Source organism: Anopheles merus, chromosome 2L (assembly GCF_017562075.2).
Source record: "Anopheles merus strain MAF chromosome 2L, AmerM5.1, whole genome shotgun sequence".
NCBI classification, from domain to species: Eukaryota; Metazoa; Arthropoda; class Insecta; order Diptera; family Culicidae; genus Anopheles; species Anopheles merus.
Genome location: NC_054083.1, coordinates 25,856,724 through 25,917,671, shown reverse-complemented (window position 1 = coordinate 25,917,671; position 60,948 = coordinate 25,856,724). Strand labels below are relative to the sequence as shown.

Below are 60,948 nucleotides of genomic sequence, written 5' to 3'. Positions count from 1 at the left end.
CTGAAACTTTTTGACTCCCTAAAAATTACGTTGCGCAGTCCTGTAACCGGACTAAATTAACTAGTTTTACAGAATCAAAATCGTTCCAAATAGTAACAACGTATTGCTTCACACTGAACACTGAATGCCATAAACTTAACAACGCAGCTACTTTTACACACTCAAACCTCTCGTGGCAAAAAAGGTGCCATAAAAAACACGCAATGTCGACTTTCATACCAACCAACGCCTTATCAATCGTTATCTGTGGCACTTGTTGTCACTGATTGCACCGCAATAGCGGAACACACCAAACGGAGAAGGTGATTTATCACCAAATTCAGTCTTCTGTTCACAAACGCCTCAGCCGTATCGGAGAAAGTGGCATTCGATTGCAGTTTGAACCGCATCGTAAAGATGTTCCGATTATCCAACGCGCTTGTTTTGGGGTTGCTTTCCCTCGCAACGGTAACACTGGCCCAGCAACTCGAGCTGGCAAAGAATTACGTCTGCACCGAAGACTTTTGTGACGTGAGTAGCTGTATCCGCAACGTCACTCGGTGTGTGCTTTTATCAACAAAATTGTTCCTCCGTTTGTAGAACTACCGTGAAAGCAACGAGTGTGATGCACTGAAAACGGCTTGCCGAGTGCAGAATGCTACGCACAATGGGATCATCTTCCCGTCGGCGACCCCTTGCTCCTGCTGCAAGACCTGTGTGGAGAACCTAAAGCTTGGCGATGACTGTTCGGTCGGCGGGTTGGGCTATCCAGTGCCGGCTGGTATCTGTGGCCCGGGGTTGTACTGTAAGGTGGCGGAAGGCGATGAGCATCCCACCTGTCAACCGAGTAAGTATTGCGAGAGTTCTATTTTGGAGTGAAATTTAGAACGAAGATCATTTTCTGAGCAGTGCTAGAATCGAGCATATGCTATACGGCCCAGAAACAATTTGACGACCAACGGCAGGCCGGCTTGATTGGGCATCTGATGCAACGTCCAGAGTGTGATGGGGATGGAAACTTTCAGCCGGTTAGATGCATTCCAGGACAAACGTGAGTAATGGAGAGCCTGGTATTTTTGGGGAAAGCTTCTGATGAGTTGTTGACCCTCTTTCAGCTGTTACTGTGTGGATGAAGAGGGTAAGCGGATCTTTGGAGAGGCCGTCCACACCGCAAGCATTCAGATCTCGATGAGATGTGGTAGGAACTTCAAAAACTATCATTCAAAGATTTTGTGATTTATTAAAATGATCTCCAACTCCCCAGAATGCTCCCGACTGGCGGCAAAGGCACGCACGCTGCTCAACTCGCAATATCCCGTACTGACGTCGCGCTGTGACTCGAAAGGTTCGTTCGATCAGCTGCAGTGCGTCGACGATATGTGTGTCTGCGTGGACATGCACACCGGTCGTCCAACTTCTGACCTTCGCAACGTTACCCGGGGTCTTTCCGCGCTACCGTGCTGTAAGTAACACTAATTAACCTCCCCTTTCTCATAAGCTGCATCCATAACTAAACCACTTCATTCCCGCCACAGTCGATAAAAGGCTGCACGAAAATACGACCTACTTGCGGGACTGCGAAAACGTCAAGATCACCCAAATCTACGACATCAGCGAGTACGCGACGGAAGACTACAACGTGCTCGAGTTCGAGCGTGACATCTGCCAGCCGGACGGGTTCTACGATCGCATCCAGCTCCATCCGACCGGTGGCTACCTGTACTGCTCCGACCGGGACGGTGCCCCGATCGAGAACTACCGGGCGCCAGTCAACTCACGCCTAGCAACGACCATGAACTGCAGTAAGCGTTTGGGGCCGATGAAACCTTCACAAAACTCGTTCAAAATGACACGGAGTGCAAATTAACTGTTTTGTTTGTCTGTTGCAGAATGCGCCCGTGCGAGAAAGCTGCTGATCGATAGCAAAAGCCTGGAGGTGCCCGAGTGTTGCCCGAACGGGAACTACAAGCGGTTGGCATGCCGGCGCGGCGAGTGCTACTGTGTGGACGAGGACGGGGGGCAGGTTGGGGTGGAACGGCCGGAAAAGGACAAACAGCGGCTGCCCTGCTACAATGAGGGAGATTATTGTCCGGTTTCGTGATGGCCAGGGCCAGTTGTTTGTTGAATTTTAATGCCAAGACCTTGGTCCACGCTAGTGGGCATCTGTTATGACACGTGTCAAAGGGCGGTTGTGAAACGAACAACGAACATACGATGGTCAATAAACAAGCGTCTTGATGTGCGCTTCAAAATTAAACATTAATTTGCATGTCAAACTGCACGCCACGAGCGTGCGCCTGCCGATTCTCCCTATCGCGAGAACAAGTTTCCACGAAACGTTTATTACATTCTAGGCTCTACACTCTAAATGGCTTACACATCGAATGGCACGTATAATAAACAAATAAACAATACAACATCCTCCTCAATACCGTCAGTGAGCAGCAGGGTGAGCACTTCGCTACAGTGCCGTCTCGTTCAAGGGCCGGGCCCAATCCGGGAAGGACGCCAGCTCGGGATAGATTATGCTGCCCCAGGTCGGGAAGCTGGCCCAGCTGATGAGCAGCGTAAAGATGGACGGTCCAATGCCGGCGACGGCCATATCCTTGATCCGGATGTTGCCCACCCCGGCCACGATCGCGTTCGGTGGCGTACCGACCGGCAGATGGAACGAGAAGCTACACACCATTGCGACCGGAAACATCAGGTACAGGGGATGAATTTCAATTGCGATTGCCTGAAAGGTACATTGTGTCTCGTTACTGTAAGCCCAACACAACACAGAGACATGAAAAGCGTACCACTTCCGCTAGCACCGGTAGCACCACGTTGCAGATCGCCACGTTCGAGGTAAACTCGGTGAGGAATTCACCGACCACGCACAGCACAAACAGCAGCAGCAGCGGCGGAAGCACCTTCAACCCTGCCAGCGACTGGCCAAGCAGGGCCGACATGCCGGAAGTGCGACCACCCTCGGCAAGGGCAAACCCTCCGCCGAGCAGAAACAGCAAGCTCCAGGGCGTCTTTTGGTTGATGAAGCGCCACGTGATCAGCCCAGGGGAAGCTTTTTTGGGCAGGCGGCCTACCGAAAACGGAAAAAAACATAAAAGATAAAGCCGGTGCCAAGCACTCAGGGATTGTCAAGCACTGGACGCGCGAAAGCTCTGCTTAGGTAAAGCTTGAAAGCGCGTGGACGCGCCTGTACGCAACGCTATTGCACGCAAGACTTGTACGCAAACTTACCGCCACCCTTGTGGAAGAAGGCGAGACAGTTCCAGTCGGCTGGCACGATGAACAGCATGATCACGACGAAGATGGCGGGAGTGGCGTCTTTGATTTTGCTGCAAAAGAAAACCCCCAAAACCACGTGACCGTTTAATACGAAACAAGAATTGTGTTTGGGAGTCACACTTACACATCCGGTACCAGATCGGCCCATCCCATCATGAAGCCAGGCTCGCGCGTAAAGTACAGCACAACCGAGAGGACGAAAAAGAACGCCACTCCAATTTCGTGCGACGTCATGGGGCCAAGTTCACGGAGCCGGTTTTCAATCACCCGCTCAGCAACGGCCTCACCCTCGGGGCCAATGTTGGCGGCACGGGCATCCTCACTGTTGGGTCTGTAATTGACGGAGCCTTTTTGTTAATATCTCCTGAATTTCTTCATCCTTCAATACATTCCAACATTACCTAAACAATCCCATAAACAGCCACTGCAACCACACCCAGGTAAGGAAGGTGAACAGCAACATTCCCGGGATGTTGTAGAACATAAAGGAGGGGAAATCAATCCCTGGCGCCTCGGGAAATCGGCTCTCGTAGATGCCCTTCAGCGTCAGATTCACGCCAGAGCCGACGATCGTCCCAACGCCACCGCACGTTGCCGCATAGGCCGTACCGATGTAGTAGCACATCGTGATCTTCGTTGGTCGCGGAAGTCTGCACAGCGAACAAAACAAATGGTTGACATTGAAATAGCTGTTCACCTTACCACACAAACACACACACACACACTTACTCTTCATCCCGTTCCGTGCAGGATCCTTCGACTGACTTTGGCTTTTCGTTAATCTTGCACAGTCCTTGCTGGAAAGGTCAGGAAGAACGAGTGTAAGGTTTAGTTGTGCTGTAAATAGGAATGCTTCTAACTCGCACCGCTACTGACCGCTTCGAGCTCCTCCAGCACGGCCTGCACGATCGGGCACATCATCGCGACGGTGGCTGTATTGGAGATCCACATCGAGACGAACATCGTCACCATGGTCAGGCCAAAGGTAAGCCGCCGCTGGCTACACCCAATCACGGAGATCACCTTCAGGGCAACGCGCTTGTGAAGGTTGCAGTACTCGACGGCCAGCGCCATCACGATACCGCCGATGAACATCAGCATCGTGTCCTTCATGTACATCATGCACGTCCTGTTCGTGTCCAGGATGCCCATCAGCGGGAACAGCACGATCGGCAGCATGGAGGTGATGGGCAGTGGCAGTGCCTCCGTTATCCAGAACACTCCCATCACCATCACGATGTACATGCAGCGGAACGGGGGCGACGTATCGACCAGGAAGACGGACGCGGCTAGGAGTGGAACCAGCAGCACTAGCAGCGTCTTCCAGTACACGCCCATAAACAGGCACATCCGTCGGCCGCATCCTTCCGGTAGTTGTGTCCTGTGTGGTTTTGTGGATGGAAAACATATGAATAACACTTTTTACACGCTCACACGATCACACGAAAGCGCTTACAGTGGTGGATCTAGCTGTAGTGTTAGCTGTTCCTTCTTAATCACGATCGGTGCCTCGGCCATTGCTTTTGCTACACACTATCGATCGACTTCTAAACACATTCACAGGCCGCACCGGAGAACATAAAAGCACCGGACAGCGATCACAGAGTTCCCCCACTAAAACTCCCCCTTGTCTAATGTGATCCGTACCGGTTCGGAGGTGAATCTCGACTGCCTGAACGGCTTTATCACACCGTCCAATTGGGACGCTTCTCGGCCCCCTCCCTCCCCCCCTTCCCCACGACAGGCGGAACACGCGACACACGTTCTCGGTGAAGGGCGAACACGCGCTCCACCGATTAACCGTCCCAAAATGGCACTACCGGAACGGATCTTTTCCCCACCGCTTCACACGTTCACTTCACTTTAGTGTGGTTCGCGCCACAAACACAACGCGTATCTTCCTACCACGGGCGGAAGGTGTCGCAGCAGGCCTTTGCACAATCTCGCCACCACGGCGGCGGTCTCCTTCGATCGGCGGAAGCTGAATGAATGGGGCCGGACACTACAAAAGCATCCTTTATGATTGATACGAGCCAAGCGCGTGCTGTGTGTGTGTGTGTTTGATGCCGCCGCCCGATCGACTCCTGCTCCCTCCGCTTCGTTCTCGCCGTGCCGATGCTTTCCGATTATGTAGTGTGGATGTGTTCTACTACGCTGAATTTTGCTCCATTCCCGGTGTGTCTCCCCTTTGGGGGAGGGGCGCACGCGCAATGTGTCTACAGCTGTTTAAATTTCGTGTACAACAGGCAGGTTGAACGAACAGTTCCCGCTGGGTGTGCTAGAATGCTCGCTAACTGAGTGCGAAAAAAAAGAAACCAATTGAAGTAGCTGTGGATGGTTTTGTTGCTCTCCAGCTACACACAGTAAGCGTTGATGCGCCCTTTTTCAAACACGCACTATCAACGCTATCGAGCGAAATGATCGGGCTTTATACAGTGTTTGGACGCGGGCGACCATCAACCAGATCGCGCTGTCGAGATGGCTCAAGGGTTTGGTTGCTTATCTGCACGCCAACTCACGCAAACATGCCCTTACACGACCTAAATTTGAAAAAAAACGTACATTATAAGGTTAAGTGCACACAGACACACCCGCCGATGGTCAAGCGCTTGGGTGGGCGCTCGGGCTTAGGTGGAGGTGGCGGTAATCGGAGGTCGTTAGCGTTGCTAGGGCAATAAATTGAGTCCCCTTATTATCGGGTCCGAGATTAAGGGTAGTTTTGGAAGGTCCAATAGTTCTGGGAAGTGTAGTACACACTCTTCCCCCAATTTATCATTAATAGTGGTCCGTTTGGATGCTTTCGTCATCGAAGTGAGGCACTGTGGATAGTAGTAAGGGGGACGGGGGGGGGGGGGGGGGGAGTGAAACATTGTCACGTACATGGTGGATTAGTTAAAAGAGGCCCTATGCGGCCTACTAATGTGTTTGCTAAATGTCGGCTCTGCTGAAGTGTTTAATCAGAAGCATTATTGATTAATTGTCAGCCGGAGAAATATACAGATGGTTGAATGGATGATTAAAACATTTATCTTTTTAGCGTAACATAATTTATGGATGAGCCCCAAGGAAGATTGAAATGCCCTTTTCTAGACTTTATTTATACACTAGCATAGCCCAAACACTTCGGATGTTTTCCAAGGACAAATATTTTATTCAATAAACTGTAAATCCATTTATTTGAAATAAAAATAAAATGCTAAAAAAGCTTACAAAACTAGTTTTACCTTTCGTCCATTTTTCTTCAAGTATCACGGATCTAAGCACAACGATCCTTGACGTATTTATTTCGTATTACGTACTTCCCCATGGAAGGGAACTGTTAAATCCACCCCGAAGGCCGGGTACAAGATCACTGCACTCCAACCAAGTACCAGAATCGCGATGTATTTCCGTCGTCTCCGTCCTGTCGATTATTCAGACGACAAATCAGCGTGTCCTCCTCATTAAATGTGATGCAAGCCGGCAAGCTTTATCAACGGGCCTAGGGCCCGGTTCAACGTCTTCTGCCGTCCAACGGCCTGCTATTTCAGTGGGCATTATCCTTGACCCAGCTATTAATTTTATTAGTCACTAATCTTGTAAAGTGTCTTGTTTCGTGTTCTTTTATTCCGGCCAGCGTTTGTTAAATGCGTCGTTGATGACGATTATGCGTCATCGTAGGACGTTGCAGCGGTCAATCGCTGATAGGGATAGGGCTCTTTTTTATTTGTTTCGTCTACGTCTGAAAATGGTTCCTAATTCTACAAAAATACCAATGTTCGATGACGACTGCAGCAGGGCGTTGATACGCTGGGCGTAGGGAAAAAGGGCCTCACGTACGATGTAGTGACGTACGTAATGGATCGAGGATCGATCACGTTGTCAAGACAACAACAAAAAAACAGGAAACAGCGGGTCAATGGATGGCATTGGTTCGGGCCTGGCACGTACGATGATCGCGTGGCAGTCTTTGGCAACCTTCAAACATTTTCGGTGCAGAAACCCATTGCAGCGCCCGATAATTCTTTCACTAATGCTGGATTCCGTTCACTTCACACGCGTTGCGTTTAAAATTAGCGACGAGTGCGCAAACATTCACTCTCATTAATAAAAATTAATTCAACTGTGACGTTCGCTTATTAAAAAGGGTACTAAAAGCATTTACAATAACAGTGATGGTGTGTTTTTTTTCCTGAGAGGATCACAAAAACTGCCGCACAGCAAACTATTAAACCCAATGTAATTAAAATTCAATCGTAGCCACTTACAAACAAACACATACACACACACTCACTTTGATCTCATTCGCCTTATCGTACGTCATCGGCGGAAAGGTTTTTTTTTCGGCCGGGTTAACGGAGGAAGGTCTGGAAACTACAACTTCCACATATATTTACCAAACACCGACACGTACGATCCTGCTGCATCGGCGTGCGGTGTTGTTTTCCACTTCTGATATTTATAAAAACGAAGAAATTTCAATTTGTACCACTGATAGCGTGCGATAGTGGCGTTTGTCGGCCCATGGTGGATGGGATGGACTTTTGTTTCCCCTCCTTTCCCATCATTGGGTTTGTTTGCTCCCATTAGTTGGTAATTTGTTTTCACATTACTTTTTCCCGGGGCGTGCGGCGTTTCTGAGAGTATAATTTATAACGCACGGCTCGATAGGAACGGGTGATAAGCGGCTGTGAGAAGGGCTGATGTCATAATCCCATTAACGCAGTTACTCATTGGAAGGGATCGTATTTCCTTGAGCCGGGCGATGAGTGTGATTGATGGCGCACTTGCTTGATGGGTGATCGATGAGCATGATCGTTTCCTTGTCAGACGTGATGAAAGTAGTCAAGAAGGCTTTCTTTGCCAATTTTTTTTTTCTCTCTATCTTTTTCCCTCTCTTTCTCTCTTTCTCTCTCTCTCTCTCTCTCTCTCTCTCTCTCTCTCTCTCTCTGTCTCTCTCTCTTTCTCTTTGATCCAGCATGAGCGTAGTGCGCAGCATGCCTGCTACTGAGGATTGGCGTCAAACAACTTCTTGGCGATACGTTAGTCCGGCATCCTTACTCATCCTCAGTACGGAAGGCCCAAGACTGTTGTTCATAGAAGACCACTAAACGAATCCGTATGCAATATATCTCACATTTGATGTATTCTCGAAGACTTGAAAATCTCAGCAGAAAACTATTCTAGCACGATTCTCCTGCACAATGCGTCTTCGAATTTCGGAGCAGATGTTGTTGTTCCAAGTAACGACCATTCCAAGATATTACACTGTTTTCCTCTCACTAACCTTATAGAGTCCTGGAGCGAGCCAAGAAGAGAATAGCTAGTGTAGCTCTTCCTGAACTGACATATGCTTTGGGCGAACCACCCATCGCATGGAGAGCAGACGTTCCCGAGTAGAGTCATTATGAACTATATTGTGCCCCTTTACTTTATAGAAAGACTATTCAAGAATTTGGTCTCTCGAAGCCTCTTTTATTTCATCTTCATTTTACAAAATCTAATCTATGATATTATGAATTTATCAAAAAATGTCGTCAAAATTCATCATAAGTACATAATATGAAACTCGAAAACAAGGAATGCTATCTGTGCCAATATAAATAATTCATGACAAATAACTTTTCGCTTTAATCTTTGAATAATCGATGACAAAAAACTGAAATTGAAGAATGAATTTCGATGAAAGGCACTCGTGCTCGGGCCAAATATGTATTACAAATACAGCTTATTTCAAAACAGCTCTTTATAGATTGTATATGTAGATATTTAATGTTGAATCTGTTGGCCTAAGCTGAATTCTAAATGAAAAGAATGAAAAAAGAGATGAATTCTAATAAAAGATAGCGTAAGAACGTAACAAAAATTATCACATTCCTTGTGCCCAAGACCCTCATATGCAGGAATGCAGGTTTTCGCACATCATAGAGAAGAATTGGCTCTCCATGATTTTTTGCTCCATGATTAGTTTGATTTAATTTAACACAATACATTCAATCTGTCCATTATAGAACGTTGTTATCATCTTTTTAATGAAATGGAAATACAAAAAGATTCAATGTGTGTTTTTATTCCTGCTTGGCAATATATCACGAATGCCAAAACGGCTCCCGGTGAAATCCCAATCAATTAATCTGGTCCTCAATTCCCTGTTTGACGGCCTTCATTTCAAATTTCCCCCTATAAGTGAGGGTAATAATATAGTATAGTACTGCCATAGTACTAGAAAGCTAAAAGTCTCTAAAACAACAAATGAAAATCCACACCTTGAAAAGAATCGACATCATAAGTTAACAATAATCGTATATTTATTTATTATCTCTACATTCTACCGCTTCTGTTTCATAGTTTGCATAGTTTGTTTTCGTTTTTTTCTTTTACTTTGTTCCTATTGGCGAAAAACATAAGAAAAAATAATTCTTTCCCTCTTTCTCTCTCTCTCTCTCCCCCACTCTTTGCTCATTCCAACTAATGTCTTCCTGGTCTCATGGTTTAGTTGTTCAGGGCTTGTGAAAAGAACAATAAAAATCTGTTCCCTTCTCAGTCGCCATCACACTAAGTAGCTCATTGTTCTCTTGTTTGCTGCTGCTGCTGCTGCTGCTGCTGCTGCTGCTGCCCTCTGGCCGGAATTCATCCTACTTTTCACTCAATATACACATACACTGGAAGACTTCGCTAACAAAATGTTCAACCATCCGGTCTATCAGGGCAGCGCTACTTCAGGATTTTAGTCCAGGGCTACTGGTAAGTACACCAAACCCATAGGATCAATTGATTTGCACAAATTCGCTGTCTCGTTCAACTAAACACGTCGGGGTTTGAAAATACATCACGGAGCTCTGCTGGCGCCTTCATACCAGTGGCAGTTATTCCAATAAATGCATTTCCTCTCGTTTTTCTTGCTTGTTTTTGCCTTTTGCGTGCCCTTTCTTCCAGCTTGGAATCATCTCCTGCTTCCAGCTTAGGTTTTGGCAAACTTTTGGCACATGTTTTGGTACACCGTGTTCTAACGTAAGATGTGTAAAAAAATATATGTATGTATGTATAACGCACGTGTACCAAGCCGCACTCAGAATCCGAAGTACATTACACAATCTGCCGGTATGTGAAAATGAAATAAGAAGGACGCATCTTCAACTCAAATCTAGACTATGTCACTGTGATCCCCTTTAGTTTAGCGTCGCGTTCGTGATGACGGGCCGTGCCCAGTCGGGGAAGGTCGCCAGCTCGGGGTAAACGACGGCACCCCACGTCGGGAAGCTGGCCCAGATGACGAGCAGCGTGAATATCGACGGTCCGATGCCGGCCACCGCCATATCCTTGATCGCAATGTTGCCGACACCGGCGACGATCGCGTTCGGAGGCGTTCCTACTGGCATGTGGAAGGCAAAGCTGCACGACATGGCCGCCGGGAACATCAGATACAGGGGATGAATTTCGATCGCAATCGCCTAAAAGAAGGGTTTGTAATGCAATTAAATGTAATGCTTGCATTAGGTATCAATCTTCTCATACGTACCATTTCGGCGAGCACGGGCAGGATGACGTTACAGATAGCCACATTCGAGGTGAACTCCGTCAGTGTCTGCGCTGTCAGACACACCACGAACAGGAGTAGTAGAGGAGGAAGAGTCTTCAGTCCAGCGAGCGATTGACCGAGCAGGGCAGACATGCCAGATACGCGGCCACCTTCAGCCAGGGCAAAGCCACCGCCGAGCAGGAAGATAAGACTCCACGGTACCTTCTGGTTGATGAACTTCCAGGTGATCAGTCCGGGCGTGGCTTCCGTTGGGAGACGTCCTGGAAGAGCGTTTAAGATTAGTATGAATGTTTTGATGATGAAGTCTCTTGAAATTGAAGCTCCCTCCGCTACCTGGATTGCTGCGGCAGAACTTCAGACAGCGCCAGTTGGCAGGTATCATGAACAGCACTATCACGATGAACATAGCCGGCGTCGCATCCTTGATCTTGCTGTAATGATCCAACAAACAAAAAAAAACCTTCAAATGCGATCTTTTCCTAATGCTTTCTCTTTCTGTAACAGATCTTCACTTACACCGTGTTCAGCACGTCAGCCCAACCGGTAATGAATCCTGGCTCGCGGGTAAAGAACAGCACCACGGCGACGATAAACAGAAATGCGACACTCTTCTCGTGTGACGTCATCGGTCCGAGCTCCTTGTACCGTGTCTCGATGACACGCTTCGCCACCGCCTCACCCTCCGCACCAATGTCAGCTGCCTTCGCTTCGGGACTGTTGGGTCTGTGGTGGGCAATGATGCAAAAAAAAAAAGAGCAAAAAGGTTCCTCTGTCAATCATCCTAATCGGAAACGGACGGGAAGTCACGTGCCAGCCCTGCCCTACCTGAACATTCCCATGTACAGCCACTGCAGGTAAACCCAGGTGAGGAACGTGTACAGCAACATGCCCGGGACGTTGTAGAACATAAACTTCGGGAAATCGATACCGGGTGCGGTCGGGAAGCGACTTTCGTAAATACCCTTGAAGGTAAGGTTCACGCCGGACCCAACGATCGTACCGCAGCCGCCAAGCGTGGACGCGTAGGCAGCACCGAGGAAGTAGCAGAGGGTCGTCTTTGTAGGCCGCGGGGTGCTGAAAGGCAAAGGTTGGCGGGATTTAGCACTTTTGAAGTTGGTGTTGCGAGGAGCGATCGTTTGACAACTTACTCATCGTCCACCTTGTCCTTGCCGAGCATGCCCTCCTCTTCGCCCGTCTTCTTCCTGCGTTCGTACATCTGGCACAGTCCTTGCTGGAATTTGGGAGTTTTTAAAGAATCTCAATTAATTTCCGCTTTTAAGCATTTTGGCGACAACTCTCAAACGTACCGATTCTAGCTCCTCCAGCACAGCCTGCATAATTGGGCACATCATCGCGACGGCAGCCGTGTTGGAGATCCACATCGAAACGAACATCGTTACCACCGTTAGGCCAAAGTTGAGGCGCCGCTGGCTACAACCGATCACCGAGATCACCTTCAACGCGACACGCTTGTGCAGATTGCAGTACTCAACCGCAAGCGCAATGATGATACCACCGATAAACATCAGCATCGTTTCCTTCATGTACATCATACAGGTACGATCGGTTTCCAGTACACCGAGCACCGGGAACAGGACGATCGGTAACATCGACGTAACGGGCAGCGGTAACGCTTCCGTCACCCAGTACAGCGACATCGTCAGCACGACAAACATACACCGGTAGGCGGGCGTGGTGTCGATCAGGAACACGAGCGACGCAATCATCGGCGCAACGATGACTACCATCGAGCGCCAGTACGCACCGATGTACTTCATCGTCCGCCGGCAGCACCCGACACGTGGAGCCGCTACCGCTTCCCTGCAAAGAAAAGCAGTAGAAAGTCAATCGCATTAATCAATCGTCGATTGAGTTCAATTGGTTGCAGCTTTTGGTTTCTTACATCGCAACCGCCTCTTCCAGATCGCGTTCCTTCTGATCGGCCATCTTGCTGTTCGAGGGCCCACCTTAGCTGACCATATGATTTCACAAGTCGGTAGCTCTGTGGTGGAAGAAATAAGAAGGTAAAGAGTAATGAAGAACGAGTTAATATTAACAACAATCATTAAGTTCTGCGTCCGAAAAACCAGCCCGGAATGCACTTTCTAAATGGTTGGAGGCCCTTTTTGCTCACGATGTACACACACACAAACACTCGTCAAATATGGTAGAATCGTAATGACGGCCGTGTACAAGGGCCCGCATTGCTGCACGATACCACATTGAAGGGCTTTTCGTTTCGGGGTTCGGGATCGTTTGCTGGCAGGACGTTGCCCTTTTTTTAAGGGACTTGTTTTTTTTGTTGCTGCGTCTGTTTTCTTTAAAAAGCCGTATCGCAAGAACGTCCAGGTCGGTGGAAAGGTTATCGGTGCAGGGCAAATTTACATTCTTGCCGCAATTGCCGTGCGCCAGTTGGTAACGAAGGCAGCAAAAACTGAGCGTCTTCTGAGGTTGGATTGAAGTCGGTTTTGAGAGAGAATATAAATGTACTGTGTAAAAAAAAACAGCTTGTTTTTTTTGAAGTATTTTACAATGACGTCTTTCTTAATGGTGCTGTCGAACGGGAGGAATCATTGCAGTGGGAGTAGCAACTGTCAACAATCATTGTTTATTACGCCATTTGCCACTGGCAAATGACTCAGCCGGCACAAGTGTTGAGCAGCTACTAGAACAAGTTCTAGCCCAGCATCGCAACGCAATTTACAACCCTAGCCGTACTTCGGTACACCCTGGTCGATCGATCGTGCATGAAGATCGCGGAAGTCGCTGTCATAGGTAGTGGAACAACATTCTGGAAACTATTTTGACGTACTCGTCTCAAACGCATGAAGCGTATCACAACATTTATTCGCCCCGGGACACACATTGGCACACGCTTTGAAGTAGGTCCGGTTGTCGATAAGACCTTTCCGTCTTATCATTCCAACACTACTGTGCGGGGATTTAAAAAGGGCGTAAAGCCACAAACGCGGGAGTTGCATGAAAGCCTTCTCTATTTACTGGCTTTTTTTGTGCTAAACCCTCCAGCCACCACATTGAATTCGACACTGAACTTGACCGGTAAGCACATCTGTGCAGGGGTCTGAAAAACCAGTTTGGCATCAGTTTGACCAGTTGACAACACCGCCGCTCCAGGCGCGACGCTTGGATTTGCATGGTAATGAAATCCACGCGCCAGCAGTTCTTTCAAGAATCCCGTTCGGCACAGGTGGGAGTTGCAAAGATTGCCTTTTTGTTGTTGTTGTTGCTCGCAAAGGCAAACGGGTTTCCCATGACGCGAAAGCGTTCAAAACTTCAGCAATGTGAACAGAAATCGAAAGTAAAGGCTGCCGGATTCGGGTTCGTTTGCTTTTAGCGTGAAACGCTCGGGCGAGATAAAACTGTCCACTGTTTTAAGGGACGTTTGCACGTTCAATACTTGAAGTTTGACCTATGGGACCAAGGTACAGGGCGCTCTAATCACGGCATTATTTACAAGCTTGTAAGCAAAACGACCGTACGGAATGGGAGTGCGTGCTCCACACGAAAACGTTCCAGTCATTCCGGCCGTTCCCAAGACTGGGCTGATAAGGCTGGAACGCTATCAGCATTTTGCAGAGTAACACGAAAGACCCCCCCATCTGCACTACACTGCGTAGTTGGTCCAGGTCTCCATACTACTGACTGAAGCTGCGTATTTTGCTAGTGCTGGTATATTCTGCTCCACAGTTTCAACACCTTCAAAGTCGCAATGTTTCGTCAGATCTTGGGCATGATGACATAAAGATCAACAGGGTTCTCTGGAGGCTCGGTTTAGTCGGCTTTGTTTGGTTTTGTCTTAACCCCCAGTAAGGCTGGATAAAGATTAACAAACAAACACACACATACACACTGATAAAGAAGCGATTACTGGAGCGAACGTTTAAGAACGGTGCTTAGTTGTGGAATTAGCACAACGCGCGTGCTTTCTGCTTGTGTTTGATAAGACAAACCATACGGACAGCAAGCGCTATCTTCAAATCATGGTACAAAAATGCATCTTCTTTTTTTTGCAATAACTTTGCAAATCAGTGAATCAGTGATAAGTGTTATCTCGTGATTGCACGATGAGATGGACATTGCCCTTTTTGCTGAGGTAACGTAAGTGCATCTTCCCAGGTGTCAAGTGTGGATCACCGCATCCAATTTGCGCACAAAATCGCGATCGCGCAACAGTCATCTCATTTTCATCACCCACCTCGGGGGTAGGCGTATTGTTCGAATGTTTAGCGTGCAATATAATACTCTAAAAATATTCATCCTTCTCATGACCATCAGGGCCAGGTCTGGGGGCCCTGCTATGCGCCACATTCCCCTGCACAGACCAAAACTACGGAAACGGAATGAAGCCAACGGGGGAGATCGGTGTGGCGCTCGAGCACTGCAAATTGACGTCAATTTTACTCCATCATCAGGGAGCAAAGCACCATCAGCACCTTCCACTTCTTTCCCCCGAAAAGCAATCCTCTCATGTTCGCGGCCTCGCATTGCCGATCACCAAAGGTCACCTGAACGGCTTACGCAACGCAGAATTCGGTTTGGTCGTTTGTCAAAAATTCGACCGAACCTGGCACTGAACCGGTAACAACGCGCGACACACGAGCGCGCCAGGATACAGGCGTCCTTGAAGCTCGGACTCTCGGATAACTGACATCTGGTACGGCCGGTCGCATTGAAGCACGCCGGCGGGTCTAATTTTAGGGTTGCCGGTTTCGGTTTGGACCGCGCGCGCACGGAAACTTATCTCGCCCTCCCAATCCGTCTGCGCTGCGCTGCGGACGGATGCGGAAGAGCAACACGCGTCAGCCGCAACTCATTCATTGCGCCATCGAGCGCTGCTGCTGGTGCCGCGCGTCAATAATCACGTGTGGAGATGAACCTGAGCTCTGAGGCGTAGGCGTTGCGTCATTGCGCAAACTGGCGCAGTTGGATGAGTAAGTTCTAAGGGGTTTCATTTTCACCGATTTTTGTGCACGCTACGTTACGCTTCAATATTGACCCGCAGACAAGCCCCGCGCATGGGATCAGTTGGTCGTGACAGTTTTTGTTTTGTTTGGCAATTACCGGCGCGACGCGACAGCAAACAATGGCGTTCCTACTGGCGGATAATATTTCGCTTAGTTTGCGGCTTCAACTTTCCAACCCGACTGCCGAGTCGGTCGGGCCGGATCGCTCAAGGTATGCGCATAAATCGAACGTATGGGCTACGTGATCGTGTGCATGTACCGAAGTTACCGGGTACACTCCAGTCTTTTCGCAACGTCTTTGCGCGTCTGTGACGAATTGGTAATATAAACGGAGCGCAAGAGGAGCCCGTGAACATGGAGAGTTTTTTTTAAATAAACAAAGAGCAAACAGTAACGTTTTTCTTCTTCTTCTTTTTTTTGTAAGGCGCATTGGTATAAGAAGGAACTAGAAACAACGGAACAAACAGCAGAACAAAAAAAAAACAACCTTTTTCAAACAGGTTTCTGCTGGAGCTGCATGTTTATGTAAAAAGACGCCAACGAGCGAACCAGACAACAAGTTGGTCTCTTGCGCTACCTCAGGTATTCTGTTTGAATGTGAGATAGTTCTTGCTTATCATGGTGCGCTACGTGTTTGAGCAGTTCCACCAACTATGCAATCGGCCCCTTCCAAACCATCGCGATAACAGACCTCGGGCTCCGAAAATCCGTAAGGGAACGGGCCACATGTGTACCTATGAATATTTGAACAGATGGGAATGGGACCTTTCTTTTTTTTTTTAGGGGCGAAGGCAATTGCATCGATCACACAATATGCGCACTGGAACGTTGTCTTTGATGTCCAGAATTATGGCATTTTTTTTCCTCTATCCTGTGAGTATAATAATTCACACTCAATTCACACTCCCGCCGAAAAGAAGACACTAAACACACCAGCTCAGTCCAATGTCGCCTTCAAACAGGATCATCCAAAACCTTCGGCTCGAGTCTCGAGTGGCACCCACTTAGAGTGTGCTGGCGGGTGTCGATAGAAACGGTCAACAAAATCCAGTTTATTTGTGTTAAAATAGCAAAACAATGCTACGTACTGTGTCCGGCCGTGCAGAAGCACACACCCCTCTGTCTATCGCAGCCATAAACCATCGCATCCCCACAACACATCGTCAATAAACTGTGACCAGATTTCCAGACCCCAAAATGCACACCGCGCCACCACCCTTCGATATGAATCGATCGCGTCTAATTATCGATGGCGCGAAATGTTCGTGACCGGGTCATCATCATCATCATCATCATCATCATCGAAAAGCATACGGGCAGCCGTCTCGCACGGGCAGCGTCGTGCACGCAATAATTGAACCGTGCGGGAGTTACTTCCCGTGCTCTGGTAACGCTTACGTAACGCCGCTGCACACACACACACACACACACACACACACACACACTGAAAGGAAATCGGATTTTGCTGATGGCAACCCGCACCAGCAGCAAACAACACTGATGAACTTTTCGCCACCTTGCCCCGTGCGGGGTTCAAGAGATCAGCACCGATTCCGCCACGCTATCAAAAAGCTGGTGCCACCACTCTTCACCAGTGTCCGGCTTTACGCCATGCCACGCTGATAACGAACTGCGCTGCCGGGGTGTGTTCGAAGAGTTCGAAGTATTTCGAGAAGGGAACAGCGAAACGGTTCAATTTTGTTTGATCATTTCTGTGTTGATTCGTGGCGGTTGTTGGGCGTCCCTTTATTATGCCCGAGCCTTCAGAACGCTTGTATGCCAGTGCTGTTACATTGTCCCTTAAGCGTTACATTACGGGTTTAATCGGTTTTAATTGCCTTGCCACTGGCTGGTATGCGGTGCAGTGTGCGTCACATCGATGCTTCGCAGAACAAACTCCACCATGATCTTGTTCAAATGATCGTCACAGCTGAGAGTGTTCTTCCGTTGCTCTGCCCACTTCCTTCGCCCTCGTTCTGTTCTCGCTCGTTCCAGACACTTCAGGGAACAAGTTTACTTTCTCTCCGTTTTCTCTATTTGTTTCCAGCATCTTGAGAAATGTTCGGTAAGTCTCTGTGCTTGAGTCTAGAGCGGCACAGATCTTTCTCTGCGTGAGATCACATGCGGCTTTGAGGAGATCGACAGGGTCGGGCGAAGATATTTTTATCCTGCCTCATGGTGAAGCTATTTTTACCAATTCCTTCTATTTTTCTCTCCATTCTCGTCTCTCAGAGAATACGATATGCACACACACACATACACACACGCACACACTCTATCACAAAACGCCCACCCCATTCGAATGCTTAATGGATTAGCTTCATGCTTCATCTGCATCACCGAACTAAGATCGTTATGAACTAGCTCGAATGATTTTCTCTCTCTTGGCGCACTGTGTAGCGAAGCAGAGCACTGTAACGTATATGTAGCGACACATTTCATTTTTCCACATAATACACCGTAATAAACACATACACAGAAAATGGAACACATTGAGAGATGAAAACCCTCTGCTGCACGTGTGTGCGCCATATGTAAATTCCAACCGTCATCCAGCCAACAAACGAATCCGCAACAACCCAACCAAGAGACATGCACATTTGTCTCGTCAGACCGCATAATAACACAGTGTTCCTGCTTCTGCCTTTCCAACACCTCTACATTGCTGCAACGCATTGCACCTTTACACGACACAACCCGCTGCAACGGTGGCAGTTTTGCTGCAAGCAAGCACCCCCTTACCGAAGTTTCGCGCCGCTGCACACAGACGCACACACACACAGCACACGTACACAGCACACACGGACGGACGGACGGGACCGGGCAGAGCGACCGCACCGCCGATGCGTTCAAATCGGAATGAGCCGTGATCGAACGGGCCCGCGTGGTCGTACCATGGTGAAGTACCATGGCTTTCGGCTAGGCAAGGAGAGCGAGAGAGCGGAGGTTTATGGCGTGCGCCCGACAAACGTCCGATAAGGGGGTCGATTCGGGAGAGAGTTGTGAGTTGTATATCATTGCCGGCCATAACCGGCTTGCCGGACCGGGCAGTGAGAAGAGAGAGCGAGAGAGAGAGAGAGAGAGAGAGAGAGAGAGAGAGAAAGAGAGAAAGAGAGAGGGAGAGCGAGAGATAAAGAGAGAAATAGGAGTTAAAAAGAAGAATGTATGGAATTTATCGTTTTTGTGCTGTGGTTTGACGTTCTAATGCATGTTCAACTTCTAATGCTCGTAGCGCGAAGTTCATATTTTAAACGAAATTCGGGTGAAATTTAAATCGTTTCAGAAGTTTTCGGTTTTTAAGAGGTATTTGGTAGATTTGGTAATGTTGACTGTTTGTTGTTTCTTAACATATTTATCTGATTATGTTGTGAACATTGTTTTCACATCATTTTTTCGCATCCTTTCGTGTCCTAATAATTATTCGATCTCTCTTTCTCTCTCTATTACTATATCTATCGATATATCTTTCTCTCTTGCTTCCCTCCCCTCTTTCTCTCTCTCTCTCTCTCTCTCTTTCTCTCTCTCTCGCTATCTTTATTTCTAAATTTCTTTATGTTTGATTATCTTTCTCATTTTATCTCATATTACTCTCTCTCTCACTCTCTCTCTCTCTCTCACACTCTCTCTCTCTCTTATTTTCCTTCTCTTTTAATTTCTATGTGTACTTCTATCCCTGTCTTTCTATATCCACATCTTCCCATTCCTCTCGATCTTCATGTTTATTCTTCTTTAACTTTTTTTTACCTCTCTCTTTTTCACCCTTTATTAAGCTATCTCTACCTTTTTCTATATCTTTCGCCCAAACTTTCCGTTTAGATCTTTTCTACCTTTATTTTTCCACTGTGATCTTTCTACCTTTTATTCCCTCTCGCTTCCTCAATCATATCAAACAGCGTTTTGCAAGCAACGAAAGTGAACCCTCCTCTTCAACTTGTAAGCTCCGAGCTTACTTAGCTCATTTAAGCGTACGGAGTTACAATGAGCACGCGGAGCTACAGAAGCTCGCAGAGCTATATTGATGGTGTACAGCTCGATGGAGCGATGAGGAGCACTCCACGGGCCTCATTGATGATTACGCTCTGTACAATTGATACTAACATGTACATCTGTTTCAAGGCATTTTACATTATAAATTATAACGTATTATAAATAAACGAAATTAAATTAGCTACGTACAATTGAGAGTATAATTCACCAGAATAAAACTCTTGTTCGCTCTACTTGTGCTGCAATAATCCTTATCCGACAATTAGGTTAGCTGGGTAGTTGTAATAGGTTCGCTGTAGCGCACCCACGGCTCCACCTTGATTCCGGCTAGGCAGCAATTCCGGTTCCATGGAACCCATAATCATCCGTAATTATTCGGAACCATCAGAACTAAAGCAATCGTCAACATGCGCCAGGAGCTTCGGAGTAGTCTGAAACCGGTACCAGCAGTGTTGCCTGTATACCCATCCCTACTGAATAGCCGTTTGGTTGCATTGTTTTTATGGTACCCGCTCACTATGCTCCAGCAGTGGAACGATTGCTTTCACGTGTAAGGTGATGTAAAAAGGTTAACATTTCTTTTTTTGTTATTTAGCTAAAGTATTTTGTTCTACAATTTTGATATCCCAACTATTATTTTTTATTTCATGTTCCAATTGGATTGGTTTTTGTAATACTTTATGGTTTTTAAATATCATATTTGAAATCGATTTTCAAAAGAATATTAAAAAAAGATAAAAAAAAACTTCAAACCAGAACCAACACCCCCAAAAACCATACCTTCATTGCACCATTCATGATTGCGCGGGTATGATGAAAGCGATTGAAAACGACACGAAATTCAAACACGCTACATCGCCCGACGCGACTGATGCAATTGCCGGTCTTTTGTGTGAAGCTATTAGTGCCGTTTGTTCTTGTTTAATTTCAGGGTTTCAAGGCTCACAGAGATCCCCAAATGATTTTTCCCCTTTCTAAATATATTTTATAAAATATAGCTGCATATTTTGTGTTATTAAATGATGAAATCCGTTCAACATAGTGTAATATTGTGAAATCATCAATGTGTGAATAAAAAATGATGCTTTATGCTGGATTTAAAACTTACCCAAAGTAATGCTTGTATCTGCAGAATAGCCTTATCACCGATCGCACACCACCACCTCTTCCTTCTACCACAAACAGGGGCCGGAATGGCAACAACAAAAAAAACCACCCCGGCGTTTCCGTGTTTAATAGCCTCAAATTACCAACCAGGTAGCGCCACACTACGCAACTGTGGAGCCTCTTTCTTCTCCGGGAGCAAATTGTCCACACTTAACGACCAATACACTCGACTGTCGTGGTACAACTGACCCAGCCGCTCTCCCATGGATCTGCCGCCAGCGGCCTAACGGTACGGAACCCCGTTGCCCCATACAGTAGCAGAGTAGTTCCGCCCATGTTCCCTTGAAGTTGGTGCACCGCAGCAACCCAGGGCATACCACACCAACCAGAAGCTGTTGCATGCAGCGCTAATGATAATTCCATACATTTTGATATGTTGCGACGACCTTCTGGATTGCGATGGGAATGGGTGCTTGGGAGGGGATGGTTTTTTATGTGGTTCGTTTATGCGATCCCATTCAGAAGGGATGAATAATGGTTACAAACCTACTCACACCCCCTCATTCTCATACTCTCTCCCCCCACTTCTTTCCTCTGGCTGGATGATGGTTTGAGTGATAGGGAACACACGGAATGAGGATCTGAACCACCGGCCCATGCTGACTTGTGGCGTGCTATCGGTGGCTAGCCATCAAAAATGGAATAGAGAGAACGAATAATCCACACACACAAACACACACCAAAACTTGTGGTGTCACAATCGTAAATATTGATTGATTCATTGTGTCAGGTGGTTCCTTCCTGTAGGGGCTTTACGTCCCCCCTCCCCATCTAAAGGACATCATTTGTCTTTCTATTTTTATACTTTCACATTTTCCGGTAAAATCTACACAGCCCAAGAAGCGAAATAGAATAGGCTTAGTTAACGGTGTGGGTCAGCCCGGATGGGGTCGGGGCAGCCCCGCGAGCCACTACTCGGCGTCCACCATTATACTATCCTTTGCGTGACACGCGGATGTCCTAAATTATTAACTTCCCCATTGCTGCTGCTGCTGTTGATGTTACTGGCATGAAAATAATTACGAATGTCTTCACGATCGATTTTCGACTCCGATGGTAGGGCTCACGAGAAACATTTGGAACGTTTCGCAGCCTTTATGTCCCTCTCCACCGTTAGCTAGGGAAGAAGGCAGTGGTGGAAAAAATCGAACAACTTTGACCTTTAAAATGTGAAGCGTTTTTTTCCTTTCCGCGCTTTCTTACAGGATTACTTAACGCAGCCCATTAAAGCTTGTTGTTTGAAAGGACTTTTACATCTGTTTTCCAACACAACCGAGCTGCGAAAGGCACCGTAATAGGATACGTTGTTTAAAAACGTTGTCACTCACTCACTTAACGGCGCGCGCGACGAGCGCCCGCATATCCGTACGCAACGGGTTGCAAATCCCCTTCGCAGGGACATGATGTTCATGTTGGTGTAATTAATTGAATAAATTCTAACCCCTAATTGCATTCGCGCCGCGTACGCGTACGTAAGCCCCGGGGCGTTTGATGGGTTGCGAATTGTTTTGGGATTTTACATTAACACCGGCACATGCTGAGCTGGCTGGCTCGCTGGCCGGCAAGACAAATTTCGTATAAAAGATGTTCCGACACCGAACAATGGCATCAGTCATCTGTCAGCTTTCCAATCCGGCAACACAGCATCTTACCAGCCACAGTGCAGCTTCGTCTATTCAACTCCAGTAAACCAACCAGCAACCAAAAGTATAAAATGGCTTCGTTCAAAGTGCTCGGTAGCTTGATTGTCGTCCTGCTGGTCGTTCTCGCCCTGAGCGGTCACGCCGAGGCCGGCTACCGGAAACCACCCTTCAACGGTAGCATCTTCGGCAAGCGCAACGGTAACTCTGTCGGTAAGTGTACACAACAGTCGCTTCGATCAATTACTTTCTAACAAGTGCATCCCTTTCCAATCGAAATGTGTACAGACTACGAGGGAAATGCCAAGGTCCTGTCCACCATGTGCGAGATTGCGGCCGAAGCCTGCCAGAGCTGGTTTACGCAAGAGCAGAAGTAAAGCAAAGCAAAGCTCCCACCTTCGCCAGACAGACCGGACAGAGACGACCGCCCGCTCAACGATTTGATGTGCTTCTACGACTACTTGCAACATAAGCTACAGCGAATTTTGGATTTGAACACACGTGGTTTGCGTATGAGGACCAAAAACAAGTTTGAAAACACCCCTAAAAAAATGATCAAAAACAGTTTGTGCCACGTGTGCAGAGCAGGGCTGCGAGAAGGCCTTGGTTTCATGTAAACGTTCTATTCCGGAATAAAATGTTTTGTGCTACCTAATCCGTAAAACGTGCTTCAGTAAAACTGAGAATTAAGCCATTTTGTTTTAATTACGCGCTCAAATATAAATCTTTTATTCCATATCACAATAAAATATAACAGCAAAATACCAATCAGAAATGACGTCTGCGGCGGAGATAGGGCTGATTCCCCCTGCCTTCGGCAACAGAATAGCGTATCAAAAAAGGTGTCCTTTCACGCTGTTTTTCGGGTCGGTATGTTTGGGCGTTTAACTAAATGCAGACTTTTGCCTTACATAGGAGGAAGATTAATTGATTCGCTTCACTGTTAGAAAATGGTTAGGATTTTCTTACGATTGTTGTGTTCGTTTAATGCAGCGGCGCTCAGTCCGTTTGCGAGTGGATTAAAGTGGAACGGAAAATGTACGCTACATGCGGTACAGTAACTAATGCTGATCTGTTTTTTTTTTCCATGGGCAGTGCTGTATTCGTCATTTCCTTTTCTTTTTTAATTGACTAAAAATCTCATTCTCCCGCACGGTTGCACGGATGCGACAGCACACAATACACAGGATGACAGCATTCTTTACTGCTACATACTGCTGCTTGGTAGCGAAAATAAAATATGGACAGCACCTTTCCTAGCACCATTCCAATGAGGAGCCGCACAGGCTGTGGGAGCGAAACGGGAACGAACATAGATGGATAAAACGTCATAAAAGCTAGCCTAAATTCGAATGACTTTTGAAGTGATGCGGGGTGAAGTGGCGATGCGTTTCGATGCGCACCGAACAGGATCGACTCCTTCCCTAGGCTCGCTTTCTCTGCACGCTCTATGCGGTGGACTCGGGGCCACCAGGCACTTTTCCTTGCTTGCGCAGTTCGGCGACGTACTTGCGAAGGTAGGTCATGTAGTCTTGCATTAGCGTTGTGTAGGCCTGAGGGGGGAGGGAAATGGAGACAATTAGACCGCCTTTTCGTCTTTCTTTCGTATCATCCGGTCCTACTTACAGTGTCTAGCACGTAGCGGGGAATGTAGCCCTTCAGATCCAAGCAGAGGAGCCACTCGAAGATGCAGTGATCCTTTTGATTTTCAAGCTCCCGCATCGCCCAACATGACACCTTGTTTTCTCCTCTGCAAAATAAACACAAAGTGATTGGAAATAGTGAAATAAATCCTGCTCCTTGCACAGCGCATCCACCTTACCGAATGTATTTGGTGTTTTGTGGCGCACCGGGATAGTCGATACTGATCGCTGCGCTCACGTAAACGTTGCTACACTTCGCCGTCGATTCTGCTTCCTCGCGCGCCGCGTTCCGTTTCTTTTTCGCACTCCCTTCCACCGGCTTCACCGATGCGGCCTTTCCCTCCTGATCGTCCGTGAGTGCGTCGGAAAATACGTCCTCATTCTCGTCCGAGACGGCACCGCCGCCGCCCGCGCCGGCCGCAAAGTCCTGGGCGCCCAAGCTTTTGCTGAGCGTCTTAAATGCAGTCTTATCTTTCTGTTCACTGCCATCGGCAGCACCGGCCGCCGGTCCGTCCGTTTTGAGCTCGCCGTGCGATTGGCTCATCTGCGGTACGGATTTCGACGCTGGGATGCGCCCCGAAACGTCCCCCTTGCCGATGCTACCGACGGACGATTCTTCCCCACTCTCGTCGCTCTGCCCTCCGACCGACCCGTTGCCCTCGCACTCTTCCGTCACGGGGGAAAGATTGATCAGCGGGTTCGGCAGGATGTCGACGCCCTCGATAACGCGCCCATCGCGGCACAGATGCCAGCAGCGCAGGTTCACGAAATCGCGACACTTGACCACACCGCCACCACCGCCGATTGTGGCCTGGTAGGAAATGTCCGTGTGACTATCGATTTTCTGAGAAAACAAAAAAAAAGAAATAAAATTAAAAGGTATCTATTTGACCAGGCGGTTAAGGCACTTACCCGAATAATCTTCGATTCCAGCAGCGTTGGGTTCCACTTCGGCACGTCCTCAATCTTGTAGAACAGTTCCTGGAGCAGCTTCCGGGCGGGGTAGTGAATCTTCGCGGTCAGCTTGTAAATCTTGCCAATCTTTTCCTGCTGGCAGCTTTGTATGGTGTCCCCCTTGGCGGTTACCTTTTCGATCTTCCAGCCGTCGGATTCGAGCAACATGTACGCCTTCCGCACACACTCCGTGCCCATCTTCTTGAACTCGTCGTCCTGCATAGCGTGTAAGATAGACAAAAGCACACAAACAAAAAACAATCACTTCACTGTACACGTAAAAGAGCGGGGAACGTTCTCAACATCTCCTGCGACATCCGAACAGCCCAAACCCTCCGATCGAACTGATCTCCATCAATCTACATCGTACAGCCGCCGGGTCGGATTTTATATACCCATATGGAGGGGGGAACAAACTAAATTTGAATAAAATATGCCGATCCCGATTTCTAGAACTTCTCCCATCGCTCGATCCCACTCGACCGGGCGAACTGTCGATCTCTGCTGAATCTGAATTGTCGATTGCGCTCGTTGACCTGGAGTCCAAAATCTTTTCAATGTCAACGGTGACGCCACGCTCGGGATTGCGTAAAACCGCTGCTTTACATTGCATTTCAATAACATATGTTACCTCCACCAGCGTATGCAGGGTACCGAGAAAGTTACACACGACCGCATTTTCGACCACGATCGAAGCCGACCGGTCCACAACATCACACCCGTTGGCGTGTTGCTTTCGCCTTTGGAAAAGATTGGCCAGGAAATGTTTCATCTTTTTTTTAGCGATGCGAACCTATTCGTACGGGCTTACTTTACGAACTGAACGGTTGATCCAGACGGGAAGTACTGCTTTGAGATTCCCCGAGCCAAGCGTACAATCTTGCCTTGAGAAGCGATTAAACGATGAATGGGAATCTTTCGCTCTTGTTCTGCACATGATGCTAATTGAATCATGGTAATTAAACCATACCAATACATCGTTTGATCTTTGCCCGCATGGCTCCACCATTCCTTCCCAATCGTCGTACCTGTTCGTCTTCATCGTCGTCGTCGTCGCTGTTGTGAATGGAGTCGAACGGTGAGTAGAAGTTGCCTATGCTTTCCGTCCTGCCCGCCTGCATTGCGCTTAGGAATGGATCCAGCAGCGGGGTGCGTGCGTCCATCGAGCCGGGATTGGTGATTGCTGTAATGTTTTAATAATGCATTAAACATTTTTACCCTTCAAAAACCCATCGAGCAAAATTGTATACCCACCAACGAAATAGTTTCGCGCATATCGCTCCTGCGGTATCACGCGACAGTCTAAAAACCATGCTTCGCCCCACGCTAGCACAAACGAAACCACTATCAAAAGCACCTCGAACACCGGCTGTGGTGTAGCAGTCCACTGGAATGGAATAAATGGTAAAAATGTGACATTTTTGGCCTTCACAGACATTTAAAACGCTCTACTTACATCGTAAAGAAATACTTTGCTAATAAGAAATGCACAGGAACTAGTTGTAGATAACTGGAAGGAAATTATTTGCAAAAATAAATAAAAAAACGGACGTTAATGTTAATATTTTGCTAATGATCGCAACGGCCGGCATTGGGCGCGATAATCGCAATCCACACTTACCGCTATCACTAGCCAGTGGCTGATGCTCAGCAGCCCATAAAACAGTATGAGAAAAATAAACCTAATGAGTGCAGCAATGACGACATCAAACAGCGATGTGTAGACCGTATAGTGCAGGACCTGAGTTTGCAGTGCATGGATCACGTTGTCGCCGGTAATCTAGAGCGGTAAAGCAAAGCATTTCACTAGCGACAACGTTTCACAGTTCATCGTGAAGCTCACGGCTCGCAAAGCAAACGCACCACCACGCAGATGATCCACAGCAGCGAGATGAACACGACATCGAAGGTGACGAACAGGCAGAAGAACCTGCGGACGACCGACATGCGACCCTGCTCCATGTACCCGGCAATGAAGTCTTCGCTCAGCAGATTCACCGTGTGCGATTGCGATCGTGTCACTGTGGTGAAAGAAGCGAAAGAATTACAACACATTAAGCGATGTACTGGCAAGTGTTTTTTTGCCTACTCACTGGCGAGCGCATTCATCGGCGGCCCACTGCCGTACCCCCGGGGTCCGTGCATCATAAAAGGGTGATGGACGACCGGCGTGTGTGCTGACTGCTGCAGCTGCTGCTGCTGTTGCTGGATGGTGTAGAACGAGTGTACGGCCGTTCGAATCTCATCCTCCTCTGCCATTATACTGCGGGAAGCATGTGGGAATGCTTCGCAACGGCTACTGCCACATTAAGGGTGAGCTGCAAGGGATGAACACGATTATTAGCGTTTGATAGTAAATTTGCGTTGTTAAGTTAATTGTACAGAACATGAGTAATGATGTTGAAAAATAGTTCTTTTGCCGAATTCGACCAAACTACCAACGGAACCTTATATTACAAAATGAGATAATAAACGACAACAATGTGGAGATTGAATGGACAGTGCGACAAAACTCAAAACAAATGTTCAATGTTGCGGCAATGCGACAACATTATCAACGATTTTTAGCATAAACGAGCAACCCTCCCGTGCTGATAATACCTTTGTTTACAAGCCGTACAAGACCAGACACACTTCCTATTGCCTGCTGCTTTGCGCCTTGTTGACCGCACCCATACAACCAACCCAGCCTAAGAGCTAGCAAGTGTTTCAATTGCGCTTCGAAGGTGATAAGGTGCTGGGATATTTACAAATGGGAACCAATAAACGCACACACACACACATACTACAGTCTAACACACATGCAAACCGCCGCATTTACACACAGAAACACACCGACAAAGAGGGAACAAAACGGAACAAACAAAAAGGCCAAGAACAACAAACGACACGACGCATCCGATGACTCATGGAATGCATGTAACGGCGGGGTGCATTATCACACAGTGGTGGTGGTGGTGGTTATGATGGTGTACGCTTTATCCATTTACCATTGCAAAAAACACAGTGGGAAGAAGATGCTGCTGCACACGCGGGTGTGTACCAATTTTCCGCTAAATCTTCCGCAGCGACCTAATCGCGTCCACTCATCCGCAGCGAGATGATTTCCGGGTGCTCGCGCAGCTTGTTTCGTTGGCACACTCTTTGTGCACGGGGGCACCGAGATAAGATACGGCACAAGTGACCTTAGCCGGGCGCGTCTCGTCGATGTTGTCCCGCGAGTACGACGAACCTTGGCGGTTTGGGATGGAAAACAGCTGATGTCTGATGTTTGAACGACGGGTTCTTCGCTGGAAGGGTGATTTTGCCACCGCCGCTGCCTCGCCCGGCCGCCCAAGATTAGACAAAGAGAACGCGGGAAGCGAAGCTAAACAGGATGAAAAGCAGCAGCAGCAGAAAGGACAGAAGGCACTTGAACACTTGCGTGCAGATGACTTTCATTTTTTGTTGTGTCGAGGGAAAATTCGCGTTTCGCGCGCGCCTTTCGCTTGGGATGACGTTGGTATTCGGTAGCGGTTGCTAAATTTCTCTCGCTCGTGTCGATTCCGTTCGACTCAGGCAGGCTAAGCATTGGTGGGTGGTGGACGGAGTGAGGAATGTAAGGAGAGGAAAGGTCAATTAGTAACGATGCCGTTGATTGTTATTTGCACTCAAACACGCGCACGCACACTCACACTTACGCGGGTCGTGGTTTATGTTCAAATCAATTGCACCAACCCGTATTGTTTCGCTCACCCGCAGCCAAACTCAAACGCATCAGATTTTGTGTAGTTTTGCGTATTTCGATGATGTTGTGGTTTTGCTCCGTAGCCACCGTGCACGTCTCAGCCCCCCACCCCTTGTGGGACACTGCACGTCTCGCTCGATTGTACCGTAGGAGAAGGAAGTGCACGGCAGTGTGTTCGCTTGTACAGCGCAAACACTGGTGCTGGTGGGTGTTTAGGTGTAAAACTTCCCGTTCCTATTGCTTATCACGATCACTTTCTATTGTGCAATTGGCAAGAACGCAGTTTTTAGTTGAGGAAAAACACACACGCAAATTGCACAGGGGAATAATTGTAAACAAATCACGATTCTGCTGGCTGCTGTCAAATTTGACAACGGCGGCTTGAGAGCCAGTGTGGCCAGAGTCTTGTTGGCGGTTTTCGGTAGGAGCGTCAAAAAGTTATCGGTAGTTTTTGGAATGCAATTTTATCGTATCTGCTGCCAGTTATATCGATTAATATTTCGAATATGTTAATTAATTGGTAAGTTAAACATACCAATAACGATAAAAAACATACGTTTGAGATTGTTCCCACTACTCGTGTATAATCACATTGACAGAATTTTGGTTTTGTTCAGCCGTATGGCAAATTCGCATGTCTTATATTATCTGTCAGTAAATAAATGAAAGAATAAATTAAAAATCGGTTGTATTAGCATGGTTATTTGTGAATCGGTAGGCATATCAAAAATCGGTAGGAATATAGAAAAATTGGCATTTCTGGTCACTCTGTTTGAGGCAATATGTGTTGGTGTAGATTTTTCACTAGGTTTCGAGCTCGAGCAGTTTAAAATAGATGTTTCGAGTAGATGGTTATTTTCTCTTTCTAATTTTAAGCTTGCTCATGTGGGTCTTAGTAAATTTATGAAAAATTATTGGTGGATGCGTTTTATTGCTGTTTCAGTATTTTTTTAAAGTTTGGTGATTGCTCTAGAAAATTAAAATAGTGGTAGAATCTGTTTTCACTCATAAGAGCATCAAGTTATAAGCTGGTCGTACGGTAGGTATTTCCATAAAATTCCACATTTTCCAAAACATAGTAATTATATCCTTTGAAGCACTTTCGTTTAACGCAATAAACACAATAATAATTCACTTTTTCAAACTTTTAAAATTTAAACAAAATTAACAATACAACACAACCCAACCTGCAAAAGGCGGGTTTCGCCGCGATTTTCGACCAAGCGAAAATAAAAATTAAGCCATTTGTATGGGGCGAACACACACACACACAAATTATGGTGGCTGATTATGGAGGGGAAGATTATGGTTCTAACTTCTGTTTCGCTCTCGCTCACAGACGATGGTGTCCCGTCCCATTCTCACCATGTTATAGGCGCAAAGCTGTGGTTGTTGCTGCTCTTTCTCGCACGTGAGGGAGTTTTCTTTCTCCTTGTTATTCCCATGAGTGGCATTGGCTGCGAACGATCATCATCATCCTGATCCGTTAGTTAGTTAAAGGTAAATTGTTAGAAGCCATTGCTGAGGCACACCCAATGCTGCACAAATTCGTGCACGTTTATGTGCCACACTGTACGGACAACGTTTTATGACTAGCACAACACCACAATTTAGCAACACAGCCCGGCCTTTGGTCCTGAATTTAAAAAAAAACCTAAAGCACATGTATGATGTAGAATGTGTGTAGATTTGGAACATTTTATACGGACGAGCAACAATTAAATGCCGCATATTGTATACCCTTTAAACTAAACGGCGGAATGCATTTTAAACGACATTCTGCTGCTCTATTCGACATGTACACAGGCTCATTGAACGCATGCTGTGATTAAATCGTTTCCTACGAGGCCAGATGAGTGCGATTCTCATCCGGACCATTCCTCAGGTATGATGAACTGACTATCCAATAATGTGGTTTTAGTAAGGTAAAGAAGCCGTTACAGCCCGGTCCACAGTATTGGTCGTTACGTCAAAGAAGAAGAACATTTGTACGGGAGGATGTGGCTTGAATTGCTGCGCTAAGCCTCGGCTCGTAAGGGATGCAAGATCACCTGTACAACAAAGAGATTAGGATGGATGGCAGGGAGCTGTGGGGTCTTATCGACCATGGGCTTCAATTGATCACGTGGCTCCACGGAGCGCTGGTATGTGGTCAGGGAGTGCAGTATGTAGTTCGACAGCCACCATCGCGTCCCGTGGGAGCAACGCGTTCGAGTCGGCCCAAATGATCCGGATCGTTTACGGATGGTTCCCACACGGTAGGTCGACCCGCACCCAGTGGCGGATTTACAGGAATAGAGGCCTTAAGCGGTCACACGAATGTGTCGAGCAAGAAGTTATATGAGGAATGCTAAACCAGAGAAGGTTTGCGAAGTAATTTTACTTTTGAGCGGGGCCCCAAACGGCCACTTTATTTGCGTACTGGCAGTGGCAGATCTAACGGTAGGCGGACTAGGCGGTCGCCTGGGCCCCGCCGGTTTAGAGGCCCCGTAGATCGTCAGACGAGATCGGTTCTTATCCGGACCATTCCCCGGATATAGAGAACTGACTATCCGATAGCGTGATTTTAGTATATTTTAGAAGTCGTTTCAGCCCTGTCTACAGAATTGCTCGTTACGTCAAAGAAGAAGAAGAAAATTTGTACGGGAGGCTATGAGCTTGCAGTGCGTCACGCGGCCTCGGCACGTGGGGGATGGCGAATCACCTGTACAACAAAGAGTGCAGGGAGATGGTAGCGAGCTGTGGGGTCTTATCGGCCACGAGCTGCAATCGACCAAATGGTTCCATGAAGCGCTAGTATGTGGTCAGTGAGAGCACTAGGTAGTTCGGCAGGTGCCAATCCGACTCGTGGGTGCAACGAGTTCGAGCCGACACAAATGAACTGGATCGTTTACGGATGGTTCCGACAGATAAGGATTACGCTGGATCCTTTCCTCGGGGCCCCACGCGGGCGCTTAGTTTGGTTTGGCCTCTGGTTAATCCGCCTCTGCCCGCTCCTCACTATTGTTTGCCTTAAGGCTTGCGGCAAATACAGTTTACATTTGTTATTCTAAACTATGTTAGCATTATTGAACAGCAATGCGAAAGAAAAGGAATGGGAAGGAAAGAAGGAGAAAGGGAGTAAATAAATGGGGAACTAACCAGAGCGGAAGAGAGCGGAGGAGCAGGAAGGGTGATAGTCGAAGAGGTGAGATGAGAAGATGAAAGCGGGGATTGCGTGTAGTAGCGTTCACTGTTCCGAAGCGACGATGGGCTCTAAACAATGGGGGACGAGAGCGAAGCGAACTGGAGGGAGCATACAGGAACGGGGAGGACATACAGGAAGGGATCAACATGCATTTTTTGAAAATCGATGTTCTTTCTTATGTATTGTCTACATTGTCCACATCAATCTTATGAGCTGCGCATCGTAAAAAGCTTCTTTATCTTTTTCTTATTTGTCACAGTAACCATTGCTTCGACTGTAGGACTGACTATCCTGCTAAAGCCAAGCTCACTTTACTAGTGGGTACAGGCAGGCCTGGACTGACATCGGTTGATGTGCCAAAGAAGAAGAAGAAGAACCATTGCTTTTCTGCCTGCCTCAGCCACTTCTTCTTCTTATTCTTCGGCGCAACGACCTACGCGGTCATGCCGGATAGTTAACCGTTGCTACGATAGACGGTCCATATGAGCCTTGAACCCATGGCGAGCATGTTGCTAAGTCGTGTGAGTTGACGTGACATGTTACTAATTGGTTTACCCCTAGCGAGATAGGCAGTCCTGGGCCACTAGGATCAAACGGGGCTTGAACGCAGGACGGTCATGTTGTTGTGTTGTAGCACGACAAGGAGGGGCAGCCGAATCCAGCCAAGCCATCCATAGAATGCGGGGACGCGTGGAGCAGCTTGGCGCGTGAAAGGACCGGCAGCAACACCGGCATTTGAGGCTCCCGGGGGCCGGTCGCCACAGCTAATCTTCGAGCGCAGCCGCAGCGCTATCGACTATGCATGCAGCATACACGCCACTTACGCATCCTGCGTCAATCGCCAGGGCTAGAACACTACTTTCTATGCCATCCTTCAGGCAGCGACATGGCCGCCCAGCACCATCCGCAACGATGATACGTCTCCAAAAAAGGCGAGAGAAGGAGCAAGCCAGGCAACGCGAGTGATGCATGCGTTAGCCAAGCCGGTGCGGGTCGCTCCTCGCTTACAGCATCGAGCGAGAGGCGGGGGAGACGTTCATTTTTCTCTTCCGAACAGTAGACCCCGGTAATTAGAATTAAAAGAGTACACCATGGGTAAATCCTAACCTTCAATCCGGTGGGAGGGAGAGAGGAAGGGAGGGAGGGGTGGGAGAAGATTGGAGGGTTTATACATTATTAAAGAAAAAAATGATGGAAAGACAATATGTGTTCAATGATATCCCTCATTTTAATATTTGACCTTCCGTTGACTGTAACTAAGCATTGGTTGGCTTAACATGAGCGGACTAGTGCATTGAATGATCTTTTGTTTTAATTGTTTTTTTTTTTGCACAAGCGGAACTAACTGCACTAACAAATAACATAAAACCAGTACGAAGCATGCATTCAATCGATCCGGCAAATAGCTCGAACGGTAAATCGATTCCATCCACACGACAACTTGCGCGTTGATCAAATCCAGATTCGAACGACGGCGCTCTAGCCAACGCGCAATACATCAGTAGCCAAAAAAAAAACGGGAAGGAAAAAAACAATAACCCCAAGTCAAGCGCGCTCACACAAGGTCAAGCATTCGCCAATAACTGCTGGGAAAACGAAGGAGGTGGGGAAGGACGTCACTGAAATCGCGTATGATCTGGTAGAACGGATAAAGAAGACAGCATATAAGCGATATCACTCCCACCACCATCATATGAACAGCTGGTGTGATCGCAACTACCGCCCAGGAAGGAGTAAGGGGGAGGGCAAGATTGTTTTTTTCTAGCCCCATAAAATTTATTTTTTGTGGCTGCTATTCGATACAACAACCCTGGGCAATCCGCTACAATTTTTGCCATAAAACCCGTCAAAAAAATTCGCTTGGTCGAATAACCTCTTAAACCGGACGTCGTGTGGACGTCGTGTGGACGTCCACCCGACTTCCACACGACGTCCGAAATCTTCAATTTTGCGGCTAGGGAATCCGAGGTGCTGACAAATTGCATACTTTTAGGCGTATTATTCTCTTGACGCTGGAGAGCAACAGCGAATTTGAAAACAAAATAGCTGTTAAACAAACAATAATTATTAAAAAAAAACTATTTAGTCTTATTGTTTGCTCAAATAACGTCCACCCGACTTCCACACGACGTCCGAAATCTTCAATTTTGCGGCTAGGGAATCCGAGGTGCTGACAAATTGCATACTTTTAGGCGTATTATTCTCTTGACGGTGGAGAGCAACAGCGAATTTGAAAACAAAATAGCTGTTAAACAAACAATAATTATTAAAAAAAAACTATTTAGTCTTATTGTTTGCTCAAATACACACTTATTTGATTGTTTATTGTCTAGAAACTATAAAATCAAAAGTCCTAATGTAATGGGCAAGAATCATTCCTGTAATGATCAATAAACAACCACTTGTAATCGCCCCGCTTCCCGTTTAATGGTGTGTAAATGTGGGAACGTGCATCTTTGCTTCAGCCCGCAGGACATTTCTCCATCCAGCGTCTGCCAGCCACAATCGGTCGAGCCACAATCACAGCCCGTGCCTTCAAACCCATCCCAGTCACAAGACCCCCAAATTTTACGTATGTTGCGAGTGTGTGTGTGATTAAACGCAACAGGCTGCAATTAGTTCTGCCGTTTAAAAGCATGCTACCGGTATTTGACACGGTGCGTCGGCTGCATCGGCTCCCACCAGCATGTGCACACAGGCGGGACACGAACAACATGTACTGAATAATCACACGATCGTACACCGTTCGCGTCGCGATCACTTTACCGGCAAAACGCCACCAAATCCGGCACCGCCCGTACCCACTGGTCGCACTGGAGAGGCCATCTCTGCCGAAATTAAAGCATAAAGCCTCGCGGGCAAAACGCACCGTTTTGATACGATCTGCTTCTGGTTTCTGGGTGCGCTCCAATGTTTGCAAATGCTAACTTCCGAACATCGGCTGACAAGATATCATCTCCAACATCGGCCATGTCTCGTCGTCGGCATGCGCTGCCCACCGGGGACCCCTGAATGTGAATGTGAAACGTCCAAAAAAAAGGTCGATTAAAACACAGAATACAGATATTCACAGAAGTCATTGCAATCGCAAAAAATGAATTCAAACAAGGGTAGCAAAGCCGGAGGGAACAGCAACCGCCAACTCCGGGAGAGTCTTTGAAGACACGGACGGACGGACTCAACGCAACACAATCGTCTGCTTCTCACCTCAACACCCATTCGGGCCGGTAAAATAAAGCTACAAGCTCCCCAACCAGCAACCAGCAGGAGCTGCCGGCCAAAGACGAGCTGGATTGATTTGAAATGCTAATTTTTGCTCCTTTTTAGCCTCCCAATTCGTAGCGGTAGAAACAAAACTCCTCCAAAAAAAAAAAAAAACCCTCTCTTTTCGAACATGGAGCCAAGTTGCGATAACACTCCTCCCCCTGAGGGCACACCGGATTGTGATCGCGGTCCGCACCGGGGTGAATACAGATCTTCCGGGCCACGGGGAAAACATGAGGCGTTCCCGGTTTGTCGGGTTTCGGGGTCTGTGTTTCGGTTGCATGTTGCTACCTTTTTTACGGGTGTATCTTCGGCACTTTTAAAGGCTCAGCTCGCTCACGCTTGGGGAAGAACTTTCGCCTTTCGCCATGTTGGCGTCGCCCAATCCCTCGCACAGCCCCCAAAACCGGACGATCGAAACCTTGGACGATTGTCCCGTACGCTTGTTTCTTTTATTTCTCGTGATCTGTCCAAGGTCTCCCTTGCGCGGTTCCAGTGGCACCGCTCGTTTGCGGGAAGGACACATCGCCTCCGGGGGGCGTTTCGTCTTTTTTCTTGTGTGGTGTTTCTCTGAAAAGGTTTGACGGGGAATTTAGGGGCGCATCTCTTGTATCCACGGCAGGGGAGGGAGGGGGGGGGGGAGTGCAAGTATCACTAGCAACCGTACGGCGGCGGACAGGCCGAAAAGGACACGGGACAAAGTCAATCCTACACACAAAACTACTGAACGCGCACTGTGTACGGAAAAGCGGCAAGGATATATTATTAAAGAAGATTAATGACTGGCTAGTCATCATCGGCATGATCATTCGCTGGTGCAAGGGTTGATAATTTAATAACGCCAGTAGGCAAAAATCGAACCCCGAAAGACGTGCGCTCCAGGAAGCTCGGTGATGCTCCAGTTTTGGCCTCCAGTTACTATGAGGATGTCTAACGGGAGTTGAGATGAATTTGATTCTGGAAGAACCGAGCAACATTGTGGAGCGGTTGGCGTTGTTTGTTAAAATGTCAATGGGTAATGAAATTCCTGTTGTGTTTTACTTTCAAGCACAACGGGGAGCAACGATCGGCCTTGCTGGTACGTCGTCTGGAGAGAGAGAGAGAGAGAAAGTGATTAATGAAGACATCGCTTAATGGCGATAATTCAATGCAAGACGAGGCGATGGAACAGCGGCGGAATGAATTTACAGTAAGGTTAATAACAATGAATATAAAAAAGCTTGAAAGTGAGGACGCATTGTCAATCAAGTTGATAGTTTCTCTTCAAAATGTTTTCATTATTGGTCAGTAGGTCAAGGTATATATCAATTTGCAATTTATAATAATGATCCTATCCTACCCTATTATATTGTTAGGTTTTGAGGATTTAGATGAACTGTGAGTGTTTGTGATAAGAACGTTGCAAGATAACTGAGGAAAATGTTTGAATTCGAATCTAATTCTCTCTAATCTAATGGAGGAATATAAAATATAATCTAATGGGAGAATATCTGTTAAGAAGGACGTGGCGAATTCTACATCACTCAGGTCCTCCAACAACTCTCACACAGGGCTTACACATCTCAGCGGCGGAAAAGTGCTCATGCCAGAAGCCTCCCAGAAGGTGGTCCATTTGTCATCCGAGAGGGATACTTCACATTCAGTCCTCTCCCCGCACCGTCACAGTTCGCGATCGCCACATGCCACCAACGCTCCCGGGAGCTGGTGAAGCTCTCAAAATTACTGCAGCTCACGATGAGTCGCGTTTCGAACGCGTTGTCCAGTTCGGATGGTCCTGCCGTGATTGCTCTCCTACAGAGGACTCCTACTGGGGGAACAGTTGCTCCACAAGAAGTCGATAGTCGGTAATGTTCTCCAGCAGGTTCACTTCGTCATTGTCACCCATGAAGCCCAGGATGGATCTGGTGGGCGTGTGCCGTACCTCGTACGGCGACTCCTCCGTTCCATTGCCGGTGGTGGTCTCCTCGAACGCGAATTCCGGCTCCGCTGTGGTTTTTGTTTTGAGAAACTGATCAAAGTACTCTGCCTGATCGTCCGGTGGCTTCAGATCACCTCCAAGTGCTGGAGTTCCATCTAAACTTCTACAATGCCCTATCGGAGTGCTTACCAAAACCCGATTAATGTTTGTATACTTGAAGACCATGTACGAAATGAGGTCGTTATGCTAAAAAAGAACATATTATCAGCTGCAATTATAAAAACAATCCTAAAGTTAACACTACCATACCACTACACACCAAATTACTAATAGGGTATTTTTAATAATTCCGTAATACATTCCAGAATCTCGAACTAGAAAAACGATCCTCACATGTGTGTTATTAGCCATAAAGTGATCTTTTCGACATTTTGGATCAAATTATGTCCTGTAATAGCCTACACCTTTAACATCTTCCTTTGGTGTTGATGTTCTTGAACTACTCCATGTCGGAAATTAGAACAGCATCCTTTCGAACGTATCGATCAGCGCGCTTCTAGCGAACTATGTTCATTTAATTTAGATCACTCAAAAAACAACACAAAATCAGTCGTATGCCAACACCATTCCGTCATGGTTTGGCTCGTTTCCATAATCAAAATTAGGTTCCGCTTAAAAATGGAAATGAATAACAATATGGCTAGCGGTACTGGCAGCGCTCCGCTCGCAAACGACGCCATACTACGCAGGCCCATTCTAATTGCATTGAGCCTAAATTAGCATATAATGATCCTTATTATACGTAAACATATGTTTTGATTTCATCAATCGAGCAAATGCTTACATACAGCCTCCCAACCTTTCTTTCGTTTTTGTGTGCTCTTCTTAGACTCACGGTTTGACGTTTGGCGAATCGTACAACTGGAGCAGTTACAAGCATCTGGATGCTAAAGATGCAGAACCAGCGTTGGTCAGCTATTATTATTCTTATTAAAAAAGGCATTCCCCAAAGTAGTCTCAACGGGCTAAAATTCATTTGTATCCCCCCGTAATACTAAACGACTGATTCTGCTGGACATGATTTTGGTGGAGTCGTACCACGAAACGGCTACACACATGTGGCTAGCCCTTCTGCTGCGTGTTCTCACTACGTGCAAGTGCTGATGCGAGCCCCCGAAACCTCAGTAATAATCGTCTAGTTCCGTTTTCACTTTCCAGAAGCGCCCTGGAACGTTTCTGCTCGCCGATCGTTCGATCGATCGATCGACCGATGTTGCTCACGATGTTAATGACGGTGGCGAAGAAGAAAGCGCACTGAAACGAAGGTACTTCGATTGAGCTTCAGCACCGTGGTGCTTTCCCATTCATTCACCAGTGCAGGCCCGATTGAGGCAGGAAGAAGCCAAAACCCTGATCATTTAATCATTCAGATTGCGCACTGCACATAATTGGATGGTTTATCGTACTAAACACACCAATTTTGAGGGGGGCCTTACGTGAAAGAGTGGGGCAACATTTCGGGCTGCTGACGTCGGACGTACCCGAATTGCCGAATTGCGGCGATACGCTCTTGCGATCGATTGTTTTTTCCCAAAAAAGGAAGCGAGAAATTAGCTGTTGACGTGTTTGATCGTACGTAGATCGTACGTACCACCCGATCCAGCTGGGCGTTCTCATTTTTGAACGGGAAAATGGATGAGTTTTCGAACCGCGCTGTGCATGTTGTGCCGTACCGGTACACCGTTTTCCAGCCCCGTTATCAGAGGATGCACTAACCGTGGGAACCGTGGTTTGGAGCAGCTGAACCGAAAAAGCAACATCTTTCTTTTATGTTCGGTACAACTAAATCTCATCCCAACATGGAAAGTACGCCGTGGCGACGGCGCCTGGAAGGAAATGATTACGATAAACGATTGGCAATTATGCGTGGTTGCGTGTATGAGCGGTTTGTTATTGTTTTGTAATCATATTTTTTAGGGATATGAGTTGATTCTGAGGCTCATGGATCTTGGATTTTGCGAGAGTATTGATGATTCAGTGAGCTAGAACCTAGAGATTGTGATAATGTGTTATCTTGGGCACGGATTGAATGATCATCAGAGCAATAGAATGAACTTGTTACAATGTTTAAGTGTTTTAATGTTTAGCTGAATATGTTGTTTTCTATCTATATTTTTGTTCTGCAATACCGGTTACTATTGCCAGACCAGTCAATTCAATAAACGACCTAAAGTGCAATCTGCTTGTTATTCAACAATTTTGGAGTCAAATAATCTAAAGAAACTAAAATTATTTTAGCTAATTCAAGACAACTGGCTAGGTACAGTTCAGAACAGTAACTTTTTCGTTTTTGATTAAAAAAAAGAAATAAAAACAGTGTGTTCCATTTAGTGTTTACAACAGCCTTATATCTAAAAGCGTTCATCAACTTCAAACGCTGCTTTTAAGCTTTTACTGCAAACAATAGTATGGAAATTATTATTGCTATACTTAATCTTAAAAGCTAAAATTATAAACGAATTGGTACACTTATAATTTTAATGATATGGGGACTTACTTAGTAGCAAAATTCTTAAACATTGGCTGAAGCCGTATTAATTTTAAATTAAATAAAATAAGCTACAATGCGAATTGAACGACAAGGACTCAAGGAAATTTCGTGAATAATAATACTTAAAATCCGAGCCATGTAATGCATTAGACAAGAACCTGTTGATATGCAGATATGTTACAACACAAATGCAACAAAGAGTGACGAAGAGTTCGTTGTGTTAACCTAGACTTAAACATGGACAAATAAATGCGGTATTTCAAAATAATGACAACGGTAAGCTATTCTACCAATACCCATCGGAGCAAACTTAATTTGAGTTTGTAGAATGGAATTGATAGTAACATAGAAAAAAAAACACAATGTTAGCGTTAAAAATGGACGAGTGGACGATATCAAGCGCTAAAATAAATTCAAAATTGAAAAAAAAACACTCAATTGCACTAGCGTATAGTAAATTCATGCCTGTTTAATTGCACGTTTCGTTTTCATAATAATCACAAATACACACATTACCTCCTAATGATCCTACAATAAAAAAAGCCAAGCATCTATGCACGCATTCTTCGCGTACGAATTGAAATGATAAATATACTCATTAATAGCAAAAAAAAAAAAGTAATGTAATGACAGCAAGTACAACTTCGTTGAAAACCAGTCTATTTATTAATAGTTAGCATCCGAGAGAGGGGCACACGTAGGACGTGTATAAATATATTCATGAGTTTTTCCCGTTTTTCCTCTGCTCGGCAAGCTTTTGCAGGTTAAAGCTCGCTGAAGGCAATTTGTTGCTTCACGCGCATTCATGTGCGTTTTGAGCTTTGAGTTGTGCGGGTTTGGTGAGAAAATGGGAATCTAACAAGGGTAGAAGAAGGGCTGCTAGGGTAAGTGCATGATGGAGTACAGAGAGCAACACAGAAGGGGGAGAGAGAGAGAAAAAAAAACGGGAAGCTAAAGTGTTGAAAATATGTACTTAGTGTACGGGCATGCAATCGTTAGGATAGTTAAGCACCGTGGAGATAGAAGACTTGTAATTGAGGAGGTTTTAAACAGATAAGGGATTATGCTGATGAAATGAAGAAAACAATACTAAATTCATCAGCATTTAACACACAAGTTTTTGCTCCAATTTTCTGCCGTCGGGTTAGGATAAGGATTCGGTCGAATCTATTCCTTCCAAAATGAACCGTCGGGCATTTGTTTGCCGCTTGCATACTGCAAACGCAAACGGTTTCTCGAGCCGTGTAGGAGAAAACCAAACACCAAAAACAGAGAGATGGAAAAACCACACAACCGCACAACGGCAGTCGGGCTTGTGGGCTCGTCCCAACGCGCAGCCCACCGTCTCCTTGGGGGTAATTTTGTATAATTTATACCAATTTTGTTTATAATTTTCATTTCTGAACTTCACTGTTTTCGTTCTCGCATTGCGGTCAGTTGTGCGCTTGGTGCGGATTGCAACTCTGCTCCGATCGCTCCGGAGACGGCGCGAAAGGTTTGGCCGTGAGTTCAAAGGTACGGTGCCAACGCCGGGCGCGCTTTTCTGCCAGCCCAGGAAAGTGGACAGACTAATGCGTAATGGCTGGCAGCGGCCCGCGCCGGACACGTGAAGGTCCGTTTGCGCCTTTCGCCAATGGCCGCCGGAGCCTTGGCTGGCAGTCAAGCTCATTTCTCGTTTGGCTTCCCTCCCCCCCCAGGGATGGGAGGGTAGTGTGGGTGCAGTGAGGTTGTAAGGAGAAAACAAAACCCCCCTGCGTCCAGTCTCCGCATCAATGATGGCCGTCAGATGATCGTACGCAGCGCACAAGCTTATTATTTTCCACTTTTCTTACGCGCCGGGGTGTGTTTGCTTGTGCTGTTGTTGCTTTTCTTTCGACACTTCCACGTAAAACTGTTCAAAAATATTGCATCGATCACTGCCGTGTTCTTTGTTGCCGTTTTGTTCTTTTTACTTTGCTTCCCCCCTGCGCAAAGGATTCTTGTTTGCAGTTTGTGCAGTTCTGCAGACGCAAACAGACGCGTTTTATAAATGTGCTGCCCGATAAGCTGAAACACATTGAGGTATGGCGAGCAGCGGCTCGATTAAGATCTGAGCTTGCACACCGGCCAGGACACACTTTCGGTAATGATCGCTCTCTATGTGCTGTCCAAGATGGCGTCGATGGTGGAGTGTTGAGGTTAAGTAATGTTTCTGATGGGTATATGGTTCCGTCTGGTAGCTGCAGGGCCACTTGATCGCACCGGACCAGATGCTCGGCACAAAGGAAAGTGTTTTTTTATATGTTCATTGATATGCCAAGTTTAATGATCATCAAGTAACGATCTTGCAGGGACGAGTGAATTTATTATGACCGAACTAGGACCAACGTAGGCCATCTTCAAGATGCCATGATCGAGAATGGTACCGTTGAAAGTAAGACAAGTGAAAGACTCGTGAGGTATATTTTGGTGCTCCGATTAGAACCGAGAGCGTACAATGATGCATGGTTTGTGTTAATCTAATGCATTCAGCGTGTTATTTAAAGAAAAATAAAACAAAAATCGAATATTCCAATCTAACTTTTATTTAAACCTAAAAATAAAAAGAATATAAAGTATACTGTAAAAAATGAAATAATTGTAATTGAATAACAAATAATCAAATTGAATGTCAACAATACATCTGGTTAGAAATATTAAAATTTCACAAAAAGTTATTATGTTTAAAATGAAATTTTCCATACAATACGCTCTTAATTTTTTCACGTTTTTTTTCCATTTTTTCCATTTCTTCCTAGCAGATACTGCCAACCAGGCCGTCCTTAGCAGAAATAAAAAAATCCTCCTAGCATGGAAGTTTAAATATTCGGTATGTTTCGGAGCCTTTCTAAATACTCAAGGAAATGTTAGGAAATGTAATAAACAATAAACGGTTTCTTCGGTTTCTAAGTTTTCTTTGATGTTATCAAAAAGGGTTGCTTCGCCGAACTAAAAATGACACTCTTAAAATAAAATACAGAAATTGATGTACCAAGGCACCTGCAGTTATAGTGCATCGTCGATCAGGTTCAACACTAGGTTAACGGGCATCTCTTATACACCTACTTTAAGATCACTCGACAAATTGTCGTTTGGATAAGAATACGCATTAAGATTAGATAAAATAATGAAAAAAAAACTATTCAATAAAAATTATGTGTCGTTTAACAAATCTTGGTTCCCATGGGAATTTGTCTGCACATGACCAATTTATTTAGGTAATAATTATTGTTTCTCCAACACATGAACCGATATCTTATTCGTGCCTTACTTGGCCCGATGCTGATTTGAGCTTTGAAGAATACGAGGGATAAGTTAGCAATTTAATTTGAGGTCACTTTTGTTACATAATATACGATTTTTTTTTTACGATAATTAGTAGTTTAGATTATTCCTTCACTCTTTTATTTACTTTTGTGGACAGTATGCTACTAAACTAATTCATTAATTTATTTAAAAACAATAAATCCAACCAATTCAATTGATTTGAAGTCCATTTGAAAATTTACGAATCTTAAGAAAATAATGATTTTGTTACAAACTTACATGATGTTTCAATAAATGTATGTGAAGTAAACTTTGAGATTTAATCGAAGGTATTTTTAGTATTTCACTTCAAAACAGAGTGTTGGTCAAATTGACGGGCTCCGTAAACCTAGTTTTAAGAAACTCGAACATGTCTCAGAGCTATTCTTTGTTATACTGAGGAGGAGTTACATTAAAGGCGCGACTTAGTGGCAAAAAAGTAACGCTTTTAACAATGTTTTTTAATACTTATTGTTGGTCATGTAACAATAAAGAATGTACCCTCAAATATTATTTTATGCTATATGCTTATGAAATACAACAATGATGATCTACTTGACGCTCTTGTTCAACAATATTTTGTACATTTATTACACAATATTACTACACTGTAAAGCTAAACGACGTATTCCTGCCATATTTATATTCATTTGCTGTCATTTACAATATTTATCGCATTAAGATACCAGCTAAACAACAGTCACTCTTCAACAATTTTGCAAGCCATGTGTGCAGAACAGCAAATGAAACAAACCGCAAAAGTTTGCCCCAAACGCCACCGATCAAAACAACCCTCCAACGCAGTACATTTTGTTGTTTTGTGCACGCAAATATAAAACGAACAAAGAAAAACCTCAAACTCTAAAAAAAAAACAAAGAACCGTTTCCTATATACATATATGATATACTTGTATGAAGGGGAATATGAGAGGGACTACGACTAACACATGACGCTGGCAAACTTCCCCAAAACCTAAAACAATCCTTTTCGTACACGTTGTCCATTGTCAGAGTGTCGTGCGGAGTGTCAATTTAAAACGGAAATATTTCCTCCAAATATCATCCCCAAACTGTGCATGCTCTCTATCCCTTCGATATCGATGTCTCAATCCGTTCAACTCGGATTGATTGAATGCCCACCAGGCCAAAGCCGATGAAAGCCGATCACCATTCTAGCTAGCTGTCCATTACATTTATCAAGTAGCGGTGCCCTCCTTTGCCACGCTCCGGCACGACACGTCGACGGTAAGACATCTCTTATGAATCATTTTCGCACAATTTTGCATAAACCTCTCCTCCCCTTCGCAATGTGTCAAGCCGAGTCGAGCACCTTTTACCTGCCATTCCTGATCGAGACAGCCGCGGGAGTGAGTGTAATGATAGAATGCAAATAGTGCTTAGTGCCGTGGCACGTGGCCCCCATTCGAGCCAAGTAGCCCGTTCAGGCAAACCGCAACCGCTGTCAATGAGGTAGTATTGACTATCGATCGGGGTTTTTTTTTGTTGTTTTTTCGGGACACATCACGCACCGTTCATTACGGCACCGATCACCGAGAAGGTTGCAATTGTCGCCCCAAGGAAGTACGATAATATTTGGACAATTATTGCTTCTCTTTGACCCGGTCCGGAGGGAGCAAACCTGTCAAAGTGAAAGCATCTCCGAACTCACACACACACACACAAACACAAGTTTGCCATTCTCAGCAGTATCGGGATGAATCTGATAAGCCGAGCGGCTAAGGAGAAGCCGAGAGAGCCCCATCTCGATAATAGTATTAATAATAATCATCATCAAACAATCGTGCTCACGCTGCGAGATTGTATCGTATAATTTGCGCATTAACATTTAATTGACGAAAAGTGAAATTAAAATAAACCGAAGAAATTTGTGTCGTGCTTGAGAGAGAGAGAGAGAGAGAGAGAGTTTGAGAGGGAGAAAGGAAAAATGAAGAAAGAGAGCTTGGGCAACCGACACGCAAATAATAATTCCGCTTCCCGTGTTACGCTGCGAAAATGCGTTGACTTTTTTCTACCGACGGGCATTTTTGCATACCGTGAGGCGCGCCTTGGCCACCAATCCTCGGCCGGGGCAGGGCACAGCCGGGACAGTGAGCGTAATTTCCCTCAACCGGGCAGCCGTTTGGCTCCGATGGATGCAATTAGAACACGATCACGCCGTCATCCTCCTCGGGGCCTGGCCGATAAGATGGCCTGGCGTTAAAGATACGACGATGACGCACCGGGCAGGAACAGACCTTCGGGGTGGTTTTGGCGAATTATAATTGCCGGGTAGGATTGATAAATGTTGAATGAAGCTTTGTTATGTGTTTCAGCATCAGGAGCAGGTAATTGAGCAAAGTAGAGAAGCAACAAGCAACGAGGCAAGCATCAGCCCTAATTCGGCCAAACGGGGCGTTCGAAGATTACGAGCTTGAATTTATGAACGGAACTAAAACCTGCTTGGAACTGGCAGAACAGTTCGTCTCAGATTCAAAGGAAATCCAAGAAAACAAAAAGTTAATGTCAAACACGTCTCCACCGAGCAGTTATGCAGTTGAAGATCGCAGGATATCATCAGCAGCATCATAATCATCATGATGGGAGTATCAAAATTCCGTTTGGGGTTTTGAGTCCATTTTCGCACAGTGTCTATCACAATTCCGGGGAACTCAAACCGTGGCCACCTATTAGGGGACCGTGATTTCAAACGAAAACATTTGCGACCTCTGGTGCTAATCAAATAGAGTTGGTGGTGGTGGTGGAAGTCGGACGCCGAACTGAAAACCGCGGGCGTGGACGCGTCCTCCCGGTAGATCGGGGTTTTGCTTCTTCGCTACGTCCTTCCCCCCGGGGGCGCTCATTCGGACACGGGCTGGGCGACACCGACCGTACCGACCGAAAGTATCAATTAGAAGTGTTTTATATTTCCGAGTTCGATAAATTCAGACTGGGTGAGGTTGGCAAGGAAAGCTTTGGAGCTCTCGAAGACGATGTCGATGTCTTGTTTTTTTGCTGCTTTGATTTTTATTACGGCATGCAAGGAAGTTGTCCCACCGCACAAACGGCCGAGAAGGGACGCCGCGCATTCGCTAGGAATGGCCGCAGGGCCACCGACCAACGTCCGGGCGCGTTTCGGTGTGTGGCTGCCGTTCTTTATGATGATGAATGAATCCAGCAATTAAGGGGCCGCTGTCTCGGGCGTCTACCGGAGCGGAGCGTAGAACCTCGGACACGTAGCGCAGTTCGCGGAAAAAGGAAAGTAGCATGATCGTGTTGGATGGTTCCAACAACAACCAAAAAAAGGTTTGTTGCAGTAGCGTTTGCAGTTCGTCATGACTCTTCGTGGAATTCCTGGTTCCAAAGCGGGCAGGCTTCAAAAGTAGTCCGAATTCCGCATCCCCCCGAGGGAGAATCGTCCCTTTTCCGGTGAATGGAGGACGTTAAGCCATCGGCTGAAGATCACTCCGGAGGTACACACACCGGCAGTACCGTACGCGATGAGTGACCCGCCGGTAGCAGTACAAGTGTACGAGTGGATGCTCCAGTCCAGTTAAAAGTGCGACAAATGGAAAATGGATCCAGCTGCTGTCGTGGCCCCGCGCGCTGATTCGAGTTCCGGGAAGGGATCGCGGCGACCCAAAGGTGGCGTGGACCACCTTACGGGGACAATTACGCAGATCTTACCATTTTCTGCCACTGTGCTTCCAGCAGCTAGAGGTCCTCCATGTCCTCCAGGTCTCCTCTGCCACGGACACAGAAAGGGACGATGTACAGCAAACGACGAGGTACAAGATTTACAGTTTATTTTTTGTTTTTGTCTTTTTTGTTCGTCACTGTACAGCCCGTTCAATATTCAAATGACAAACGACGACACATCACATCCCGCGGACATTCGTCCGTGTCTCGGTTGGGTGCATCTAATGGCCTGTGTGGTTCCCCTACCAACCGCGTCATCTCCTCCTAGTTCAATATCCGTTATGAGTAATTAGCTGTGCTGTGCGGTTGGCCCGGTGAAGGACAGACCACGAGGGAAGGTTGGCATCGATAGGGACCGATAACTCAAAAACCTGGCGGCCCAGTGTACTGAGGCCTCTCTCACTCTATCTCACACGCGTCGGTCTTCAAGGACCGAGGCGACCATTTTCGTACGAGCGGAGACCCGACGCGAGACACTTCAGTGTAGTGGACGGGGTGGTTGCTTTGAATGATAATTGTTATCGATAATTGGGGTAGCAATTTCCACTTCACTTCTGTCAGTGTGCTATTCATATTTTTTCCAGCGTTTGTTTTTGTTCCGTGCGTCTGCCTGCTGCTGTAGGTAGCACTAGGTACTAGTTGCATTTGCTCCTCTCTGCCACAGGTGCCACAGTAGCGAGGAAGACGTTAGTTATTTCCAAACGTAGGCTTTTTTATGTCCTATTTTCTCCCTCGTGCTTCTATTCGTCTTTGAAGCAAAAAAAAAAAATAACGTCAATGAAGCTGTGCCTGCGTACCGAATGCGTTAGCCGAAGAAACGCAGCAAGAAGCGGTGCAGTAGGTGACGATGCTTTACGGTGCTGCAAGGTGCTTAGCTTTTCCAAACACACCACACGCTTTGCATGTGCACGGGTCTGTCCCCTTTTGCCCTGGGTACCTAACGCGAATGGGGCAATTTTGCGATGGGTTATGCTGCCACAACACTTTTGACGGGTGGATGTCAAACGGGCCGGACGATTTTTCAACCGGTGTCATAAATGGGAAAATAATTGTACGACACGCTGTAGCCGGCTTGAAGGAAGGCTGACAGTTTGAGCGTGGGGAGGTGGTGGCATGCAATGTAAATGTAAATAAATGTAACAGCTACACAGGTGAAGCAAGGACCCAAGGAGCATGCTGAAGGACGTTTAGTGTTCAGTACAAGAACGTACAGCAGTTCGGAGTTTTTAAAACGTTTCGTTCTGGAATCATGATTGAGCTAGCTGTTGTGATGCTCTTGTTGAGGAACTATAAACTATCTGCTTCTATTGTAGTTTTTACCTATAAAATATCTCACTTTTGTGGGGGCAAAGTAAAGTATTGGATATTTCAATAATAAAAATAATGATATTAATAAAACGATAAGATGGCGTTAAGTTTCTAATTTTATTCCTGTTATAAGTGTGATGTTTTTTAGGCTCTAATCTATATAAAAAGAGTTTTCCGCTCAAAACTAAATGCACATGAAGCAATTTAATTTAAGATTTTAGAAATTGAGAACGCATCAAAGGTGCCATATCTAGAATTAGAACAAAAAATAGCATATAAAAAAGGCGGTTTAGTTTCTCAACTTTCAAATGTTATATTGTTTTTACAGGGAAACTGTTGCCAAAATTTGTCCAGAAGGTATAGTTGTCCCTAGAATTTGCCTTAATTTTTACAGCATTTAATATACTATATTTTCTGGAATCAAAACAACACTTTGACATATGCATAACAATCATTTAACATTTAATCAAGAAACTAGATACAACCTTTTTTTTGGAAACAAAAACATTGATTTTCAATAAAAACAAAAATTGTGCTGTGAGGTGAAAAACTGATAACAATGATAACAAAAAAGTCGTAGAGGTAACATTTAGGGGCAACTACTGTTACACACGCGATTGTAAATTTATTTTTTCACCAATCTGATCCTAGTAACCATTATTTATCCTTCCACGTCAAAATAAGATATTTCTGGCAACACGAATTATCAAGTCCGAACGGATATGCGGGCAAACGTGTAAGGATAAGTTTAGTATAAAAGTAGGCCATATTTTCAATAAAAACAGATTCAAATGCAGAAGCTCTTGGAGTTAAGAGGTTTGATTCCAATACCCGAAATAGGACAGAGCCCCTGGATTTCCGAGCCCGTCCGTCTGTATAGGCTTCCCAACCTTTGGATCAGAAGCAATTATCGGGAAGGACTGGTTAGTAGGCGAAGTATCAAATACTCTATCCACAATTGCTGTTTGTTTCTCCTCCGCTACGACCCTGCAACTCTTGCTGAGGGCCAATCCTTCGCGTGGCCTGCCGGAGAAGCTCGGTTCGTAATAACTACACAAAAAAGGATAAACATGCATTCTTTATGTGAAATTGAAGAAATCAGTACATTTCGGAATATTATTACTGACTAATTATTTTAAATTTTTCTGGATTTTTCAACGACTGTGTACGACCTACACCTTAACAAGGAAGGATATCTTTGAGATGAAATAAACATTTTGATATTATTGTGGGAAAATCTTACTAAAATTCAATCTTCTATGGATTTAGTACACAAATGCTATTAAAAACCATTTGAAAACAGATATTTAAAATGTTCAGCAGTTCGATTTGCATTGTGTTTGCTGGACTAAACATTGTATGTCGCTTGATTTATTGACTGGTCTTTAAATGTACACCCGTATCTAAAAAGGATAATTATTTCCAATGCAGACATCACATATTGACACATCATACATCAATTTGCACCATTGCGGTTATTACACCTAAAACCATCCCTTTTGTCGCAGCTTGAGTGTGTGTGTGTGCGTATCAGTGTCACGTTAAGTTAAATTCAATCTTCTAAGCAACTCCACGCACACGATACCTGCGTCGTTCTTAGACCACATTTTACTGCTGCCCCCTGTGTGTTTGCCATGTTCTACCTACAAAATCGATTGAATTTCCAGCTCAGCCAAGCAACTGCCAGCTAAATGGAGCAACTGCCGTGCTCCTACCCGAGAAAGTAATAATTACTGTGAGAATCGTAATGAATGTGCCACGGCTGCGGGGGGGGGGAGAAATTATACAAATCAAACTTTGCTGCATAATGCATTCTCAGCTGCCGAGCTTCAGCCAACGTTCAGCCAACGTTCCAGGCTGAATGGCTTCATTCGCCTTTGCTGCGAATCGATGCGATTCGCACCCGGGCAGCCACTTGGCAGAATGAAGAAATCTTTGTACAAATGGGTTAAATTTTTCAGTGGCGACCCGCTGAGGACACGCACAAACAGAGTGTAAAAAGGAAAACCAACGAAGAAGATGGACCGCGCGAGACTGTTTCGCTACACACCCTTAAAGTGGCCATTTTGACGTACGCCGAATGCCGAGGCAAACATCGAACGGGAGACATAAATCCATCAAATGTGTTTGCCGGTTCGGGGTTGGACGAACGCTCTTCGTCCCATTTGTTGCCACTCCTCAACCCTTTTTTGTAGCCAATGTTTCCGGTGTGTAATATTTCCGAGCACTGCGTGATTTATTGAAACCGGCGCTGGGCGGGTGGGTGCTCTGTAAAAAGGGGGATACTGCAACAGCAATAACAACAGCTACAAAAAGCTTTACGAGTTAGGTTGCTGCAAAAGTTGCTTTCCACTGATGGGCATTCTTTACATTTCTCACCAAGAGGGGGTGCGTTGTGTTTTCGAGCGAGGTCGGTCGTTTGCTTTTCTTTGACCCTTCTGCTAGGAGCCCCGTGCTACTCCACGCCACGGAAACTCTCTGCGATGCATTTCGGAAAGCCTTTTTAAACCTTTGCAACCTTTGAGGCCGGACCGTATCACAAGGGGAACGGGTTGGCGTTGCCGGTTGATATGTGGTCCTGCTTTGCCGCGGCCAACGGTACGGATGAGAGGCCCCGGAGACCGCTTCACTAAGGGTTGGATAAAATGTGTTATTGATTTATGCATCAGATCGGTCCTCCCCATCCAGTAACCTCTTTGCGCACGATGGAGGTAGGAGCCGCTCGGTGGCCTGTACGGTGAACCCGACCGCGCGGTGGTGTGCTGGGTGGAAACAGAGTTATTTTTCATTCGTGTCATAAAATTTGCATATTCATAAATTTTACACACTCGCCCATCTAAAATAGATGGAGAAGCATTCCCGATTCCCGCACTCGGTCGGCACCGTCAGGAGGCACAGCGACGGGAACCTGCCACGGAAAGCTCCCGGAATGACGGTGAAGGGTTTACGATTCGGACGCATTTTGCACTCTGTTATGATGGCCGATTGTGTATGTGTGTGTGTGTGAGTGTATGTGTGTAAATCGTAAAGAAAACACGTGCAGTGGAGTTTCGTTTGGTATTGTTTGCATCGTTTCAAATGGCGACTCGCACAAAAGTAGCACACAAACGGTGGAATATAAATTATTGATACATGTTTATATAATTGTTGTTTTGCAAAAAGGAAAAAGCTTAACATGTTATATTGTGCAAAACTTAGAAATATAAAATTGAAAGCACAATTAAATGTTGGTAATTGTGTAAAAAGCGTAATAAAATTGAGTTAAAAGGAAGTTGCTTAACAAACAAACAAAACCTTTTGACTAGTTCATTTTCATCTTGCATTTACCTTTTTTTCTGTTCATTCTGACAGCAAGATATGAAAAAATATTCTATTTGGTTTTATACAGTTTTTTAATGCATTTGATACTACAAAGCTTACTGCTGAGAACAATTTCAGTCTCTTCTAATGTATAGTTTCTTTATTTTCATAAAGTGTTTTTTTCCAAATCAAGTGGTTTGATTAATTGGTCTAATTTAGGTTTTATCAAATATTCAAAAATTAAAAAATGTGCATCATTCAATTTGATTAAAACTGAATTTGAACGTCTGCTTCAATTCGCCAACCAGCAATGGTGTAAAAAAAGAGTAACTTTTTGTCATGTAAAAAATAAAAATAAATTTCATCAGCGATTCAAATGAATTTTGTTGCACTAAAACAATGAAAAGGATTTCAAATGGTTCAAAAAGGAGTTTTAAACACGAAGATTTTAAAATGAACGACATATTCTGTATGAAAAAGAAAAAGGTTGAAATTCCGAATAAAACCCCCAACTGAAACAAAAACATTTAATGCAAGTTGTACAATATTAATGAGAACAGTCTAAAACTCCTGCAAGAACTGGATGAATATCAACATCTCACTATGATTACATGAACATGAGCTTCACGAAATTGAAATTCTTCCCACTCACGTTTCCCTTCAGCATCAGGTTCAACTTTCATCGCACCAGCACGATTACAGATTAAACAAACACACCATACGATCCAGCAGCTCCAGTAGGCAAGCAGAACAATAAACACCTCAACCACAACACCAACCAACGCCAAACCAATGCCAGCCAGGCCAAGGGGAATCATTAACCCATTATCAAATCACCTCCAAATTACAGTGTTTTATTGAAAAGTACGGTAATTTGATCTTATTTTCACTTAATAATCGCGCCTAATTTGTAACTCCAGCCAGCCTCCTCCCTCCTCTTATCCTGCCACAGCCCCGATTAGACCCGATATTCGGAAGTGGAAAAATCCGGTCGACCTATCCGAAGCCTAACCTCTTCTGGTCGCTTCGGTAATAGGTCCACTGCACCCAGCATATTCCACTAGCCCATCGGGGCGTCTTCATCCCCGCACAGACTGTGTGAGTGTGGCTGTGTTTTCAGCCCGCAAGAAAGTTACAAATAGTGCCGTAGCAACCTGTCTCACCGGTTGCTGCGCGAATTTTGTCGTAAGCCAGAGCATGTAGGCTTCGAGCCTGCGCCAAAATAATCACCATCAGCAGTGGCAGCACCGGTGGCTACCAGCACTGGTATTTGCGACCACAAATGTGCCACAGATCGTCAACATCATTATTTTTATTATTTTATAATAACAATAATCATTATGATCATCAATATCATAAAGAGTCATTATGTACTTAGCACATATTTAAAGCGCACAGCAAGTCACCGGGCTCACTTCTAGCCACACCACAGCAACGTCGGCAGCAGCACTGATTGGGAACGGGGAGTAGTAGCCCACCGATCGATCGGTCGAGGTGCCTACTCGATTTCGCTTTCCACCTCAGTCCCTCCCCCCGTTTCCCCTCTTTTGCATAGCGTGCGTTTTGACGCGTCCGCAAAATCGATCTATCCGAAAATCGAAAACCCTTTACTGCCCGAGCCCGATCGTAGCCCTTTGATAAGGTCGCCATAAATCAAAGCGCACGGTACGGCCCACTCGAACGCGATCTGGTCTTTTTGCTTTTTTGTTACATTGCTCTGCAAAACCTAGCCAACTTCAGTTCCTTCGCGATCAAGCAACAGCGTTCTTCCCATCGTTCGTTCTGCCCGCCGACTCGGACCTTCTCGTTCCAGGACACACCGGCACAACCGGATTGATTGATTGATATTGATTCGGAGTTTTTAATGAAAAATTCTTTCCTCCCTACTCCAATAGGGGGGGGGGCATCCATCGTGCATCGTCTCGAGCTGCAAAAAAAGCATCACGCTCCCGCGACTAATATAGTGTTTTTCGTATAAAAGTGTAATATATTTTATTGATGGTGGAGCCGTAAATCAGGCGCGCCTGTCAGAATTTCTAATTGCAATGCGGCGGAGCTCAGGCTAGCGTTGATTCATGGCCACGAGTCAGCGGCGATGCGGCGATGCGGCGATCTTATGGGCAAATAACATTTGTCATACGCTTGTGATTGATTCCTCACATGCACACACACACACACACAAACACACCGTGATTGAATTTTGCTGTCGCATTGTGGTGCTACGACGCTCAGACTCGCTAAGGGTAGGGAAATAATTTAAGACTGCGTGTCTACGTGCTGGATGGGGATTATTTAAAGTTCCCTGGGAGAAGATATGCCGATCAAAAAGGCCAGTGTGGCATCTTTGTGGCAGGTATGTGGAGGATTTTCATTTATTATTATGTCTGTTACAAAAGTACACTGCTAAATATATACTGGCCTTATTTTGAATAATTTTTTAGGCAGTCTTAACATAGGCTTAATAAATAAGGTAGTTATAATAATAACGATATTATGGTCTAATAGTTCAGTTGAGTATACTTATCTCCTATACCTCAAGTTTAACGGAAAGTTAAACCGAATACCTAAGCCTACATGAAAACTCATCCGACCAAATTCAGTCACATTCCATTTGTATCTCTTCTCAGGTTTGGAGGACATTGAGTAGTTCTGTGGTCTTATAGACCATGTAATGAAGAGTTATTAGAGACTATGTGATATGTAAAATAGTTACTAGCTTTAGGTCCTGGATCAAAATAGAGGTTATATATTCTAGAAATCATCTCCAATTTTCAAATCAGCAATTAATCATCATCATAAATCATCAGAACACCTACTGGAAATGGTTCAGTGGTATATACAACATTGAATGTATTTGCCATAGACTTGCAACATGTGACCATTGAAAAACCCCAAGCTACTTGTGTTTACTGAGCTTATTCAGGGATGGAAAATGTACCGTGGGATTTTTATTTCCCAAATTTAAAAATCATCTAACTGGGTACTACCATGGTTATTAGCTATTTCTCGTCGTTTCGATAGATACTGATTTCTCTTGTAAATCATTTTTGTAGGCTGAAAACCCTTAGTGATTTTTAAACAAAAATATCGATACGACTGCCATTTTCTGTTAGTATCAATTTATAAAATAAAATAAAACAAATGGAATCCTGAATGTTCTATTTTCTACATTTTTGCAGCATTCTTGCTATGGAAAGCTCTTTACCCACACCGACCACTGCTCAACCGATTGCATCGAAATGTGTCTCTGTGTCAGGGCTTTCCCATCCGTACCTTTGCCGTTCGAATTAGCCGCTCGAACAGCGAAGAGTAGTTCGTCAGCGCTTGTCAATCGAGTCAATTGGGTATGAAACGTAATTATGGAAATCAAAATGCACCGTTCGCACACAGAAAAAAGACACATATAAAGAAACAAAAAAAAAGCATTCGCATAGAAGGACAGTAAAGAGGAGCAGCTCTTTTTTTGTTGTTGTAACTGGCAGCAGCAGTCCTCCATCTTGGTCAGGTGGGAGGGATGCAATTTGCAATTACATTTGTGTTTTTTGTTCCATGGGCTTTAGTGCCCCCTTAGTGGTTCGTGCGTGTGTATGTGTATGTGTGTGTGCTTCCGCTGTTATGTTCCGTTGTCGCTTTCCCGAGTTCGACAGGTTTTCCGATTCGCGAACCAGCGACAATGTCAGTTGGTTTGCCATTGCCACAAAACTCCCGTAACGTGCAGGCACCGATGCACCGGCAGCATTGTGACAAAAGTCCCCAAAGCCCACAAACACTCTCTCACACACACACAGACACACTCATCCAGATGTAGTTGCGTGCACTCGCGTAGGCCGACGCCACTGTCGGCGGTGCGTTTTTCGATAATTTAATTTAATTTAACTGCATTAACTGCAATAAGAGGCACACATTTACTGTGATTGCGCAATTAGCCGTGCATTATCAGGCACGCGCGCTGCATTTGCATGCCGTTGTGCCCAGCGTGAAGGAAAATGCTCTTCCTTCTCCCGTTTCGTTCGCTGGCCTGTTGGGTGAATTGTTTATCATTTTATTGAGCCCAACGCGTTGAAATGTTTGTTGATATCGTGGGGGTTAAGTCGTACGTGCTGGTGGAGGAATTCTCCTCGGCGAAACATTTCAATTGTAGAAAAGGTTTGTCTCCTACCGCACGACACCCGTTGCGTCTTGCGTACTGTGAATAGCAAAGTGGAACGGAATTAAATGCGTCTTCCTTTAGAGTCTTGCAATGGTGGAAGTAATTATTACAGCAAGCAGTCTTCCTTACCCTCTCCCACTTGTTCTTGCAGTAGCTCAGGCAGCACCCGTCTTGGGTGGCTTGACTTACCGTAAAACCACCGCTTACCCCCGACCTCTGCACTACCCACTAGCGTTTCATTCTACCCGTGAGCGGCATCGAAATTGATTTGTTCCGACACGTTTAGCGGTTGTTACTTTCTCGCCTCATTTTTTTCCCCACTGCCCCATCCTCGTCCCCATTCCCCAGTTTCGTTGCACTTTCGCCAGTCTCAAATCGAACGAGCAATTTAACGCTGGCTTGAATTCAATTAATTACAACACTTGTTCCTTTTGTCCGTAAACGTGCGGCGCGGCGCTACGGTACGAGCTGCACAGAGTTCTACACCGTTTTGACAAGGGTATTTGCGGACGGGAATTAATGATGAGCAAATGTGAGTGCATGAGCCGGTGGCTATTTATGGTGGTGCCTGTTTAATGAGGCCCTCCTTTGAGGTCGGTACGCATTTGAATACGGGTGGGGCAACATTTGTATGGCAAAATGGGAGTGTTGTTTTGTGTGTCGGTTTGCATTTTTCAGGATGATTTTTGTTTCTTTATTATTATTTATTGGTTTTATACCTTATAGTCCAAGACCTACCGATTAAGAATTTATCCCGTAGCTATATCTTTTTATAGCCACACCAGTCCGGAATGAAGAATGTCTTGATGATCCAATGTTCCGTTGGATGTTTATATTGTCTAATATATTTATGATTCTGGATAGCACATTTGTGTGGTTTGCATGACCGATGAACATATTAAACAGACAAACAACACTCATTATTTAGTCTTTGAAGAACCTGCGTCATATGAATATATCCTGAAGACAGGTTGGATGTAGGTATCTTGAATTATACCTTCTTAAGACATCAGCGTAGCACAAACATCCGTATAAGGAACTCGATCATCCATAATGTTGCACTGCAAATCCCTTGTCCTTAGAATTGCATTTACAAGTATTGTATTATCTTTTACACCTTTGTTCGTACGTATTTGTAAAGATTTTTTAAGCTTTAGATTGAATGAATAAATAAAAAATTATGTATTCAATCTAGATTAATGTATAACATACAAATACATTATTACCACATATCAGGCTCACCTGACTAAGGATTGGAATGGGATTTATTAATTTAGACTTTTAAATCATCCTTCCATATTGCGTATTCTAGGTTATGACTGCGATAAACGAAATATCGTACCAAATGTGTACTGATAAAATAGTCGCTTCAAATCATGTGGAATGTATACATACATTCTTCAAAATGTATTGTACAAGAGAACTATCTCAAGAATCACCTACACTTTGCTGCAATTTGATGCAATATATCAAACACACAATAGTAAAAATAGGCACGCACATCCTTTTCTTTTTTGGCTTCAATCGTATTAGGAAGTGATTTATCCATCATCTTCACCACAAACATCTGCTGCAATGCTGTTCTACAAAACGTGCTACAAAACGTACCGATTCTTATCTTCGAGTTTATCTTTCTCCATCTTCTTGCAAAACTCAATTCCTTCCCAGGCACATCGCCCGGACTGCAGTGCGAATTCGTTGCGTTGCAGATTTTACGCTACATCCGTTTTGATTCGAGAGTTTACGACCGCGGCACCTCAGTCTGCGAATAACCAATCCTTCAAACAGTCATTAGATATAGCTCGTCGTTTGGAGTTTGTCTGGTTGGTTCCTTTTTCTAGCAAAAAAAAAGAACTCTTCCGAAGCTCGTCCATCACGGCAAGCGGGAGAGCATGCATTCCAAGAAGCCGGACGCGAGTTCGACCATAAACCACTGCAGTACAGGGTCCACCACCACCCTTCTGGGGTTGGAGTTGTTCGCCTTCATTAGACAGCATGTGGTATGCACACAATCTGACGCACACAACCCGAACAGCACGAATCACCAGCCCGGCCACACGGATCCGGTGTCCCCGGAAGGTGGTTTTTGGGGTGAAGCAAATCGCGCGCGTGCATATGCATTTCTTACCAGCGTCTTCCAGGAACGGGCTACGGGCGAGTCAGCCGCTGCAGGCTTTTGCGTTTGCAGAATGCATAAATTCGTACCAGGCTCGTACGAACCCCAAGCCGTGCCGTGCTAGTGGTTGAGCGTTTCGATTTTCTTGCCCCAGGGGCAAAAGCTCCTCGAACGATCCTCACTCGCTGTCTCGCTGTCGTTTGGTGGCAGTGCGAGGTAAAGGATTTAGTCGGTCTCTCCAGGGCTGCTCCCCTGCGGTCCTTCGGTGGGTAGGTTGCCCGGTTTTACCCGCTCCTCCATCCGCTGAAAGATGCATACGGTGCGAGGGGGCATTAAAAATACATAAATTTTGCTGCGCCGGGGTGCAGTTTTTCCGTCCCAGCCGATGGGAAAGTGGCATGCCCCGTTCACTTGGTGCATGTCAGTGTGCTGTGTACGAAGGGGGGCAGGGGTTGTCTGTCCGTCGTTGAGCTCGAGCGGCCTAACTGTGAGAGCGAGCGACTTTTCTGTGGCAGGCTGATTCCGGTTTTTCTTATCGTCACAATGTATATGTGCCTGTGTCTGTGTGTGTGAGTGTGTCTGCTCGTGCACACTGCGATGAGACTTATCTGTGTCCTTCGTTAGCGTTGGTGCGATGGTTGGGTTAAGAGTTGCTGAGGTTCAAATGGATGAAAATTACAGCTTAGGAAGTAAATGGATTATCAGGACACTTTTAAACAAATGGTGTTGGATGGTGTTTTTAGTTGAATTTGGTCATGTGCGTATGTGATGAAAATACACTTAACAGCTGATTATTTGGTACAGATACTGTGGAAAATACAGATGAAAAAGACACCATACAGCTTTTATTGAAGTACAATTAGTACAATTTATTAATAAGTTGACATTATGTACAATATACTGAATAAAGAGTTTTCAGAAGACCTATAAAAACATGTAAAAGAATACTGTATAAATATACGTTTCAAAAAGCTGTGCAGAAGTACAATTGGTAAAATTATGTTTAAGGAATATTTTTGTATTGTTTGTGGTATTGTAGAGCTTATGACTTTTTGAGATGTCTATGCACGTAACCTTTATTGCATTGGATTGTGTATTTGTCTATGAAGCTATACAATTTCATTGGCTTGTTACAGTCCTTTTTGTATTTATGTCACTTCTTATTTCCTTAGAATATTGCTCTTTATTTTATTAATGTTTTATTTATTTTATTTATGTATCACTGACGGATCTTAAAGCTCTGATTGTTGTTTGTCTTTTATTACGTCTTATGTATATCTTCGTGATCTTATATTGTTTAATTTATTTCCATAATCTCTAATTGCTTTTTAATTAATAATCAATTAATCATTAATCCTAGTTTGTGTGCATATAGTCATTTTGAGTACCTTATGTAATTTCTGGGATTTGTGGCGGATATGTTCTTATGTGTTATGTCTAATAGTTTTGCAATCTTCGAATTTGTTTTCAAGGTTGATAGTAGTCACATATGCAGCAGCAGACCTAAACACCTTGAACAACCTAACACTTTTCAGAATCTATTTCTTACAACATTTTAATAAATCGAAATTTGAATTTGCTCTACAACTTCGATTTTATATACATTTTTAAAACTATTCCACATTACCAACATTCATGTCATTTGACTTATTATAGCGAAGTATCTTTTCAGCTCACCTATCCGCTTCGTCCCCGGCAACTCTTGATAAAATATTATGCACCATCCATTCTGCCATGCTTTGCGGAGCTGTACCAACTCAGCTCCAACCAAACCGGGACGTAAAAAGCGCTGAAAAAAAAACCCAACAACACCAAGAACAAGTAGGGTGGAAAAAACACCCAAGAACGCACAACCCTTGGCCCTGCTCCCTGTTTCGTCCCCTACCCAAACCCTACCCCACCGGGGGTGGGTGGAAAAGTGGGCTACACGAAGAACCGAGCGTGGGTTTGGATGCATTCGCAACAGCACCGGAATATAAATCATGCCCCGGTCCGGCCACGTTTGGTGAAAAATTCAAAAAGACATCGATCGACCTCACAAAACAACGCCGTTTGTGGCGGTTGAGTCTGATGCAGTGGTGAAGAAGAAGAATAAGAAGAAAAAGAAGAAGAAGAGGAAGAAGAAGACGGTAGTACAAGGATGCAATGCATGCAGAATCGAATCAGCTAAAGCACGACCACGAACCATCGATCGGGATCATCCAGGCTGTTCAGAATCGGAAATGGGCAAGAAACCTTGGAAGAACGAGAACTTCGAACCCCGGGCCAAGGCACGTCAATGCTAGCGGACTCTGCCTTTCCTCCGAGAACAAAAAAAAAACACACACACACACACACACACACACACACACAGAAACGCTGACAACGAATAAGTTATGCATGTCTCTTGAGTCCCGTCGGGTTTGACGTCGTTCGCCTTCGCTCTGCTCACCACCTGGTTCACCACCTCTACGACCCCTCGACAACGCTTTTCCTGTGCACGTTTGTGGCTTTTGTTGTTGTTTTTGCTGTTTCGCGTTCGATTTTAAAATGGCTGCTGGAGGCGAACGTAAACCGCAACCCGCAAAAGACTTCTCTCGAACGCTCCCACGCCATGCCGATGGGACCCAGCACCCGCGGTGGATGGACGGTTCGGATACGGAGATACGTATCGGTACCGTGCCGTGCCCGCGCACGGCAAATGGCGGCAAATGCTGGGCACCCCTGGGTCCGTACGCTTGGTGGCTGTGAGCGCGTGCTTCATCCATGCTCGGCTTGCGGTGGGATGGTTGCGGTGTGTGTGTGTGTGTGAGTCTGTGTGGAATATGGAATATTTCTTACCAGGGGTCGTTCGTTATTTCTTCACCGCAGGGGCTATGCTTCTCGGAGGCTGGGGGTTTTTAGTTTTCGTTTTTATGTGTTGTTTTCTCAAAACTCCAAACCGCGTGTAGAGAGATGCATCGAATGCTGAGATGCTGTGCTGCAGCCGCGTGATTGGTGGAAGCTGCACGAATGCTGTGCTGCGAGGGGATGGGAAAGGTGGTCGTTTCAATTCCGAAAGGCTTTGGCTGTGTTTGCTGGTTGTGTTCGGTTCGTGCGGTTGCGTTGGTGGAGCCGGTACTGGTTTTGGGCTTGGGTGAGGCTTTAAGATGGCCGTCCGGCAGGAGCTTTATGGAATTTTTGCTTCTCCCTTCGTTGCTGTGGAGTTGCGGAAGGCAATACACAGCGAAGGTATGACTGATTCATTGGTTAACATGATTTTG

The 60,948-nt window shown here is 45.6% G+C and overlaps 5 protein-coding genes and 1 long non-coding RNA gene across 6 annotated transcripts; 3 read left to right on the top strand and 3 right to left on the bottom strand.

Moving 5' to 3' along the window:
* The first annotated feature begins 257 nt into the window (after positions 1 to 257).
* On the top strand, positions 258 to 2,236 carry LOC121594776 (thyroglobulin-like). The gene is made up of 7 exons (XM_041918419.1): positions 258 to 510; positions 580 to 826; positions 889 to 1,030; positions 1,095 to 1,177; positions 1,244 to 1,441; positions 1,515 to 1,781; positions 1,869 to 2,236. Exons 1-7 carry the CDS (start codon positions 397 to 399, stop codon positions 2,078 to 2,080), a joined length of 1,263 nt encoding a protein of 420 aa, XP_041774353.1. The 5' UTR covers positions 258 to 396; the 3' UTR covers positions 2,081 to 2,236.
* Positions 2,237 to 2,242: 6 nt separating this feature from the next.
* Positions 2,243 to 5,610, bottom strand: LOC121594775 (protein I'm not dead yet-like). The gene is made up of 8 exons (XM_041918418.1): positions 4,727 to 5,610; positions 4,147 to 4,651; positions 4,000 to 4,067; positions 3,672 to 3,920; positions 3,395 to 3,601; positions 3,223 to 3,320; positions 2,781 to 3,061; positions 2,243 to 2,716 (listed from the first exon to the last, which is right to left on the bottom strand). The coding sequence occupies exons 1-8, from the start codon at positions 4,786 to 4,788 to the stop codon at positions 2,441 to 2,443; spliced, it is 1,746 nt and encodes a 581-aa protein (XP_041774352.1). The 5' UTR covers positions 4,789 to 5,610; the 3' UTR covers positions 2,243 to 2,440.
* Positions 5,611 to 9,535: 3,925 nt separating this feature from the next.
* Positions 9,536 to 18,646, bottom strand: LOC121594774 (protein I'm not dead yet-like). The gene is made up of 9 exons (XM_041918417.1): positions 18,517 to 18,646; positions 12,693 to 12,791; positions 12,097 to 12,610; positions 11,938 to 12,020; positions 11,615 to 11,863; positions 11,306 to 11,512; positions 11,123 to 11,220; positions 10,769 to 11,049; positions 9,536 to 10,700 (listed from the first exon to the last, which is right to left on the bottom strand). Exons 2-9 carry the CDS (start codon positions 12,734 to 12,736, stop codon positions 10,419 to 10,421), a joined length of 1,758 nt encoding a protein of 585 aa, XP_041774351.1. The 5' UTR covers positions 12,737 to 12,791; positions 18,517 to 18,646; the 3' UTR covers positions 9,536 to 10,418.
* LOC121594779 lies at positions 16,323 to 16,860 on the top strand. Its single transcript, XR_006005034.1, has 3 exons — positions 16,323 to 16,483; positions 16,558 to 16,647; positions 16,716 to 16,860. It is a non-coding gene; the product is annotated as an uncharacterized LOC121594779 (long non-coding RNA).
* Positions 18,647 to 22,524: 3,878 nt separating the features above from the next.
* LOC121594778 (neuropeptide SIFamide) lies at positions 22,525 to 23,247 on the top strand. Its single transcript, XM_041918420.1, has 2 exons — positions 22,525 to 22,781; positions 22,857 to 23,247. Exons 1-2 carry the CDS (start codon positions 22,643 to 22,645, stop codon positions 22,943 to 22,945), a joined length of 228 nt encoding a protein of 75 aa, XP_041774354.1. The 5' UTR covers positions 22,525 to 22,642; the 3' UTR covers positions 22,946 to 23,247.
* Positions 23,248 to 23,654: 407 nt separating this feature from the next.
* On the bottom strand, positions 23,655 to 29,256 carry LOC121594773 (steroidogenic acute regulatory protein-like). Its single transcript, XM_041918416.1, is given in 13 exon segments — positions 23,655 to 24,121; positions 24,195 to 24,230; positions 24,233 to 24,318; positions 24,391 to 25,055; positions 25,124 to 25,381; positions 26,194 to 26,348; positions 26,420 to 26,552; positions 26,622 to 26,675; positions 26,787 to 26,945; positions 27,029 to 27,186; positions 27,259 to 27,483; positions 28,156 to 28,728; positions 28,883 to 29,256. Coding segments are annotated over 11 exon segments (2,283 nt in total). The 5' UTR covers positions 27,425 to 27,483; positions 28,156 to 28,728; positions 28,883 to 29,256; the 3' UTR covers positions 23,655 to 23,708.
* Between the last annotated feature and the right edge of the window lie 31,692 nt (positions 29,257 to 60,948).

Excerpts from the sequence above, each read along its gene's own strand:
- LOC121594776 (XM_041918419.1), top strand. The coding sequence starts at position 397 with ATGTTCCGATTATCCAACGCGCTTGTTTTGGGGTTGCTTTCCCTCGCA. Across the intron at positions 511-579 it reads GCACCGAAGACTTTTGTGAC|AACTACCGTGAAAGCAACGA; the intron begins GTGAGTAGCTGT and ends CTCCGTTTGTAG. Across the intron at positions 827-888 it reads GCATCCCACCTGTCAACCGA|TGCTAGAATCGAGCATATGC; the intron begins GTAAGTATTGCG and ends TTTTCTGAGCAG.
- LOC121594775 (XM_041918418.1), bottom strand. The coding sequence starts at position 4,788 with ATGGCCGAGGCACCGATCGTGATTAAGAAGGAACAGCTAACACTACAG. Across the intron at positions 4,068-4,146 it reads TGCTGGAGGAGCTCGAAGCG|CAAGGACTGTGCAAGATTAA; the intron begins GTCAGTAGCGGT and ends TGACCTTTCCAG. Across the intron at positions 3,321-3,394 it reads GCCGATCTGGTACCGGATGT|CAAAATCAAAGACGCCACTC; the intron begins GTAAGTGTGACT and ends TTTCTTTTGCAG.
- LOC121594774 (XM_041918417.1), bottom strand. The coding sequence starts at position 12,736 with ATGGCCGATCAGAAGGAACGCGATCTGGAAGAGGCGGTTGCGAT. Across the intron at positions 12,021-12,096 it reads TGCTGGAGGAGCTAGAATCG|CAAGGACTGTGCCAGATGTA; the intron begins GTACGTTTGAGA and ends CCCAAATTCCAG. Across the intron at positions 11,050-11,122 it reads GTTCTGCCGCAGCAATCCAG|GACGTCTCCCAACGGAAGCC; the intron begins GTAGCGGAGGGA and ends ACGCTCTTCCAG.
- LOC121594778 (XM_041918420.1), top strand. The coding sequence starts at position 22,643 with ATGGCTTCGTTCAAAGTGCTCGGTAGCTTGATTGTCGTCCTGCTGGTC. Across the intron at positions 22,782-22,856 it reads GCGCAACGGTAACTCTGTCG|ACTACGAGGGAAATGCCAAG; the intron begins GTAAGTGTACAC and ends AAATGTGTACAG.